Below are 70,568 nucleotides of genomic sequence, written 5' to 3'. Positions count from 1 at the left end.
ACCCAGGGCTACATCACAACTGAGGGCTTATGTAACCTGGCTTCACAATGAGAACCATGACAACACAGAAATTGCAGGGGTGGCTAAGACACAGCAAAGTGGTACAAACTGTGCATTTGTGCGTGAGAGAGCAACGAGGGGAGTGCTTAAAGACAAGTGCGTTCGCCAAATCCATCCAAATCTTGGACGATCACTAGAGAGCTGATGCACTGTGCAAAGGAACAGTGTTCATTATTGGAGAGAAAGAAATCAGGGAGAAGTGAGCGAACCAAGCAGAGATCTGATTTCAGACTGTCAGTGAGTGAACAAAGACAGTCCTTCATTGATCATTCGTCACAGAAATTATTTGGTTAAAACGTTTATTCAGATTGGAAGAGTAGTAGCATTTAGAGTAAAGAACAGGACCGAGCTGCTGAGGGTGTGTCAGACAGCTTAGTGAGAGTGCAGTGACACTCTCTAGTACTGAAGGGAGCAATTCTCAATTTCCAGTGGGCTGTGGAAAGACTGCTAAAATGTCCCTCAATGTCGAATCATTCTCAGTTGTCCTCGTGAAGATGATTGCTGAGGAAAATGGAAGTTGTCAGCAGAAAATATCAAAGACCCTCCAGACACTGGGACGTCAGCACCCCCTGAAACAGTGTTAATGAGCTGCCATGACTGTCTATGCCACCCACACCATGCGGACAGCTCCACAGGGGGCTGTAGTATTGGAGAGCATGCTGATGATTATCAGTGGCACAATTCATCAAATTAGCCCAGCACTAGCTGAGAAGGTTCTCTCTTTGGCTGCACTGTGGGTGACGATGTTAGCAGGAGCACAGGTTGACAGCCAGGAAGCTGTGTGCAATCTCCTGGTTACCGTGAGCTTCAGGTTTATTGATGAATTTGTCCAGTTGACAACAAAGAGTTTCAAACACAGGCACCTTCCGTATCTTTACATGGTGAAGACCTTAACAAAAATGTCAACGGAAAATGTGTACAACATGGTGCCTTTACTAAAATCTATCTTAGGACCATGATTCCAGTTTTCATTGGAGTTCAACAGGCTGAGCTGAAGTCTGGATTCGCCTCAGCACTGGGAAATTTAGCAAGAGCATCCTGATCTATCTGGGAAAGGTGAAGAAAGCCTCAGACCCAACAGTGGCTAAAGAGTCTTTCTCCACCAAGTTCAACGCTGTCTATAGTCTGTTGTTCAAGGTGTGGCTCGAGAAGGAGTCCTCTGAATTGAAGATCCCAATGATGGAAGCTCTAGGCTATGTCATCTCCCTGCTGCCCAAGGATACACTGGAGGAAGAGGTGCCCAAGTTAATTCCAGACATCCTGTCTCTTTACAAGAAACAACTAGGGCATTTTTCCATCAGAGTGTCTGTAATTGTTCAGCACATCTTGAGAAGAAGAAATTGCAAGCCGGCAGTGAAAGCTTTTCCTTTACTTACAGTGAATATGCCAATCTCTCTAAAGCCTCACTGACCCAGCTCCTCATTGTGTCTTGTTGCCCATATCAGGGAGGAGAATGAGGAGCTGTGGCACTGAGGCTAATGCAAGTCCTGAGCCTCAATATCCACCCAGCAACAGTGAGGTGGTGGGAAGAGGAGCTTCCATCGTTGGTTGACCAGTGACTGGAGAATTCAGAGGAGTCTCTGGCCCAATGGGAATGGGAGGAGAAATTATTGGTGGTCGTCTCCAGAACACTGAATGCCAATGACGACAAGGGAACGGTAGCATAGTGGCTCTGTTACTGGGCTAGTAATCCAGAGGCCTGGACTAATGATCCAGAGACGCGAGTTCAAATCACACTACGGCAGCTGGGGAATTTAAATTCAGTTAATTAAATAAATCTGGAATTAAAAAAGCTAGTATCAGTAATGGTGACCATGAAACTATTGGATTGTTGTAACAACCCATCTGGTTCACTAATGTCCTTTAGGGAAGGAACTCAGCTGGCCTATATGTGACTCCAGACCCACAGCAATGTGGTTGACTCTTAACTGCCCTCTGAAATTCCCTAACAAGCCACACAGTTGTACACAACTGGTATGAAAAAGAATAATAAGAAAACCGGATGAACACCCGGCATCGACCTTGGCTCCGGCTACGGACACAACAGCAGTCGACCCTGCAAAGTCCTCCTCATGAGCATCTGGAGACTTGTGCCAAAATTGGAGAGCTGTCCCACAGACTAGTCAAGCAACAGCCTGACATAGTCACACTCACAGAATCATGCCTATCAGTCAACGTGGTAGGAAACCACCTACCGCGCCTCCCTCAGCTGATGAATCAGTACTGTTCCAAGTTGAACACCACTTGGAAGAGTGGCTCGGTAGGACCACTAACTGGCCGAGTCTTGAAGGACATAGCTGCCAGATAGGGTCTGCGGCAGGTGGTGAGAGAAACAACACGAGGGGAAAACCGACTTGGCCTCGTCCTCACCAATCTACCTGTCTCAGATGCATCTGTCCATGACAGCATTGGTCGCACAGTCCCGTCTTCACACTGAGGACACCCTCCATCGTGTTATGTGGCATTATCACCGTGCTAAATGTGATAGTTTCAGAACAGATCTAGCAGCTCTAAACTGGGCATACATGAGGCACTGTGGGCTATCAGCAGCAGAATTGTATTCCACCACAATCTGTAACCTCATGGCCTGGCATATCCCTCACTCTAACATTACCATCAAGCCAGGGGGTCCAACCCTGGTTCAATGAGGAGTGTAGAAGAGCATGCCAGGAGCAGGACAAGGCGTACCTAAAAATGAGGTGCCAACCCGGGGAAGCTGCAACACATGACTACATGCATGCGAAACAGTGGATGCAGCATGCTATAGACAAAGCTATGCGATCCCACATTCAACGGATCAGATCAAAGCTCTGCAGTCCTGCCACATTCAGTTGTGAATGGTGGTGGACCATTAAACAACTAGCAGGAGGAGGAGGCTCCATGAATATCCCCATCCTCAATGATGGCAGAGCCCAGCATGCGAGTGCAAAAGATAAGGCTGAAGCGTTTGCAACCATCTTCAGCCAGAAGTGCCGAGTGGATGATCCATATCGGACTCCTCCTGCGGGGCCCCACCATCACAAAAGCCAGCCTTCAGCCAATTTGATTCACTCCACGTGTTAAACTTCCCAGGTATGTCCTGTCCACAAAAAGCAGGACAAATCCAATCTGGCCAATTACCACCCCATCAGTCTACTCTCAATCATCAGCAAAGTGATGGAAGGTGTTATCAACAGTGCCATCAAGCGGCACTTACCCACCAATAACCTGCTCACTGATGCCCAGTTTGGGTTCCGCCAAGACCACTCGGCTCCAGACCTCACTACAGCCTTGGTCCAAACATGGACAAAAGAGCTGAATTGCAGAGGTGAGGTGAGAGTGACTGCATTTGATTGAGTGTGGCATCAGGGAGCCCTAGTAAAATTGAAGTCAATGGGAATCCGGGGGAAATCTCTCCACTGGCTGGAGTTATACCTAGCACAAAGGAAGATAGTTGTGGTTGTTGGAGGTCAATCATCTTAGCCCCAGGACATCGCTGCAGGAGTTCCTCAGGGCAGTGTCCTAGGTCAAACCATCTTCAGCTACTTCACCAATGACCTTCCCTCCATCATAAGGTCAGAAGTAGGGCTAATCGCTGATGATTGCACAGTGTTTGGTTCCATTCGCAACGCCTCAGATAATGAAGCAGTCCATGTCTGCATGAAGCAAGAATTGGACAACATTTAGGCTTGGGCTGATAAGTGGCAGGTAACATTCGCACTACACAAGTGCCGGGCAATGACTATCTCCAACAAGCAAGAGTCTAATCACCGCCCCTTGACATTCAACGGCATTACCATCGCTGAATCCCCCACAATCAACATCCTGGGGGTCACCATTGACCAGAAACTTAACTGGACCAGTCACATAAATATTGTGACAACAGGAGCAGGTCAGAGGCTAGGTATTCTGCAGCGAGTGTCTCACCTCCTGACCCCCCAAAGCCTTTCCACCATCTACAAGGCACAAGTCAGGAGTGTGATGGAATACTCTCCACTTGCCTGGATGAGTGCAGCTCCAACCACACTCAAGAAGCTCGACACCATCCAGGACAAAGCAGCTCGCTGGATTGGCACCTCATCCACCATCTTAAACATTCACTCCTTCCACCACTGGCGCACCGTGGCTGCAGTGTGTACCATCTACAAGATGCACTGCAGCACCTCGCCAAGGCTTCTTCAGCAGCACCTTCCAAACCCGCAACCTCTACCACCTAGAAGGACAAGGGCAGCAGGCGCATGGGAACACCACCACCTGCAAGTTGCCCTCCAAGTTACACACCATCCTGACTTGGAAATATATCGGCCGTTCCTTCATCGTCGCTGGGTCAGAATCCTGGAACTCCCTCCCTAACAGCACTGTGGGAGTACCTTCACCACACGGACTTCAGCGGTTCAAGAAGGCGGCTCACCCCCACCTTCTCAAGGGCAATTAAGGATGGGCAATAAATGCTGGCCTTGTCAGTGACGCCCACATCCCAGGAATGAATAAAAAATCTCTATCACCATCCCTGGGTATGTCCTGTCCCATGGTTAGGACAGAACCACCAGAGGTGGCTGCACAGTGTTATATACTAGAGAGGGAGTGAACCTGGGAGTTCTCAACATTGACCCTGGACCCCATGAAGCCTCATGGCTCCAGGTCAAGCATGGGCAAGGACACCTCCTGCTGAATACCACCTACCGCCCTCCCTCAGCTGATGAATCAGTGCTCGTCCATGTTGAACGCCACTTGGAAGAAGTACTGAGAGTAGCAAGGGCTCAGAATGTACTCTGTGTGCGGGACTTCAATGTCCATCACCAAGAGTGGCTCAGTAGCACGCTAAAGACCGAGCTGGCCAAAGGACATAGCTGCCAGTCTGGGCCTGCGACACCTGGTAAGAGAACCAAAACGAGGGAAAAACATACTTCACCTCATACTCACTAATCTACCTGTCACAGATGCATCTGTCTGTGACAGTATTGGTAGCAGTGACCACCGCAAAGTCCCTGTGGAGACGAAGTCCCATCTTCACACTGAGGACACCCTCCATCGTGTTGTGTGGCACTACCACCGTGCTAAATGGGATATATTCAGAACAGATCTAGCAGCTCAAAACTGGGCATCCATGAGGCGCTGTGGGCCATCGGCAGCAGCAGAATTGTATTCCACCACAATATGTAACCTCATGGCCTGGCATATCCCTCACTCTACCATTACCATCAAGCCAGGGGACCAATCCTGGTTCAATAAGGAGTGCAGAAGATGCCAGGAGCTGCACCAGGTGTACCTAAAAATGAGGTGCCAACCTGGGGAAACTGCAACACAGGACTACATGCATGCTAAACAGCAGAAGCAACATGCAGACAGAGCCATGCGATCCCACATTCAACAGATCAGATCAAAGCTCTGCAGTCCAGCCACATCCGGTCGTGAATGGTGGTGGACAATTAAACAACTAATGGGAGGAGGAGGCTCCATGAACATCCCCATCCTCAATGATGGTGGAGCCCAGCACGTGAGTGCAAAAGACAGGGCTGAAGCGTTTCAACCATCTTCAGCCAGAAGTGCCGAGTGGATGATCCATATCGGCCTCCTCCTGAGTTCCCCACCATCACAGAAGCCAGTCTTCAGCCAATTTGATTCACTCCACGTGATATCAAGAAATGGCTGAGCGCACTGGATACAGCAAAGTCTAAGGGCCCCTACAACATCCGGGGTATCGTGCTGAAGACTTAGGCTCCAGAACCAGCCGCACCTCTGGCCAAGCTGTCCCAGTACAGCTACAACACTGACATCTACCCAACAATGTGGAAAACTGCCCAGGTATGACCTGTCCACAAAAAGCAGGAAAAATCCAATCCAGCCAGTTACCGGCCCATCAGTCTACTCTCAATCATCAGCAAAGTAATGAAAGGTGTCGTCGACAGTGCTATCAAACAGCACTTACTCACCAATAGCCTGCTCATCGATGCTCAGTTTGGGTTCCGCCAGGACCCCTTGGCTCCAGACCTCATTACAGCCTTGGTCCAAACATGGACAAAAGAGCTGAATTCCAGAGGTGAAGTGAAAGTGACTGCCCTTGATATCAAGGCAACATTCGACCAAGTGTGGCATCAAGGAGCCCTAGTAAAACTGAAGGTGGTTGTGGTTGTTAGAGGCCAATCACCTCAGCCCCAGGATTCGATGGAATCTGGAACAGTACCCATAGATTGAAGGGTAGCTAATGCTACCCCACTATTCAAAAAAGGTGGTAGAGTGAAAATGGGGAATTACAGACCGGTAAGCCTGATATCGGTAGTGGGGAAAATGCTAGAGTCCATTATAAAAGATGTAATAGCAGAGCACTTGGAAAACAGTGACAGGATCGGACAAAGTCAATATGGATTCACAAAAGGTAAATCGTGCTTGACTAATTACTGGAATTTTTTGAGGATGTAACTGGTAAAATAGATAAGGGAGAACCAGTGGATGTGGTGTATCTGGACTTTCAGAAGGCCTTCGATAAGGTCCCGCATAAGAGATTAGCGTGTAAAGTTAAGGCATATGGGATTGGGGGCAAGGTATTGACTTGGATAGAGAACTGGTTGGCAGACAGAAAGCAAAGAGTTGGCATAAACAAGTCTTTTTCCGAATGGCAGGCAGTGACTAGTGGGGTACCGCAGGGATCGGTCCTTGGACCCCAGCTATTCACAATATATATAAATGATCTGGACAAGGGAACTGAATGTAATATCTCCAAATTTGCAGATGACACAAAGCTGGGTGGGCGTGTGTGCTGTGAGGAGGATGTCGTGAAACTCCAGGATGATTTAGACATGTTGGGTGATTGGGCAGAAACATGGCAGATGCAATATAACGTGGATAAATGTGAGATTATACACTTTGGTGGCAAAAACAGGAAGGCAGATTATTATCTAAATGGCAATAGATTGGGAGAAGGGGAAGTGCAACGAGACCTGGGTGTCCTTGTGCACCAGTCGCTGAAGGTAAGCATGCAGGTGCAGCAGGCGGTTAAGAAGGCAAATGGTATGTTGGCCTTTGTAGCGAGAGGGTTTGAGTACAGGAACAAGGATGTCTTGCTGCAGTTGTACAGGGCCTTGGTGAGACCACATCTTGAGTATTGTGTGCAGTTTTGTTCGCCTTATCTGAGGAAGGCTGTTCTTGCCATGGAGGGAGTTCAGCGAAGATTCACCAGGCTGATACCTGGGATGGCAGGAATGACGTATGAGGAGAGATTGGGTCGATTGGACTTGTACTCGCTGGAGTTTAGAAGAATGTGAGGTGATCTCATTGAAACTTATAAAATTGACAGGACTGGACAGACTAGATGCAGGAAGGATGTTCCCGATGGTCGGGGAGTCCAGAACCAGGGGACACAGTCTAAGGATAAAGGGTAGGCCATTTAGGACAGAAATGAGGAGGAATTTCTTCACCCAGAGAGTGGTGAACCTGTGGAACTCTCTACCACAGAAGGCGGTGGAGGCCAGTTCATTAAATATATTCAAGAAGGAGTTGGATATATTTCTTAAGGCTAAAGGGATCAAGGGGTATGGGGAGAAAGCAGGGACCGGGTACTGAATTTGGATGATCAGCCATGATCGCATTGAATGGCAGAGCAGGCTCGAGGGGCCGAAGGGCCTACTCCTGCTCCTATCTTCTATGTTTCTATGTTAGGACATCACTGCAGGAGTTCCTCAGGGCAGTGTCCTCGGCCCAACCATCTTCAGCTGCTCCATCAATGACCTTCCCTCCATCATAAGGTCAGAAGTGGGGAAGTTTGTTGATGACTGCACAGTGTTCATTTCCATTCACAACTCCTCAGATAATGAAGCAGTCCATGCCCACATGCAGCAAGACCTGGACAACATTCAGTCTTGGGCTGATAAGTGGCAAGTAACATTTGCACCACACAAGTGCCAGGCAATGACTATCTCCAACAAGAGAGAGTCTAACCACTGCCACTTGACATTCAACGGCATTACCATCGCTGAGTCCCCCACCATCAACACTCTGGGGGGTCACCATTGACCAGAAACTTAACTGGACCAGCCACATAAATACTGTGGCTGCCAGAGCGGTCAGAGGCTGGGTATTCTGCGGAGACTGTCTCACCTCCTGACTCCCCAAAGCCCTTCCGCCATCTACAAGGCACAAGTGATGGAATACTCTCCACTTGCCTGGATGAGTGCAGCTCCAACAACACTCAAGAAGCTCGACATCATCCAGGACAAAGCAGCCCACTTGATTGGCACCCCATCCACCTCTTTAACTATTCACTCCCTCCACCGTGGCTGCAGTGTGTACCCTCTACAAGATGCACTGCAGCAACTCGCCAAGGCTTCTTTGACAGCACCTCCCAAACCCATGACCTCTACCACCTAGAAGGACAAGGGCAGCAGGCTCATGGGAACACCACCACCTCCAAGTTCTCCTCCAAGTCACACACCATCCTGACTTAGAAATACATTGCCGTTCCTTCATCACCGTTGGGTCAAAATCCTGGAACTCCCTCCCTAACAGCACTGTGGGAGTACCTTCACCACACGGACTGCAGCGGTTCAAGAAGGCAGCTCACCACCACCTTCTCAAGGGCAATTAGGGATGGGCAATAAATGCTGGCCTTGCCAGCGACACCCACATCCCATGAACGAATAAATAAAAGACATGTCAGCTCGCTGATGAAATATGGAAACAGATCGACACCAACCATCTTTCCCCATGAGAGAAGGGCTTTCTTTATAAATCTCTTGCGTCAGTGCTCCGACAGACCCGCACTAAGAACATAAAGGAGGAGCTTCACCAAATGCTACTGAGTGTACAGCACAGTGAGAGTGTGGAGAGAGGAGGCCGCCCTCGCCATTGGCTTCTGTGCCATGACACACTTTGATAGTACCCTCAGTATCCTGGCAGAGTTTGATAACTTCAACAGATTTAGGGTCAAGCCTGATGTAGATTTGGATAAAGCCAAGAGCACACTGGTTCTGTGTTATGGGAACATGGCCGTCTACGCACCTGAGGAACTCGTGCTGTCCACAATCAAGACCCACATTCTGCTAGCTGTTGCTCAATTAATTACAAGTAGGAAGGGGATAAAGGCTGAATCCAGGGATCTCACACTAAGGGGGCCATTTTCCCAGCCCTGGGGAGGCGGGTATGTGTAATGATCAATAACATGTCATTCTAGAGTGGTACACTAGGTGGAGCTGTAGAGCTGTAGAGCTGTATATTTAGTTGTATGTGTTTAAGACTACACTACCCACGATGCACTAGGCTACCCACAAGGCAGTAGTCAAGATGGCTGCCTGCGCACAGAAGTACACATGCTGAATCTCTACAGATGCTGTACCTAGAGAACGTGTACTGAATAAATGACTAGCTAGAAGCTAGCTGTTCATAATAAGAATGTCTAGTTATTAATGAACATAACAGTATGGAGGCGGGACTGCCGGGAAAATGGCAGAATCTGGGGGCGGGTACCCATCCCGCCGCCAACCCGCCTCTGTGCCATCTTCCCAGGAGGTGGGTAGCCGACCCGCACCGGGTCCCGTCTCCTCGAGGAGGGAAGGTGATTAGTGCCAATTAACTGCCTGTTAACAGGTAGTTAACAGACACTTTTTTGACTAATCCCTATTTTAAACCCTGAAGTGTGGGCTTCCCGATGGTTCTGAACTTTGCCAGGCGAGCTGTGAGTCTGCGGGGGTCTGCGGGGCCGAAATGTCCGGTGTGCAGGTGAGTGAGGAGTACAAGTGTGGAGAGGTAAGTGTGTGAGGTGAGTGTGAAGTGTTTTAATAAGATGACTTACCTTTGCTTCTTCCTCCAGGCTTCATCCCTTTAGGCTGCGGAGCTGCCTCATCTCCACGGCGGAGGTGACAGAATGGCTGCTGCAGTCTCCGATGCAACAGCCATCTGCTTTCTGCCCAGGAAAGAGGTTTGGTGAGTCTTGAGTACAAGGGCTCACCAAAGAACAGAGATTGTCAGTGTTTGACAGCTTCTTAAAGCTGTCAAACGATGACAATTCATCTGTCAAAAATTTTTGACAGATGAAACGTCATACGCTGACGTTCTCTATAACCAGCTTCCCCTTAATTGGCCTGCTACGCCCGCTGGGCGGGCTTAACAAGGTCAATGAAGGGAAAATAGCGTGGGTTGGCCGGACGTCGATGGAGGCGGGATTAAAACCCGACAAGCAGCAGTCCCGCCTCCATCACGTCCCCATTGATAAAATCACCCCCTAAATCTCGGCCTAATAAAAACCGTGACTCTGATAGCCGGATCCCTACATTCAAATCGCCAGAGTTCCCATCAGCTTGATCAGAAACAGGGAGCTGCTGATGTACGTGAAGGGTCTTATCGAGGCCGAGCCGCCTGAGCTGCTGCAGAACTCTGTTCGACAGTTAGCCATGAAAACCTGCACACATCTCATACAACTACCCACTGAATCAAACCAAGCTGACACCTGCCAATTGATTCAATCCTGCCTTTCAGCTTGGTACCTTCAGAATTGGACAATGACAAAGACATAAAGGGTGACACGAAAGAGACGGCGACGCTTTATACCCAAGCTTCTGAAGCAAATGTTACTTCAGGACCTGTCCATTTTCAATCATGCAGAAGAGTGGATCATTTCAACAAAAGACTATGAACAAGAGAGGGCCACGAACATGACCGAAGAGCTTCTGAAACTTTACTTGTGGAAGCTCAATGTTCGTGAGGTAGTGCCTGGAAATAACACGGGAACTCTGATTGGACGACTGGCTTGGAGCCCATTTTTGTTTTGGTTATGTCTCTTGGTACCAGAACTATGGTATGGCAGCTTACATAGGATTTCAAAGAAATCAGGCCTAGAAATCGGATAAAGCCTGAAAATGGGCCTGGGCACGGCGAAGCACGATGTGCCTCTGCCCATTCTAAGTGGTGCAGGCAGAAGACAAAATTCGTGTTGCCTGCTTATTATAATGATTGTAGCGCTGATCTCAGCACTAAACACACTTCTGATTGGCTTAGCACTGAACAGGGGGCCCAATATCGGGTGCAGTCTACTGGCCAATAAAGTTAGGCCCAGGCTCTCTGCACTACTTAAAGGGGAAGTGCTTTGTTGCAGAAGCTCCTCATTGTCATTGTGGAGAAAGCCACGGCCAAGAGGCAGGGCGAGGAGATTTTCAGACGCGGCACTGGAGGCCTTGATCCTGGGGGTTCAAAGATGCCGTCAGGTCCTCTACCCGCGGGGGGGCAGGAGGCCTTCAAGGCAGAACAGCAGAAGGCTGTGGGTGGAGATCGCTGAAGCCGTCACTGCAGCGACTGTCGTCCCCAGGACCTGGATCCAGTGCAGGAAAAAGTTTAATGACCTCACACGAGTGGTCAAGGTGAGTGAATTCATCTTCAAATGCCATATCCCACCATCTGCACCACTCGCCTCAGACACTGCTCAATGCACTGCACCCCCATCAATCACTGACCAACAATCTCCAGCAGTCACCTCACAATCAGAGTTTCACTTCACCCTCATACACTTACCACTGCTGCAAGGCTCACACCTACATCTCACACCTTGCACACATTGCCAGCTATTCAACCATGGCAGGCATATCACCCAAACACATTGCACCACACTCACTGACACACTTCCCTTTCTCTTGCAGGCAAAGGTCGCTCATAACCGTGGGAGCAGCAGCAGACGATGGAGGGGACGGGACACCCGCCTGCAGAACTTGACGGAGCTGGAGGAAGCAGTGCTGGAGATCATTGGCAGGGCCGTCACAGAGTCTGTGGCGAGCGGGGAAGTTGAAAGCATTGCTGATGATGACGGTATGCCCATACCTAATCCTTCTTCTCACATCCCACTTCCCCTTCATCCCACAATCTCTTCTCACTTACAAGTTGCTGATGGTGTATGCATGGGTATCTTGCTTTTCCCCTCTCCCCTCACCACAACTCAATCCTTGTGCCTTTCAGATGCCCAAAAAGTCCCACCAGCAAAGCCAATCCCCGATGTGATGGAGGAGGAGAGTGAAGGAGAAGAAGCACCGTCAATGCATCCGACACTCGCAGGCACAAGCTCAGAAAATGGCACTGCGTGGACTTTAGAGGGCAGTGTAGAGGCGGGATCTGCATGTGATGAGTCACTGGGCATGAGTGGGCTGCAGCCAAGCCAGGGGGAAAGGATAGCTCGGGTGCAAGCTCCTTGGAGGGCGAGTTCGCGCATGAGTTCTGCTGCACACGACTCAGATAATGACCTCAATGCGACGGCCTTCAGGAGAAGGGTGATGGGCATGCACACAGAAATGCTTGGTGAAATGGAAAGCCTGCCAGAGAGCCTCTTGTCAATGTCAAGGAGCCCGGAGGGGTCCAGCTCCAAGAATGCACGGTGCTTTGCGTGGAGCTTGGAGCCTGTGATTTCCAGGATGGAAATGATGAGCAACTCCATGAGAGAACATAAGAACATAAGAATAAGAAATAGGAGCAGGAGTCGGCCATTTGGCCCCTCGAGCCTGCTCCGCCATTCAATAAGATCATGGCTGATCTTCTACTTCATCTCCACTTTCCTGCACTATCCGCATATCCCTTGATTCCCTTAATATCCAAAAAACTATCGATCTCTGTCTTGAATATACTCAACGACTGAGCCTCCACAGCCCTCTGGGGTAGAGAATTCCAAAGATTCACCACCCTCTGAGTGAAGAAATTTCTCCTCATCTCAGTCCTAAATGGCTCTGAGACTGTGACCCCTGGTTCTAGACTCCCCAGCCAGGGGAAACATCCTCCCTGCATCTACCCTGTCAAGCCCTGTAAGAATTTTGTATGTTTCAATGAGATCACCTCTCATTCTTCTAAACTCTAGAGAATATAGGCCTAGTCTACTCAATCTGTCCTCATAGGACAATCCCCCCATCCCAGGAACCAGTCTGGTGAACCTTCGTTGCACTCCCTCTATGGCAAGTATATCCTTCCTTAGGTAAGGAGACCAAAACTGTACACAATACTCCAGGTGTGGTCTCACCAGGGCCCTATATAATTGCAGTGAGACGTCTTTACTCTTATACTCAAATCCCTTTGTAATAAAGGCCAACATACCATCAGCTTTCCTAATTGCTTGCTGTACCTGAATGTTAACTTTCAGTGATTCGTGTACAAGGACACTCAGGTCCCTCTGAACACCAACATTTCCCAATCTCTCACCATTTAAAAAATACTCTGCTTTTCTATTTTTCCTACCAAAGTGGATAACTTCACATTTCTCCACATTATATTCCATTTGCCATGTTCTTGCCCACTCACCAGGCCTGCCTATATCCCCTTGAAGCCTCCTTGCATCCTCCTCACAACTTACATTCCCACCCAGCTTTGTATCATCAGCAAACTTGGATATATTACATTTGGTCCCCTCATCCAAATCATTCATGTAGATTGTGAATAGCTGAGGCCCAAGCACTCATCCTTGCGGTACCCCACTAGTTACAGCCTGCCAACCCGAAAGTGACCCGTTTATTCCTACTCTCTGTTTTCTGTCCGTTAACCATGGTAGATTTTTAGATCACACAAATTGCAACATACGGGTAGCGCCAGGATGGCATAAGTCAGTATGAAGATCCGCAAGAGTCGAAGTTGACATAGAAGAGCAGAATGCCCGCGTGAGGGTATCCGGGGCTACATTCTCTTTGCCGGGTCGATAATGTATGGTGTATCCAAAGGCGGCCAATTCCATCCTCCAGAGTTGTATTTTGTTGTTCTTGATCTTAGTGCGTTTCCGGTTATCCAGCATAAAGGCCACGGAGCGCTGATCGGTTATAAGTGTGAAATGGCAACGAGCGAGAAAATGACTCCATTTATGTACTGCTTCGATGATGGCCGTAGCCTCCTTCTCAACAGGAGGATAATGGAGCTCGCTACCCTGCAAAGTTCTGGACAGAAATGCAACGGGTCGACCACCTTGATTCAAGGTAGCCGAGATTGCCACATCCGATGCATCGCACTCGACCACGAAAGGAAGATTTTCATCAATGGAACGAAGCATGGCTTTTTCCAGTTGTCACTTGAGGAGGTTGAAAGCTGAAATAGCCGTTGCCTCCAACGGAAATGACTTTGCATGAAGCAGGGGCTGGATCTTGTCGGAGAAGTCGGGGTATCCATTTCGCATAATAGGCGAACATGTTGAGTGCCCGACGAAGAGAGCCGAGAATCGTAGGGGGAGGGAGCTCCTGAAGCGGACAAAGTCGCTCCGGATCCGGTTTGATGACACCGTTGCCCACCCAGTAGCCGAGGATGTTGACTGATGGTACTGATTTCATAGATTTGGACTCATTTAAGGTTAAGTTGCGACGACGGAGAATGTCAAAAAAATTCTGGAGATTGGCATCATGCTCCTTCTGGTCATGACCAGCAATGGTGATATTATCCAGATGTGGAAAAGTGTCCGTTAAGTTCTCCTGTTTGACTAGGCTATCCATTGCCCGTTGAAAGACGGCCACCCCATTGGTGACCCCAAATGGAAGGCAACAAACCTGATAAAGCCGACCATTGGCCTCAAAGGCCGAATACTTCTTGTCAGAGTCTTTTAACGGTACTTGATGATATGCACTCTTTAAATCAAAAGTTGAAAATACCTTGTAGTTGGCAAGGTTATTGACCATGTCATCGATGCATGGTAGTGGGTAGGCATCCAGGTCGGTATACTGGTTAATAGTTTGTGAGTAATCGATGCAAAGACGTTTCTTGTGTTGCTTCAGAGGATTTTTAACAACGACGACTTGAGCCCGCCAGGAAGATGAACATGGCTCAATGATACCGTCAGCTAGAAGGCGAGAGATTTCTGCCTCGATAAAGGATCGATCATCTTGGCTGAAACATCGTGATTTAGTGACTATGGGCTTACATCGGGGGGAAAGATTGGCAAACAAGGAGGGCTCGTCGAGCGAAGCCGCCGAAAGCGCACAAAACGGTACTTTGGAAATAGTAAGCTCCGGCTTTGATCCTTCAAACTCGAAAGTGAGTCTTTTGTGTTGTTTCTGGAAATCCTGTCCCAGGAGCACATCACTGCATAGGTATTTGAGTACCCCGAGCCAGCTGGAGAAATAAGTGCGGCCATTGAGAATAAGGTCGACAAGAAAAAAGCCGGAAGAATTGGTGGTCAGTGTTGTCAGAGCCATTGCAATTTCCCTGTCCGAGGGGTAAATATGCAGTTTTAACTTACTGACAGCCCGCTCACTAATGAAGCTGTCAGAGCTGCATGAGTCGATTAGTGCACTCAAAATGTGTCCATTTACCGAAATCTTCATGGCTGCATGGGACAGACTTTGGGGAGAAACAGCTGTGATGAGAGGAGGGGCAGTTTTACCCTTGACAGCTGTAACCTTAGTCGTGGTTCTTGGGGGAGGAGCAGTTTTATAGGTAGTAGCTGCAAAACTAACAGGAGCTCTCGACCGGTATACCTTAGAAAGGGGGCCTTTCTTACTAACAACGGCTCTTGACTGGCATACCTTCGAAAAGTGACCTTTCTTGCTGCAATGATTGCAGGTTGCGTTACGAGCAGGACAAAATTTCCTATAATGGAACGCACTTCCACAGAAGAAACACTTCCTTCCAGATTGCCAAGATACCGCTAGGGCGGGGTCGTCATCAGTGAAGGTTTCTAGGGTATGGTTGTCATCAGCCAGGTTGGAGTCGTCATCCGTGAGGGCTTCCGCCCGAGGCCTATGGAAGGAGTCACTAAAAGTGATAACAGCAGCCCGTGCACACAGTGAAAGATAGGTATCTGCATTCCTCTTTGCTAAGTCCAGAGAACATGCCTGGTCATAGGCAGCCTGTAACTTGAGGGTTTTATTCTCCAACAGACGCTGACATATGAAGGGAGATGCAATCCCATTAATAATGGAATCACGAATTAACTCCCCCGGTACTGCTCAGCTGTAACAGCTTTAAGATTACAATCCTTGCTGAGCCTGCGAAGTTTCTGAAGGAATTCGTCAAGTGATTCCCCGGGTTGTTGTCGAGTTGTGGCCAGTAGATGCCGAGCAAAAATTATGTTTGGGGACTTGACATATAGCTGCTGTAGTATTTGGATAGCAGCGTCATAGTCTACACAGTCTTCGATATAATCAAACACATGAGGGGATCCATAATTAGCAAGCATTCGTAACTTGTTAGGAACATTCTCACCACACCCCTCAAGGAAGTTGCTGAAGATATGATACCAGTGTTTCCATACCTTAGTGGCTGTAAGTGAATTCGGGTCCAGGTCGAGACGGGCGGGTCTGAGTAGTTTCTCCATGATGGATCGATTACTTGTCTGAGTTCCCTTCTACGGTTTGAGTCGTAGCTGGCTGTTTCCGAATCACCCAAAGCGTGGAGTCGATATCAAGTTGATTAAATTGGCGTAATAAAACTCACTACACACTTGGTTTGAGCATAAAGCAAGGCTTTAATCAACTTGTTTCAGGACATGGAGGTCTAGTTGTACTTCACTAGTTCCTTGTCTTACAAAATGTCCCTGGGCAAACTGGGCCCATGCCCGAGTATTTATACTCCTTGGACGGCGCCACCAGCTGGCCATCCAGCGTTATTTCATGAGTAGTTTCTTTATGAGGATGAGATTTATAACACTAATTTCTTTCAGTTCCTCATTCTCGTTTGTGGAACCAGCCATGATGCTACGTGTGATGGTCAATGTCGCAACTTCCACTGCAGCACAGGCGGAAGCAACCAAACGTCTCAGTGCTGCAGCGGAAGCTCAGACTGCTGCCACCGTGGCTGGGTTTACAAGTGTGGAAAGGGGCTTGAAGTGTCTCACAGCAGTCGAGCAATCTGTCCCCCAACAGATTGCTAGGATTGCTGAGGCACCGCCCCAGGGGCGTGGCAGTGGCTCTGTGGAACACGAACCTGCTGTCCTCTCTCAGGATGACAGCATTCATCCTCCCACCACTGCCACTCCGCCAGAGCCCTTGCTGCTGCCCGTCATCCAGCCAGCCCAGACTGCTGCAGTCCAGGCCGAGATGGTGCAGTCTACAGCCAGGCCTTCTGGGCCCAGAGCTGCTTGAGGTCGTCATGCAAGGCCATCTGCAGTCTCCCCCACTGAAAGTCAGCAGCCTTCCACCAGCCATGCTGCAGCTACTGGGGTAGCACTGTGTAGGAGCACTAGGACAGACAAAGGCAAAATTAAGGCACATGGGATTGGGGGCAAGGTATTGACTTGGATAGAGAACTGGTTGGCGGACAGAAAGCAAAGAGTTGGAATAAACGGGTCGTTTTCCGAGTGGCAGGCAGTGACTAGTGGGGTACCGCAAGGATCGGTCCTAGGACCCCAGCTGTTCACAATATATATTAATGATCTGGACGAGGGAATTGGATGTAATATCTCCAAATTTGCAGACGACACAAAGCTGGGTGGGAGGGTATGCTGTGAGGAGGATGTCATGAAACTCCAGTACTATTTGGACAGGTTAGGTGATTGGGCAGAAACATGGCAAATGCACTATAATGTGGATAAATGTGAGGTTATCCACTTTGGTGGCAAAAACAGGAAGGCAGATTATTATTTGAATGGCAATAGATTGGGAGAAGGGGAAGTGCAAAGAGACCTGGGTGTTCTTGTACACCAGTCGCTGAAGGTAAGTATGCAGGTGCAGCAGGTGGTTAAGAAGGCAAATGGTATGCTGGCCTTCATAGCGAGAGGATTTGAGTACAGGAACAAGGATGTCTTGCTACAGTTGTACAGGGCCTTGGTGAGACCGCACCTTGAGTATTGTGTGCAGTTTTGGTCACCTTATCTGAGGAAGGACGTTCTTGCCATGGAAGGAGTGCAGCGAAGATTCACCAGGCTGATACCTGGGATGGCAGGAATGACATATGAGGAGAGATTCTGTCGATTGGGCTTATACTCACTGGAGTTTAGAAGATTGAGAGGGGATCTCATCGAAACCTATAAAATTCTGTCAGGCCTGGACAGACTAGATGCAGGAAGGATGTTCCCGATGGTCGGGGAGTCCTGAACCAGGGGTCATAGTCTAAGGATAAGGGGTAGGACATTTAGGACTGAAATGAGGAGGAATTTCTTCACCCAGAGAGTGGTGAACCTGTGGAATTCTCTGCCACAGAGGGCGGTGGAGGCCAGTTCATTAAATATATTCAAGAAGGAGTTGGATATATTTCTTAAGGCTAAAGGGATCAAGGGATATGGGGAGAAGGCAGGGACAGGGTACTGAATTTGGATGATCAGCCATGATCTCATTGAATGGCGGAGCAGGCTCGAAGGGCCGAATGGCCTACTCCTGCTCCTATCTTCTATGTTTCTATGTTTATGGCACACAAAGGTGATGGTCAGTGACAGAGGGAAGGTAAAGTGTGGGGCTGTTGGTGAATGGGGAATTGTGGTTGAGGTTACTGCTATCACACTTGAATTGGTTGTTCATGTCTAGGGGCTGTCTAGGTTGCAGCCTCCCTTCCTCTTACTCCTCTCGGCCCTCCTTCTCCTTCTTGTCTTCCTCTTCCTTCTCCTCCTTCTCGTGCTCCTGCTCCCCAACTTCTCACCTGATGGGCGGTGGCATGGGCTGTTCCCTCGTGATGGCAAGATTGTGCAGCATACCACCACAAATCTTGAGACCTGCTCAGCTGAGTACTGCAGGGCTGCTCCAGAGCGGTCCAGGCAGCGGAATCGTTGCTTCAGCACGCCAATAGTCTGCTCTATTACATTTCTTGTGGCAGCATGGCTCTCATGTAAGCATGCTGTGCACGTGTGCGTGGGTTGCGAACCGGAGTCATGAGCCACGTCATCAGCGGGATAGCCCTAGTCACCCAATAGCCATCCTTTGGTTTGCCATGGTGGCTGAAAAACAGCTGGCACAGAGGACTGCCGCAGAATGAAGGCATCACGATTGTTGCCAGGTTACCGGGCATTGACCTGCATGATGCGCTGCCTGTGGTCCCACACCAGCTGCATGTTGAGGGAGTGGAATCCCTTTTGGTTCTGGTACATGGCAGAGTTGATATGCGGCGCCCACAAAGCGATGTGCATGCAGTCAATGGCACCCTGCACCATGGGGAAGCCTGCAATCCTCGCAAACCCTTGTGCTCGCTCCGCCTGCTTGTCTCTGGCATGAGGGAATGAAATGAAGTTATCTCTCTTTGAACAGAGAGTCTCAGTGACCTCCCTTATGCAATAGCGGACGGCAAACTGCGAGATGTTGCAAATACCTCCAGTATCAGCCTGGAAGGAGCCAGACATATAAAAGTTCATCGCCATGGTCACCTTTACATAAGAACATAAGAACATAGGAAATAGGAGCAGGAGTCGCCATTCGGCCCTTCGAGCCTGCTCCGCCATTCAATGAGATCATGGCTGATCCTCTGCCTCAACTCCATTCACCGGCCCTATCGCCATATCCCTTGATGCCCTTACTAGTCAGAAATCTATCGACTTCTGTTTTGAATATACCCAATGACTGAGCCTCCACAGCCCTCTGGGGTAGAGAATTCCAAAGATTCACCACCCTCTGTGTGAAGAAATTTCTTCTCATCTCAGTCCTGAATGGCCTACCCTTTATCCTGAGGCTGTAGCCCCTGGTTCTAGACTCCCCAGCTAAGGGAAACATTCTCCCAGCATCCATCCTATCAAGCCCTGTAATAATTTTGTATGCTTCAATGAGATCCCCTCTCATTCTTCTGAATTCAAGAGAATACAGGCCTAGTTTACTCAATCTCTTCTCATACGACAGTCCCGCAATCCCAGGAATCAATCTCGTGAGCCTTTGTTGCACTCCCTCTATGGCAAGTATATCCTTCCTTAGGTAAGGAGACCAAAATTGTACACAGTACTCCAGGTGTGGTCTTACCAAGGCCCTATATAATTGGAGTAAGACTTCTTGGCCTAGAAATTCGGTGGGCTGCGCCACCAGTTAGCGCCTAAAGAGGGCACTCAGTGGCTTTAGCGCCACTGGCCACGCCTCCCGCGATATTTAGCGGGGCGCTAATGGCGGCGTTAGCCTGTAGCGCTACGCCGCCACCGCTGACGTCATCGGTGTGCGCAGCACCCCGCTACCACCCCGATAGCGATATTTGGTCGCGCCCGCCTCTGTAACGCCGGTCGCAAATCACGCTCAGTTCACGGGGCCTACCTGTGGCAGTAGTGGCGCAAATTAAGGTGGAGGTGCGGGGTGGCCATTTTTTTCGGTGGCCGCCTGTCAGCACCTCCGTCCCCGGCCTCCTGATCCCCCCCCCGGGCAGTGCCGGCTGTGTCCCGAGAGCCCGGCACTTCTCCTTGGTGCCGGGTTCTTTTGCCGGCACTCGCAATCGGTCATCGCGCTGGTGCAGGCCCCTCCCCCTTAAGAAGGGGATGAAGGCCTGCAGTACTGCAGCGCGCCGTGCCGCAGCGTGTGGCGCTGTGGCACGTTGCACTGCGATATTCAGTTTGAGCGCCCCAAGAGGGACGCGGGGTGCCTCGAGCAGCGCCCCGCGTCCCTCTTGGGGCGCTCAAACTGAATTTCCGGCAGGCGCAACGGCTCCGATCACAGCGGTAATTCCGGTGCCCAGGTGAGCTTGGCACCCCATTTGGGGCGCCACCGAATTTCTAGGCCCTTTACTTCTGTACTTAAATCCTCTTGTAATGAAGGCCTTCCTAATGGCTTGCTGCACCTGCACATTCACTTTCAGTGACTCATGTACAAGGACACTCAGGTCCCTTTGAGCATCTGCATTCCCCAATCTTTCACCATTTAGGAAATACTCTGCCTTTCTGTTTTTTCTACCAAAGTGGATAATGTCACATTTATCCACATACATATTCCATCTGCCATGATCTCGTCCACTCACTGAGCCTGTCGAGATCCCCTTGAAGCCTCTTCACATCCTCTTCACAACTGACACTGTCACCTAGCTTTGTAGCATCAGCAAATTCACATTCACTGGCAATACGGTCCCTGCCCTGCTCTGTGGTTGGAGTTGCGGCTGGAGCAATTGGCAAATTTCAGTGACGACCTCTTTAGGCATCTCAAGCATTGGTCGTCATTGAGGTTCAGGTTGGAGAATTGCTCCCTGAACACCCTCGGCGGATATGGCCTCCTGCTGAGAGCCCTTTCCCCCTCCTCCTCCTCCTCCCTCTTCTAGCAGCTTGTCCTGCTCTGAGCAGCCTCTGCTCATTCTCCCAGTCATGCTCAATTCCAAGAGGAAGGCCTACTAGTGCACCCATGTCTGGGAGCAACTAGTTTGTGCAGAAGTCTTGAAGTCAGCAAAAAGTCCTTCAGCACCAGCTACACCACTCCCTGTAGACTTTTGTAACTTGAAACAAGTATGAAAAGCACCAAAAACATGTGGTAAAAATTCAGTGGCGCCTCCTTTGGGGCGCTACTTTTAGCGCCCTGAAAAAGTTAGCGCCCCACGCCGTAAATTGAGTGGTAGCGCCCCAAGCAGGAGGCGGGGCGCTACTGGAACCGCTCCCCCTCCTTCCTGAGGTGTTATCATTGAATATCGCGGTGCTACGCGCAGCAGCACCACACGCGTCTGCACCTAGCGCCGCATCATTGCAGGCCTCCCACCCGTGATTAAAGAGGAGGGGCCTAGCACTGCACGCACCGGGGCCTTGCTGGACCACCGGGGAGTAGGGTGCCGGCAAAAGAGCCTGGCACTCAAGAGGAGCACCGGGCTGAGCGATCGTGAGCGGCACCCCGAAGAAAAAAGGGGAAGGGGGCAGGTGCTGGCAGGCGGCCAAAAAAAAATGGCCACCCGACACCTGCCCTTTAACTAGCGCTGCCGTGGTTGCAAAAATGCCCCCTGACCCTGTCGGATATATCGTCAGGCGATAGGTCAGGGGGCGCGACCGAAGTTTGTGGCCGCGGCGCGAGCAGGGGTGCTACCAGCTACCACCGCTACTAACCTCCTGCTGAATTTCACGGGAGGCGTTAGCAGTGCGCGCTCCGGGTCGCTAACGGGAAGCGCAAAGCAACCCAATTTTTCCTCCGTAGAATTGCAGCAACAGCTAGAAGAAATCAACCAGCACCTAACCTGTAAGTAGTTGATGATCCCTTTAAATAGCGCTGGTGGGGAGTCCTTCATGCTGCTTAAGCTTTGCGAAGTTAAGAGAAGGCGTCGACTGGAGCATGGAGCTCCAAAATGGCAGCACTGGCGTCATGATCTGCCTGCTCTGCATACTTCCAGCGGACATTATGTGAGCGCACGCTAGCCCCTTTTACCAAGATGGCGTCCAGCGAGCTTCGCATCAGAAGTGTGTCTGCGTGCTGTGGACCCCATTTTGGAAGCCTAAGGGCGCTCGTAGCGCCCAAAAAATGGGCGCTACTGAGCCCAATTTCACACCCATCTTCTCTACTTCTACCCTGTCAAACCCTTTCAAAATCTTAAAAACCTCGATTAGGTCACCCCTCAGCCTTCTCTTTTCTAGAGAAAAGAGCCCCAGCCTGTTCAATCTTTCTTGATAGGTATAACCTCTCAGTTCTGGTATCATCCTATTAAATGTTTTTTGCACCTTCCCCAGTGCCTCTATATCCTTTTTATGATATGGAGACCAGAACTGTTCACAGTGCTCTAAGTGTGGTCAACCAAGCTTCTATACAAGTTTAACATAATTTCTCTGCTTTTCAATCCTATCCCTCTAGAAATGAACCCCAGTCCTTTGTTTGCTTTTTTATGGCCTTATTAACCTGCGTCGCTACTTTTAGTGATCTGTGTACCTGTACCCCCAGGTCCCTCTGCTCCTTTACCCCATTTAGACTCTTACTTTCCAAGGAGTAGGTGGCCTCCTTATTCTTCCTACCAAAATGTACCACCTCACACTTACCTCTGTTGAAATTTATTTCCCAATTACACACCCATTGTGTAAGTTTATTAATGTCTTCCTGTATTTGGGTCTAGCAACAAAAACCAAACTTCTCATCAGGACCTGCTCTTGTTAGTTGCTGATTCAACGGAACGCGCGCACCTCACGGTTGGGATGAGAGAATGACAGAAGAATCTATAGGCAAAGGTTGTTGGTGCCAAATTGTCCTTTATCATGTTTCAACCCAGTCTTTCTGTCTCCTCATCGTATACGAACATATGGAATTGAGAGGCAGAAGAAGACCAGCTGGTCCGTCAAGTCTGCCCCACACCATGATGGCCAGAGCATCATGACTGGACACTTCCTCCACCCCCCAACCCCCACCAACCCCCACCCCCCATGTAATCTCCCGGGGGAGGCAAGAACAGAGCGAATAAACCCTTCAATCCTTTAATTCCTTCTCTTCCTGTATATGTATCTAATTGTCTATTGAACCAATATACTCCCACTTCAGTGGCCTTCCTTGTTAACTCATTCCACAACCCTGTTGCCCTTTGGGCGATGTAGTTCCGTTTGACAGCCCTTTCTTTACTCCTAACATTTAACTTGAGGCTGGTACAATGAGGAGTGGGTTTCCTGTGAGGGGCTGGAATATGCTGATGGATGAGGCCGAGCGAAAAGTGAGAACCTTTGAATTCTGAGGTACATTGTTGGAAACAGCTTCCCTTTAAGAGGCGCAACTTGTCAAAGAAAGCAACGTGTAAAGAGTAAATGTATTTAATTAAAGAGTCAACCACTCTCAGTTTGAAAGCACACGCGCAGCCATTAATCACAGAGGCGCACTACAGCTACAGAAACAGACCCGCTCAGAATGGAAACGGTTTGTTGCTACGGTGTTGTGCCAATGTCCCTTGTTGTCATGTCAAATCACCAGGGCAGTTTGTACTTGAGATATTCATGTATTTCAGTGAATTTGGAAATGAGTGATTGTTGGTACATTTCTGGGCAAGCTGTGAAGTTCCTGTTATGAGTATTTAAACCCCAGTGATATGCTGATAAAGGCACAGGGAGATTAGCAGAAAGCGTTTTAGGCCCAGTCACAGGGGCCTCAGATAGACCGCCAGTCCGGCCTGATATGGGCCTTCCTTGGGGAGACTCCTCAGATGCAGCCCCCCCGCCCTGCTACCTGGCCCCAAGGGTCTCAGGGAGCCTGATATCTCGATCCTTTGGGAGACCATCTCAGGTCCATTCTGGCCTGATAGCGAAGGTCAGCAGGGGAATCAAGGAATATGGAGATCTTGGGAAAGTGGAGGTGAGGTCGATGATCAGCCATGATCTTATTGAATGGCGGAGCAGGCTCGAGGGGCCGTATGGCCGACTCCTGCTCCTATTTCTTATGTTCTTATGTTCTTATGTCACAGGAAGGTCACCAGAACGAGCTGGTTGGCCGGGCACTGCAAAAAAATCAGGAAAGAAATGGAGGGAAGATCTTTACATGGATCAAACTTGCCTCTTCCATTGGACTGGCTGGTGTGGTCCTTTCACCTCCGCAATTGTCAATGGAAATGGTTTGAACGAACGAGTAGATAGGGAGGGCGGAGGTGGGGAAGGCGGTGAGGCCGTGGTTTAAGTTTTGATTTTTGTTTCGCGGGGATGAAAATTCAGTAAAAACCGTAATCATTTAATGTTTGCATTTCAGGCGATCCAAAGCAGGTGGAGAAATTCTGTTTCGCAAATTATGGTTTTGGTGGCCTGTTTAGATTTTTTTTTAAGTTTCCAGATCCTTACTCCAAAACCAGACAGATGTCCCCAGCAACCAACCCTTGTGAAACACTGAGTGCACTGCGATCTGCAAGTCTGAACTCACGTTCCCTGCCCCACTGCACCCCAGCGGTCCCAGTTATGCTGCGGATAATGTCAAAAGATCACGGGGGTGGGGGGGAGGCTGGTGTGGAGCAGAAACACCGGCACGGACCAGTTGGGCCGCATGGCCTGTTTCTGAGCCGTACACTCGATGTAAATTCTATGATGTGAACATCACGAGTTCAGCCCGTGACATCAGCAGATGGAATGGGTCATATGAAAAGGTGGTGGAGGGCATCATGGAGGCAAATAACATTTAAGCTTTAGATCAAAGATAACAAACACAACTGTTAATAAGAGACTTGTTAGCTGTTGGAATTTGGAAAGCATGGTGTTGGGTCAAGGATTTATTTTGGAGTATTATAAAAATAGAGATATATTTAGTGCTGACAGAGTGGGTTCGGTACATGCGCGGTATTTGGAATGACATGCGAGCTTTGCTTCCGTTAGTTGCTCCTGCTGCTTTTTGACGGTTCCTTGCTCTACACGCTGGGCAGCGGTATTATTATTCGGGGCAGTGTCTTTCTGGGAGCGTCGCGGCGTTCGTCTTTCAAACACAACTTGCATTTCTGCATCAACCTCTTGAGCCTCTGAGGCTTCGCTGTAAGGGAAACAAAGAGCGGTGAGGAAAGAAACTTTTCCCTCTGCCAAGTTCAGCCCTCCTCCGCTGAAGGCAACGACTCAAGAACCTAACGCGGGGACAAGTGAGAAGGATTGGACCGGCTTCAACTTCTCACTTAGCACAGCTTCAAAACTGTGGAGCTATTATCTCTCTCAATCTTCCCTTCCTCCTTCAGTTAAGAGGCTTCTAAAACCCAGCCCTGGCATCACCATTATCTATGTCTTACCTCATCTTCTCTCCTACTCTTTTCAGCCTTGGTGCCATCCCATAATATGGGCCTAGTCCCATGGGTTTCTCAATGATCTATCATTGACTGAGGTCAATGGAGAGTAAAATTGGGCGGGGTGTACAACGGTTGTGTGACCTGAGCCTGACCCATTCCCACTGGGCGGGTTAGCTTAAAATAAAGGCTATTCTAACTCCCATCAGACCATTGAACTCAATGGGTAACGCAGTGATGGTCACGCCTGCTATTCTTACTTCCTCCTGAGGATGGCGCTGTTATCTCTAGAAAATGGCCTTAAATATTGTCGGGGAGGGGGGGGTCAAGGGGGAGGGGCAGCCCCTTGCCAAAGCAGCCGTAAGGTTTGGTGGAAATTCATGGGCATGGGATGTTGAGGACACTTGGTTCCCCCCATTCCCCACTGAAAGGGTCTGAGGTTGCCTCAGGTACCCACTCCATGTCAAGGGGCTGCTAGTAACATCTTAAACAAAATTTCTCTCTCCCCCACCAGCACCCCCCCTCATCTTCAGTGCATCAGGTCCTGGTCCCAGCTCGGAGCTCAGGTGAGGCACGGCACACCCTTGTCAGCGAGGTACTCCTGGTAAGACCAGACACAGCCGCGCTGACCCGAGGGGAAGTCCCATCTGAGGGCTGGGATGCAGGAACACCTGATTGAGAGAGTCCCAGCTCTGCCCCCCTACCCCCGTTAACTCAGTGGTTTTGTTGGGTTGGCAGAGGCTCTTGTATATCCTGGTATATCTGGTCCTTGGGGCGGACTCTTCTTATGGTGGGATATTGTTGGTCCCATTTGCTTGGATGAGTGCAGCTCCAACAACACTCAAGAAGCTCGACACCATCCAGGACAAAGCAGCCCGCTTGATTGGCACCCCATCCACCACCTTAAACATTCACTCCCTCCACCACCGGCGCACCGTGTCTGCAGTGTGTACCATCTACAAGATGCATTGCAGCAACTCGCCAAGGCTTCTTCGGCAGCACCTCCCAAACCCGCGACCTCTTCCACCGTCTAGAAGGACAAGGGCAACAGGCACATGGGAACACCACCAGCACCAAATTCCCCGCCAAGTCACACACCATCCTGACTTGGAAGTATATCGCCGATCCTTCATCATTGCTGGGTCAAAATCCTGGAACTCCCTCCCTAACATCACTGTGGGAGTACCTTCACCACACGGACTGCAGCGGTTCAAGAAGAAGGCAGCTCACCACCACCTTCTCAATGAGCAATAAATGCCAGCTTTGCCAGTGACACCCACATGTTGAGAATTAATTTTTACAAGCTAGATGAATGCCTGTTATTCTTGCTTGCGCCAGAGGTGGTGAGGCGGAGAGGTTTAGGGAGGGATTTACAAAGCTGAGGGTTTAGGCAGCTGAAGGCACGGCCGCCAATGGTGGGGCGAAGGAATTGGGGGATGGACAAGAGGCCAGAATTGGAGGAGAACAGATATCTCGGAGGGTTGTGGGGCTGGAGGAGATTACAGAAATAGGGAGGGGGGGGTGCGAGGCCATGGAGGGATTTGAAAACAAGGATGATAATTTTAAAATTGAGGGAGGCAGAAACCAGTTATCAAAACACTGAGGTTTTGGTGCCTTAAAATTGTAGTTCCTTTCAGGCTTCACAAATTATTCTTGGCTGCTTTTTCCTTTACGTTGGAGATGCGGCTGCAGTACTGCGGAGTGGCTGGTGGTGGTGCTGCTGAACTGGTGCCATTGGCCTTTCTCAGTTGGACTGTGCTCTGAGCGACACCACAGACCTTACATTCCTGATTCCATTGAGAGAGGAAATTAGCCAAAATGACAATCACAGAGGTTTCATGGGGAGATGCATCTTATCTCCTAATGCCCTGAGAGCATTGTTATCCTTAAAAGCTTAATCCCTGCCATGTGTGTATTGAATTTCTATATATAAAATCAGGCTGAACATCAGGGGATCTCAATCTTGCTTGATGAGTTTGCAAAGTGCTCCATCTACTGGCCCAGACACAAAGTACAGGAATCCACCTGCTGGCTTTCAATGACGAGGCCTCGGAGAGGGTGCAGAGGAGATTTAGCAGAATGATACCAGGAATGAGGGACTTCAGTTATGTGGAGAGACTGGAGAAGCTGGGATTGTTCTCCTTAGAATCAGAGCAGCTTAAGGGGAGATTTATTCGAGGTGTTTGAAATTACGTGGGGTTTTGATAAGAGTGAAACTGTTTCCACTAACAGGGGTACCGGTCACCAGAGGACACAGATTTAAGATAATTGGCAAAAGAACCAGAGGGGAGATGAGTTTTTTCTAACGCAGCGAGTTGTTGTGATCTGGAACGCGCTGCCCGAAAGGGCGGTGGAAGCAGATTCAATAATAACTTTCAAAAAGGGAATTGGATAAATACTTGAAAAGGAAAAATTTGCAGGGCTGTGGGGAAAGAGCGGGAGAGTGGGACTAACGGGAGAGCTCGTTCAAAGAGCCGGCACAGACACGATGTATGACTCTATGACGCTTGAGACCAGGGGGCCTGAATTTCTTCCAGACAGAACTGGCGGAAGTAGAGAATGGGAATTCCAGCCGTGTACTCGCACGGACTTTTGGAATTTGATGGCCTCGTAGCGACTGCGAAGGAAATAAACCCAGTGAATTAGTTCTTCCCCCCGCACCCCCCGTGGAAAGTGCCGACTGTTGCTGAGGAACATCCCATCAGTACCAGCAGCCCACCAGTCCTTCGCCCAGGCAGCCATTCTTCCTGCATGAGTCTAGACGGTCGGGGGGGAGTGCTGGCTGGCGAGTCAGCTGGGCCTGATCCTTTCTGGGAGCTGATGTCAATTAAAGGAGCAAGGTGAGGGCTGACAGAGTCCAAGGTTCAGGGTGGCCGTCCCACTAGACTAGGATCCCAGCAACCACAGGTTCAGATCCCACCTCTGCCTTCGATAACTCTGCTCATTTTTGGCCCGGCAGCAGAAATACTGACCATAACGTGGCCGGATTGCCTCAACATCCCAACTGGTTCACTGACGCCCTGCACAGGGATGAAGCCTGTCTCTCACCCAGTCTGGGCTATCTGTGGCTGGCATTGTAGAATCACACAGCACAGGAGGAGGCCATTCGGCCTGTCGTGCCTGTGCCAGCTCTCTGAAAAAGGTCTCCAGTTAGTCCCACTCCTCTGTTCTTTCCCCAAAAACCTGCAAAATTTTCCTTTTTAAGTATATATATTTCGAAGTGGCCTAGCGAGGAACTTCATTGCTTTTTATTAATTTAAAAACATAATTACTGCAAGACCCGGGAGCTGGCTTTCAGGGCAACAGGAGAACCAACCCCCCCATGTGTCCGCCCTCTGACCCCCCTCGCATCTGCCCTCTGACCCCCCCACATGCCTGCCCTCTGACCCTCCACGTGTCTGCCCTCTGACCCCCCATGCGTCTTCCCTCTGACCCTCCATGTGTCTGCCCTCTGACCCTCCATGTGTCTGCCCTTTGACCCTCCACGTGTCTGCCCTCTGACCCCCATGTGTCTACCATCTGACCCTCCATGTGTCTGCCCTCTGACCCTCCACGTGTCTGCCCTCTGGCCCCCATGCGTCTGCCCTCTGAACCCCCATGTGTCTACCATCTGACCCTACATGTGTCTGCCCTCTGACCCCCCATGCATCTGCCCTCTGACCCCCATGTGTCTGCCCTCTGACCCCCCCATGTGTCTGCCCTTTGACCCTCCATGTGTCTGCCCTCTGACCCCCCATGTATCTGCCCTCTGACCCCCATGTGTCTACCCTCTGACCCCCCATGTGTCTGCCCTCTGAACCCCCATGCATCTGCCCTCTGACCCGCATGTGTCTGCCCTCTGACCCCCCATGTGTCTGCCCTTTGACCCTCCATGTGTCTGCCCTCTGACCCCCCATGTGTCTGCCCTCTGACCCCCCACATGTCTGCCCTCTGATCATCCATGTGTCTGCCCTCTGACCCCCCATGCATCTGCCCTCTGACCCCCATGTGTCTGCCCTCCGACCCCCCCATGCATCTGCCCTCTGACCCCCATGTGTCTACCCTCTGACCCCCCATGCATCTGCCCTCTGACCCCCATGTGTCTGCCCTCGGACCCATTGAGGGAGTTGACTGGCGTCAGTCTCGACGGATCACAAACCGTGTGCCATTGCTCCCTCAGAGCTCGGGCTGTATTAAAGTTCTGAGCGGATTTCTCCATTACCTCCATGAGTCAACGAGACCGGGCATCGGAGGCACTGACCTCGCTTCTTGCTGCAGCAGAAGATTTTCCCACCTGAAACAAACACACATTCACTGAAGGATGAAGCCTTACAGTCTTCAAACCCTGCCCACCCCCCTGCCCACACCCCCCCTGCCCACCCCCCCTAACCACCCCCCTGCCCACCCCCTGTCCACACCCCCCTGCCCACCCCCCGCCCACACTCCCTGCCCACCCCCCTGCCCACACACACCCTGCCCACCCCCCCTGCCCACACATGTTATTGAGTCATTGAGTGAGGCAGTAGTTACAAGGTGTGGCTCATCTACCGGAAACTATTTGAAGAAAGTTAACGAGAGGAGCAGCTGCAGAGACAGCGCAGTCCGCTGAGTTGCCCCATGACCTTGGGTTGTATAACGGGAAATCTGAGCACTCCACTGTGTCTCTTGCCCCTTTTATCTTCCTGAATCACTCCTGTGGAGCCAGTACAATGATTCATTTCTGTCTTTGTAATTCGGGCTGCGAATTCCCCGCCCCCCCCGTGACCAAATAGCCAGCGGTGACGAGCTCAGCTCGCCTGCGCACAGCGCCAAGATGGATAATATGATGCAAGTGGTGCTGTCTGCAGAGTTTACAGAGGAACAGGAGGAGGCCATTCAGCCCCTCGAGCCTCTCCGCCATTCAATTAGATCACGGCTGATCTGCATCTCAACCCCATCCACTCACCTTGGTTCCGTAACCCTTAATACCCTTACACAACAAAAATCTAGCAATCTGAGTTTTGAAATTTTCAATTGGCCCCCAGACGCAACAGCTTTTTGGGGGAGAGTGTTCCAGATTTCCACCGCCCTTTGTGTGAAGAAGTGCTTCCTGACATCACCCCGGCTCTAATTTTAAGGTTCTGCCCCCTGGTTCTGGACTCCCCCCACCCACCAGAGGAAATAGGGCTGGATTTTCCCGTTTCCCACCCGCACGGTGCAGGGGAACCCGGGACACGGCGGGAAGCCCGGGAGTTCGGGTTTCCCGGCACGCTGTAGAGTTTTAACCCCACAGCGTGTGTGCGACGGAAAGGGCGGGTTCCCTGTCCGGACTCCAGCCTGATTGACAGGACGCCTCAGGACCAGGTAGGTGCTGGGCCCAGGAGGGGGGAGTGTGTGTGGGGTGTGTTGGGGGGGGGGTTTCCAAGCCCGGGGCGGGGGGAGATTCCGATCCCCAATCCCGGTGGGGGTGTGTGGTGAGATTGATCGGGGTGGTCCTATCCCTGATCCCGGGGCTGAGTCACGATTCCCGGCCGGAGGGGTGGGGTGGTATTCCAAGCCCGGGGGGGGGGGTGCTGAACCCAATCTCGGGGGGCGCAAGCTGCTGGTGGGGGAGCCTGGGGGGCCAGGAGGAAGCACTCCTGCTCCTCCCGGCTCACAAGGATTGCTCCTCATTGCAGCCACCGGGAATCCCGAGCCTCATTATCATATTTAAATTGCCAACCCGCCTCCTGGCAGCGGGTTGCCAGCTCGCCCCCGCCATCCCGCCTGAGTGAAAGCTGAAAGTGGATGGGTTGGAGGTGGGTTTAAGATTTATGCAACTTTCACTTACCCTCTCTCCCCCGCTACCCGGCTCCAACCCACCTCTTTCCTCCTGTGAAAATTCTGGCCATAGTTTCTCTCTCTCTACCCTGTCAACCCCTTTAATCATCTTAAACACTTCAATTAGTTCACTCCTTAATCTTCTACACTGCCACTGCTGATGGCACTTCGCAGTTGGAGTCTCCCTCAGCCGCCCTCCTGAAGCACTGGCCCCGGGTCATTCGCACTGAGAACTGCCTGGGACAGCTCACTTGCTGTCAGATTCAAAATTGTACTTGACAGAAAAGGAGGCCTCAGTCACCATTTGATTACATTACATAGGATTACATCGGATATACGGCACAGAATAGGCCAGTCGGCCCAACCAGTCCATGGAGGATGTCAGAGATAACAGTCGGTCTCTAGAACAAAACACTCGAGCCTCCTCCCGTCTTTCCTCATCTAAATCTATCAGCGTCACCCTCTATTCCCTTCTCCCTCATATGCTTGTCTAGCCTCCCCTTAAATGCATCGATACTATTCGCCTCAACCACTCCCTGTGGCAGTGAGTTCCACATTCTCACCACTCTCTGGGTAAAGAAGTTTCTTTTGAATTCCCTATTGGATTTCTTGGTGACTATCTTATATTGATGGCCTCTAGTTATGCTCTTCCCCACAAGTGGAAACACTCTCTCTGTATCCACTCTATCAAAACCTTTCATAATTTTAAAGACCTCTATTAGGTCACCCCTCAGCCTTTTTTCAAGAGAAAAGAGACCCAGCCTGTTCATCCTTTCCTGATATGTATACCCTCACATTTCTGGTGTCATCCTTGTAAATCTTCTCTGCACCCTCTCCAAGTGCCTCGATATCCCTTTTTATAACAGGGTGCCCTGTTTCCGGCAAGGCAACGGGGGGGGGGGGTGGAGGGCAGCCATTTTGTGTAGCACTTCTGCTGTGATATCATCAAGCTCCCTTTCAGTAAGATCCCAAGTGGGACTGGAGTGCAGTTCATGACTAGAGTTGAATACACAGCGACGTTACTGACACGTTTTTAATTTGTTTCCAGGTTCCTCGGACGATTAAGCTCATTGCCCAGGGAAGGTGGTGGCGGGCCTTCAACTGCACTGGGCCGAGCGCAGGCTGCAGCCACGTGTAGGGGTGACGGGTTCCCTTCCCTGGAGGATGTCAGGGATAACAGTCGGTCTCCGGAACAAAACAGCAGCCTTTCCTAGTTATTTGGCCCACAAAATGACCAGATTTGTTAAAATTCAACTTCGCAAGTTGCCCCTGGTGGGATTTACAACTCTCAACCCCTGGGTTGCTCAGCCACCACCACATTCAGTTCTGCTGGGCATCACGTGGAATCCTAGGATCGTACAGCACAGAAGGAGGCCATTCGGCCCATCCTGCCTGTGCCGGCGCTCTGAAAGAGCTAACTCTTATTCCCACTCCTCTGCTGTTTCCCCATAGCCCAATATATATATATCTCCAATTCCCTTTTGAAAGTTACTATTGAATCAGCTTCCACCGCCCTTTCTTGCGCAATAAACCTTCTTTATTCTAAAAAAATAACAGAAACTAAAACTGAATTGTTCAGCTTGCAGCTGTGGGAGCCGATGCTTTCATTTATTCTGGCTGATTAAAGCATGTTCAAAATCCACATCGTGTGTGAATTGTGTTACTTTGTACTATGCACAGCAAACAATGGAAGCTTGCTCGGTTTCCAATCAATGCGGAGCCGCATTTTATCGAAGATAAGCTGGGTGTGGAGGTGGGGAGAGGCTCACTTCCTGGCTAAAGACTTGAGTTGACTCTAGGCTGCCGTTATCACTGGGTTTCCCCTCTGCGCACGGTCGGCTCCATTCTGAGCTCTACGACCCCCCCCCAGGTTAAGAACGTTTAAGGGAGATTGGATCCGACACTGGCTACCACCTTATAGAGTCAAAGGGCTGGATTTTCATTGAGGAGGCGGGACTACAACTTTTGGGGTTGTAGTCCCGCCTCCATCGAGTTCTAGCCAACCCACGCGATTTTCACTTGATTGACCTTGTTGAGCCCGCCCAGCTGGCTCAGCAGGCCAATTAAGGGCCACCCGGCAACAGGTGACGTCACAGATTGACATTTCATCTGTCAAGAGCTTTTGACAGATGAAATATCAGCGTTTCACAGCTGTTTGAAGCTGTCAAACACTGACAATCTGTACTCCAGGTTAATTCCTTCCTGTCAGGATGATTTAGAGATCTCCCCGGAACAGAAAGCTGAATGCTGCAAATTTTGACAGATCGCGGCCATTCTGCTTTCTGTGCCGGTGAGATGAGGGATTCCCGAGACCTGAAGGAAGGAAGGCTGTAAAGGTAAGTAAATGTAAGTAAAACTTCTTTAAACACTTTACACACACCAAACACACTTGCCGCTGCACTCATGCACCCATCACTCACCTGAACACCGGACATCTCGACCCCTCCAAGCCCTTCAGCCCGACGGCCTGCCTCGCTAACTTGGCGTGGTTTGGAGCCGTCGGGAATCCCACACTTCACCAATGAAAATAGGGATTAGGCTAAAAACTGCCTGTTAACTATCTGTTAACAGGCAGTTAATTGGCACTAATCCCCTTCCCGCCTCGGGTAGGCGGGTCCCAGTGCGGGTCGGGTATCCGCCTCCTTTGAAACTGGCATGGAGGCGGGTTGGGGGCGGGATGGGTTCGTGCCCCTGATTTCGGGATTTTAACCCCCCACACGCCTCCAATCCCGCCTCCACGGCCCAATGAAAATCCTGCCCATAGAGTTATAGAGTTATACAGCACAGAAAGAGGCCCTTCGGCCCATCGTGTCTGCGCCGTCCATCAAGCCCTGTCTATTCTAATCCCATTTTCCAGCACTTGGTCCGTAGCCTTGTATGCTGTGGCGTTTCAAGTGCTCATCTAAATGCTTCTTGAATGTTGTGAGAGTCCCTGCCTCTGCCACCCTTTCAGGCAGTGAGTTCCAGATTCCAACCACCCTCTGGGTGAAAAAGTTTTTCCTCAAATCCCCTCTAAACCTCCTGTCCTTTACCTTGAAACTATGCCCCCTAGTTATTGACCCCCCTACTAAGGGGAAAAGTTCCTTTCTATCTACCCTATCTATGCCCCTCATAATTTTGAACACCTTAATCAGGTCCCCCCTCAGTCTTCTCTGCTCTAAGGAAAACAACCCCAGCCTGTCCAGTCTCTCTTCATAGCTGAAGCGCTCCAGCCCAGGTAACATCCTGGTGAATCTCTGTAAGGATATCAGCAAATAGTGATGATATTTGTCTGTGTTTGATTACTTATGCCTTACAGCATATTTGTCTGTGTTTTTGATTACTTGTGCCTGACCAGCAGAGGTCATGTGAGAGACAAGCAGTCCAGAGGAGTTTTACTTTCAGTTTCATTCTAGATGCATCACAGCATAGTGTGTTCTGTAAAAAGCTGTAGAAAGTCTTGAACAAGACTTTAGATTAAACAACATTCTCTTTCAGAAATGAGTCTTTATTGAACCCAAAAAGAAAACAAAACAATCTCCTCTGCACCCTCTCCAATGCAATCACATCCTTCCTATAGTGTGGCGGCCAGAACTGCACACAGTATTCCAGCTGTGGCCTAACTAACGTTTTGTACAGTTCCATCATAACCTCCCTGCTCTTATATTCGATGCTTCGGCTAATGAAGGCAAGTGTCCCATATAACCTCGAGGGTTTAAATCCCACCCCTGACTGCTGGGATTAAGTTCTCCTCTCTGCTCTGGCTGGAAGGATCCAGTTAGGACAGAGCGAAACCAGTAGCTACTGGGCAATATGGTGCATGAAAAACAGAAAAGAAAGACTTGTATTTCTATAGCGCCTTTCACGACCACCAGACGTCTCAAAGCGCTTTACAGCCAATGAAGTACTTTTTGAACCTATTTGGCCGAGAGGCCCGATTTCTGGTCACCTTGGTAACCACTCACAGCAGTTGATTGGCTCTGCAATTAAATTCAAATTACAGCTTAGTACAAAGGGAACATGTTGGAACATCTTGTGGTTGATGTAACATCTGTAGAGAAAACCGCACCCAAAAAATCCTTTCCTACCTGCGGTTTTTCCCACAGCACGTTTCATCGAGTCACACTTGAACTGCCGGGTGCACGAGATAAACGCCTGTATGGCCCTTGGCCTCCAAAGGGGTCTGGGCATTGACTCTTACACTGAGCTCCCGACATGCCGTACAGGGCAGCAGCTCTGCACGTGCCCAGAAGGAAGAGATGGGAGGTCCACTCCTGGAAGGAGCTGGCGATTTCTTTGCCTGCTTTCCTGTAAACGTGATTTTTGCCGCACTCAACACTTGTGTTAGAAGATTTGAAAAGGACGGTGTTGGTTTGTGAGAAAGAACTTGCATTTATATAGCGCCTTTCACAACCTCAGGATGTCCCCAAGCGCTTTGCAGCCAATGAAGTACTTTTTGAAGTGCAGTCACTGTTGTAATGTGGGAAATGCGGCAGCCAAATTGCGCACAGCAAGCTCCCACAAACAGCAATGTGGTAATGACCAGATCATCTGATTTTTAGTGATGTTGGTTGAGGGATAAATATTGGCCAGGACACCGGGGAGAACTCCCCTGCTCTTCTTCAAATAGTGCCGTGGGATCTTCTACATCCATCTGAGAGAGCAGATGGGGCCTCGGTTTAACGTCTCATCTGAAAGACGGCACCTCCGACAGTGCAGCACTCCCTCAGCACTGCACTGGTGTGTCAGCTGAGTGGAAGGATGCGCAGGCTGGACAACAGTCTGACAGGCCGCGATGTGAGTGTTCCTTCCATGCCTGTAATTCTCTTTATAGCAGTTGATGGGTGGGGGTGGGGGGGGGTGGTTAGTTCTATCTGGCGGAAGGGTTTAATGGGCTCCCAAAACCCATGCAATGAGGGGGGCCACCCCCACCCACCGGAGGCAAGTATCCCACCGGAGTCAGCCCAGAATTCCGAGCCGGAGCTCCGGGCTCCACTCGCCGGGATTGTCTGGAGTGTGGGGTTCGAACCCCCATCCTTGTTTTCAATTCCCTCCATGGCCTCGCCCCTCCCTATCTCTGTAACCTCCTTCAGCCCCACAACCCTCCGAGATCTCTGCGCTCCTCCAATTCTGGGCTCTTGAGCATCCCTGATTATAATCGCTCCACCATTGTGGCCGTGCCTTCAGCTGCCTGGGCCCTAAGCTCTGGAATTCCCTCCCTAAACCTCTCCGCCTCTCTCTCCTCCTTTAAGAAGTTCCTTAAAACCTCCCTCTTTGACCAAGCTTTTGGCCACCTGTCCTAATATCTCCTTTTGTGGCTCGGTGACAAGTTTTGCCTGATAATCGCTCCTGTGCAGCGCCCCGGGACGTTTTACTACGTTAAAGGCGCTGTATAAATGCAAGTTGTTGTTGTTGTGACTCAGAGGCAGGAATGCTTCCACTGAGCCAGGAGCTCGCTCCATGAATCCGAGTGATGCCAACGGAGATTCCCACTGCCTCTCAGCGGAACCCGTCTCATTTAAAGCTGGCACTTTTCCTCCGCCGGTGTTTTCGGGACACAGACCCAGCAGAGCAGCGTCGAGAACCCGTGTGGTGCGGGCGGGCAAGGGGACTGAGAGCAAGGCAGTCAATTCAGTGAGGAATCCAACCGAAACCAGCAGGTAAAGAGCCTGACTGAGCCCCACACTCCCCCGGCAGGAAAACACAGAGGCCGAGAAATTGGTCTCGGGCTGGCGGCGCAAAACGTGCGGTATCGGATCGGCCGCCCGTTATACGCCGCGCCAGTTAGGGTCAGGGTCAGGGTTAGAGTTAGAGTTAGGGTCAGGGTCAGGGTCAGAGTTAGAGTTAGGGTTAGAGTTAGGGTTAGGGTTAGAGTTAGGGTTAGGGTTAGAGTTTGGGTTAGAGTTAGGGTTAGGGTCAGGGTTAGAGTTAGGGTTAGGGTCAGGGTCAGAGTTAGAGTTAGAGTTAGAGTTAGGGTTAGGGTTAGGGTTAGAGTTAGGGTTAGAGTTAGAGTTAGAGTTAGGGTTAGAGTTAGGGTTAGGGTTAGAGTTAGGGTTAGAGTTAGGGTTAGAGTTAGGGTTAGAGTTAGGGTTAGAGTTAGGGTTAGAGTTAGGGTTAGAGTTAGGGTTAGAGTTAGGGTTAGAGTTAGGGTTAGAGTTAGAGTTAGAGTTAGGGTTAGAGTTAGGGTTAGGGTTAGAGTTAGGGTTAGAGTTAGGGTTAGAGTTAGGGTTAGAGTTAGGGTTAGGGTTAGAGTTAGGGTTAGGGTCAGGGTTAGAGTTAGGGTTAGGGTCAGGGTCAGGGTCAGAGTTAGAGTTAGGGTTAGAGTTAGGGTTAGGGTTAGGGTTAGAGTTAGGGTTAGAGTTAGAGTTAGAGTTAGGGTTAGAGTTAGGGTTAGAGTTAGGGTTAGGGTTAGAGTTAGGGTTAGAGTTAGGGTTAGAGTTAGGGTTAGAGTTAGGGTTAGAGTTAGGGTTAGGGTTAGAGTTAGGGTTAGAATTAGGGTTAGGGTTAGGGTTAGAGCTAGGGTTAGAGTTAGGGTTAGGGTTAGAGTTAGAGTTAGGGTTAGAGTTAGGGTTAGGGTTAGATTTTGGGTTAGAAACATTGAAGGTAGGAGCAGGAGTAGGCCATTCGGCCCCTCGAGCCTGTTCCGCCATTTAATGAGATCAGGGCTGATCATCCAAATTCAGTCCCCTGTCCCTGCTTTCTCCCCATATCCCTTGATCTCTTTAGCCTTAAGAAATATATCTAACTCCTTCTTGAATATATTTAATGAATTGGCCTCAACTGTTTTGTGTGGTAGAGAATTCCACAGGTTCACCACTCTCTGGGTGAAGAAATTCCTCTTCATTTCTGTCCTAAATGGCTTACCCCTTATCCTTAGACTGTGACCCCTGGTTCTGGACTCCCCGACCATCGGGAACATCCTTCCTGCATCTAGTCTGTCTAGTCCTGTTAGAATTTTATAAGTTTCAATGAGATCCCCTCTCATTCTTCTAAACTCCAGCGAGTATAAGCCCAATCGACCCAATCTCTCCTCATACGTCATTCCTGCCATCCCAGGTATCAGCTTGGTGAATCTTCGCTGCACTCTCTCCATGGCAAGAACATCCTTCCTCAGATAAGGTGACCAAAACTGCACACAATATCAAGGTGTGGTCTCACCAAGGCCCTGTACAACTGCAGTAATACATCCTTGCTCCTGTACTCGAATCCTCTCGCTATGAAGGCCAACATACCATTCGCTAACGAGGTGCTAGGAACTTAGTGCCCGAGCGTGGCGATTTTAGTGCTGCTCGTGAAATTGCCGTCGTTTTGCGGCGGCGCTAAACACTTCCGCCACAATCTCCTGCGCCCGCAGATCGTGACGTCAGTCGAGCGTGTAACGCCCCGGTAGCACCCCAGACTGGATATTGAGTCGCGCCCCCTGCCTTTGCGCCTGCCACTAGGAACAACAGGCAGAGGGGAACGTTTTCAAGTCGGGAAGGGGCTGGGGGAGCGCTATTTAAAGGCGGGCGCTTCCTGCCTTGTCTTGTCGGCAAAATTTTTGGTTTTAACGCTGCCCTAAGGAGTTTTGGCCCTCAGCACCACTTTTGAGGTTCCTAAGCGCCGAGCTCTTTCCCTGGGCATATCCATTAGTGCTTCCAATTGCTTTCGAGGTCTCTCCAGGCCGAGATTCAAGGCTGCAATGAGCAGGGTGTGGCTGGCCAGCAAGATGGCCCCACCCCTTTAAGAACTGGACGGCGCCAGTCAGTCCGGCTTCCATGGTAACGGACATCGCCTGAGCTTCGGTAGCGTTCTGAGGTAGCACCTCGCTCCCCGACGTTAGCGCCTTAAGAAAGGTGTGTAGCGCCTGATTTAACGCTCAAATCACCTCCAGGGGTGATAGAGGCGAATTTTGCAGTCGGAGGCAATAGTTAGCGCCGGGCACTAAACTTTGCACCCAGCTGAAAGCAGCCCCCCAAATGGGCAATGCTGAATTTTCCCCTTATACCTCTATTCATGATGCCCAGGATCCCAAAACCTAAGCAGGGTGTGAAAATCTAAAATGTATTCTCTTTCGCCTGAATACAAAGTCAGCGATTAAGTTTGAGTAATTTTCAGCTCCGTACCTGCATTGCAATTATTAATAACTGCCACTAATTTAATCTCATCATGCCTCAGATGTAGGAGGATTTCACTGATATGCACCATGCAATATGCTCACCTTTCTGTTTCTTATCGCGAGCCTCAGCCAGAACAGAAATGCAGAGCGTAATCACTAGCACCCAGCACAGGAGAGGAAGAGACTTCATCCTGACAGCGTGATTCCTGATGGGAGAATGAAGCAGCAGCCAGGACGAGAACAGCCTTTATATAGAGCAGCCCCGGCAACCTGCACAGCCGTGACTCACCAGCAGGGGGTGGAATCCCCCTAAAACCAAACAGGGAAATGGGCCAGTTGGAGAACGAAGGTTATTTTTCCAGTTATTTACCCATTTGAAGTTAAGAGGAAAGAGAAAGAACCGAAATAAAAACAGAAAAATGTTGGCAAACACTCGGCAGGTCAGGCAGCATCTGTGGAGAGAGAAACTGAGTTAACGTTTCAGGTCGGTGACCTGACGTCAGAACTGGAAGGACTGAATTAATTCAGATCATAATTCAGATCATAACCTCGGCCACCATTACATTTTTACTTATTTTTTTATCCACACCTTTGTTTTGGCCTTTCCCCCCCCCCTTTTTCTCTCTCCCACATGGCAGCTGTCTCCCATTCTGCCAGCGCATTTCACACCTAATCTAGAGCCGTCTTTTGTCTCCACTAGTCCTATCACCATCTCGTCTCGCTTTGAATACCTCTTAATGTCTCTTCACTTGCTCTTTGCTATTCCACTGCCGAATACGCCTGCCCTGCATGGGAAAGGTCTACTCATGCCAAGAAGATGGATGCTGTTCTGAATGCAAGCTGCCGATTTATCACAGGTTGTTTAAAACCAACAAACACCAACAGCCTATATATCCTGGCGGGTATCGCCCCCCCTGATATAAGAAGAACGGTAGCCAGCAAGAAAGAGCGACTCCGTCAAACATCAGATGAGAGACACCCTCTGCATTGTCATACACCTACACCCAGCCGCCTAAAGTCAAGAAAGAGCTTCATGAACAGTGTTGTTCCATTACAATCAACCTCATCTGAAGCCCGCATTGCCTTGTGGAAAGACCGGCTCGCCAGTCTTGAACAACCCCCAGCGATGGAAATTTTACTTGATGAAAGCCTTCCCCCAGGAGCTAATTGCAACTGGGCAACCTGGAAGTGCCTTAACAGACTTAGGACCGGTGTAGGTTGCTCAAAGGTGTCACTAAGCAAATGGGGATATTCAACCAGCCCGACAACTTGTGAATGTGGAACTGAGGCACAGACTATGCAACATCTCCTGCAATGCCCATCGTTAGAGGAACCCTGCACTGTTGCAGATCTTGCTGAATTCAACAACAAGGCGCAAAAATGTGTCCAGTTCTGGCTGGGCTATGTATAGACTGTCCGTGGACACGATAAGAAGAAGACTTCTCTTTTGTTCTCTCCCAGCCTGGCCTTCAGTCTTGACAAAGGGTTTGACCCGAAACGTTGACTCTATTTCTCTCTCCACGGATGTTGCCTGGCCTGCTGAGTTTTTCCAGCATTTTCTGTTGTTATTTCGGATTTCCAACATCCACAGTATTTTGCTATCGTGCTGAATTAATTTAGTTTTTTTCACATTTTCGTTCACTATTGACCCTAAAAAAAACTAGCTTTAATGCCTGGAGATTGCTGAGTGTCCCAGGTGCTACACTTCCCCCTTTTCACTAACTCTGCGCTTGAATTTTTTGTTCAGCCGTTTTTCCCAGTGAACCAAGCTTGAACTTGGGAGAAAGTTGGGAAAATCCAGCAGTCGCAGGGCCAGAGATTTCCCACTGCGAGAAAGTTGTTGTTTGGGAAGTTTCCCCTCTGACCTTTCAGCCAACTGGCTGTGAAAATCCAGCCCAGGCCGTGAGAATACCTGCCCATTTCTGTAACTTTGCCCCCTGTTTATTTCTGTCAGGTTTTACTGGTGTTACCGAATAAAAATGTCAACTGCAAAGCTTTACCTCTGACGGCTTTGTCCCTTCGTCCTTGGCTCCACCATTGGCGGCCGCGCCTTCAGCCGCCTCGACCCCACACCCCCTCCCTAAACCCCACTGCCACTCCACCTCCCTCTCCTCCATTCACGCCCTCCTTAAATCTCTTTGACCGAGCATTTGGTCACCTGTCCTAATACCTCCTTCTTTGACTCGCCGTCCAATTTTGCCTGATGACGCTCCTGTGAAGCTCCTCGGGATGTTTTTTCACATTAAAGGCGCTGTATAAATGCAAGTTGTTATTGTTATAACCTAAAATTGGAACTTGATATCGGGGGCGATTTTCCCCGGATACTTTAGGCACTAAAGAACCTCGGAGATGGCCAAGGTGGGGCCTTGAGCTGAAACGCCCTTGTTTAGCGCAGGACGCCATCTTGGTAAAAGAGTTGAAGCACGCGCTAAGAAGGGCCGCCCGGAGAATCGTTAAGGGGCCTCATCGCCACTGCTGACCCTTGCTCCCCGTTTCTTCTCTCTCTGGGACAATGGCGCATCTGCACCTATCTTGCTCCCTTCTGGTGTCTTTGTCTCCCTGCTCCCGTCCTGCTGCCCCTTTAAGGCTCCTGCCTTTTGCACCCTCTCCTTGTCTTGCCCCCTCCTGCTCCCCGAGATGTCTGACTCCCCGCCTTTCTTTGGAGTACTTACACTTGCCCCACACCCCGCTCCCACCTGCTCTCCCCCCGCGGACACCAGATTCTTTAGGGAGAGCCGAGCCGTATTATGGCTCAACTCTGCCCTCGACCTGTGCTGCCCGCTGCTGTCTTTGTCCTTTTCCATCGTACTTGGTGTGTTTTCCACCATCTCCATCCTGTTCTCTGCTCTGCAATTTTCTGCCTCTTCCTGCGCTCTTCTCTCCTTCCATTCACCAGCTGTGTCCTCCACCTGCTCCGCTCCTCCAGCCGCTCCACTCACACCTCCTGCTCCTTCTCCTTCTCCCATCTCCTCGTCACTCAAGGGGCTTCCTTCTGCCTCACACTCACAGCGGGTGGGGCCTTTGTGACACACCCCACAGCTCTCCACCTTGCAGCTCCGAGCGATGTGTCCAGACTCGCCACAGTTATAACAGTACAAGTCTGGACAGCTTCTTACAAGATGGTCGTGTCCAAGACAATAATAACAAACCTTCAATAACAACAGAAAATGCTGGAAACACTCAGCAGGTCAGGCAGCATCCGTAGCGAGAGAAACATAGTTAACGTTTCAGGTCGATGACCCTTCGTCAGAACCGGAAAAAGTTAGAGATATAACAGATTTTTAAACAAGTGTAGAGGCAGGGAGAGGGAGGAGGGGAGGAAAGAACAAAAGGGAAGGTCTGTGATAGGATGGAAGGCAGGAGAGATTGAATGACAAAAGGGATGATGGTGCAAGGCAAAAGGAGATGGTAATGGGACAAGTTAAGATACAAATTTAATTAATTTAATATAATTCATTTGATCTCTCCTGCCTTCCATTGTCTCGAATTTCATGCTATATGGCAATGACTTCACCCCCTCTGGGAACTGCACCTTTACATAACATGTTCCATCTGCTACCCGCATTCCTGGATAGTATCTCCTCTTTATTGCTGAGCAAATTTTAATGTCCCACGACTCCAACTTTTATATGAGCACATCGTCCTCAATATAAACTGGCAGGTTTAAGAATGAGACCACCACCTCTTCAGAATATAGCAGAGATACCTCCAAGAACTTAACACCAACCTTCAAACTCAGTAAAAGTCTTTCCACCTCCTCTCGGCCACTGACCGTCACCTCGAACCCAACATTCGGCTTTGGTCAGCAGGCAAAGCAGTTTTCGTTGCCGCAGTCCTCATGTACCGCTTGGATGATATCCCAAGCTCGTCTCTCCTTATCCTCACACTGAACCACCACCACATCTTCTTTTCCAAACCTCCTGGGGTCTCGGCCCAAATCTTTGGGCCTTTTTATCTCCCTTCCCCCAACATTTTCTCCCCTGATTAAATTCGTCCTGGGGACATTGTCCGCTGAGGGGCTCAAAACCTGAAGAAAAAACCCCAAAACCCACCTTTTACAAACTCACTCCGACTCCCTGCAGTAATCAAGCAGCCAGCAGCACCTGCTCACTCCTAGCCCCTCCCACCTAGAGAGAGCTACCCACTGAGCCACAGCTGACACTCAACAATAGTGTTCGGCGATGGTGTAGAACGGGCGATATTGGATTGTTCGTCCGTTCTACACCACATTCGATTGACTCTAATGGAAAAGGAAATAAGGCCGGGGCTGTATCATAGTGTCTAATTCAATATTGCCCATTTTACTCCGTAGGAACAGGAGGAGGCCATTCAGCTCCTCAAGCCTGCTCCGCCATGCAACTGTTCCCCAGCATCCACAGCCTTTCGGGAGAGAGAATCCCAGATTTCCACTGCCATCGGCCAAAGTTAAAAATGATTCCGTGTTGGTGTTTGATTCGCAGCTTTCCCTTCCATTGTGCTGTTTCTGCCGCTATGGAGCTGTTAGAGGAAGAGATACCCGTTGCCCCAGTGCTGACCTGACACTCCCCATACCCGGGGGAGTAACCGCTATGAAAGGTGAAGTTACAGGAAATCTTTTGGCACAAAGGCTGATCAGAATGTGCTGAGCTATACTGCAAAACAACAACTACAACAACTTGCAATCATACGGCGCCTTTAATCTAGTAAAACATCCCAAGGCGTTTCACATCAAACAAAGTTTGACACCGAGCCACGTAAGGAGATATTTCGACAGATGACCTAAAGCTTGGTCAATGAGGTAGATTTTAAGCAGCGTCTTAAAAGAGGAGAGAGAGGTAGAGAGGCAGAGATTTGTGGGGATGGAGGAGATTACAGCGTAAGGGAGAGGGGCGAGGCCATGGAGGGACTTGAAAACAAGGATGAGAATTTTAAAATCGAGGTGTTGCCGGACCGGGAGCCAGTGTAGGTCAGCGAGTGCAAGTGGAGTAGATAGCTCCAATGGAAGAGATAGCACAGGCACATATGATGGGCTGAATGGCCCTCGTCTGCGCATTAGTTTCACCATTCTAACTTATCAGCTTCTCTGCCAAGGCTTATCTGGGTCATAGTGTCCTAGTACAGGGGCAATACAAGCATACGGATAGGAACTGGCATGACACACCTATAATGTGAGTAAGTATCAGGGTGGTTCTTGCTAGCCGTGGATGGTGTTGTAAAGGGTTAACAAGGCAGGAGGTTTCAGTTCACTCCAGTAACTGGCCCAATGGTCACTGTTGGTCGAGGAGGTAAGGGACGATAATGCTGGGGCACAGAAAAGCTTCCCGTTTCAGCATCAAGCATCTCTCAGGTCAGGTACAGCACGACCAGAGCGACAGCACCTTCTCTTGGCCCTTAACAACTTGCTTCAGCCCCACCCGCCGAAGAGCAGCCCCATCTGCATCCAGTTGCCACACCAGCCATCCTTATGCCTCTCTGAGTCAGTCGGCCAATTGGTGTCAAGTTAAGGATCAGGTTTGTGCTGTAGTTTTTGCTACGTTAAAGGGGCTATATAAATGCACATTGTCATTGTTGTTGTGTAGGCCTGTGCTCACTAGCATCTGGATTGAGGCTGTCCAAACCTATTTCACACAAGGCACCGGGGAAAGGAGATTTTCATTCCATCTGGGCTGGATAGAGCCAGATCCCAGCGGTGAAAAGCCAGTGTCTCCCATGCACCAGACCGACCACTTCCCCCACTCCTTGTTTTGTTTTCATTTTCTCCTTTTAAGCAAAATCCCAACTCGCACGGATCGCAATCACAAGAGGCTTCACGGATCGGGAAGGCCATTCGGCCCACCTTACTTCACCCACCCAAAACAACCCGACCCTCCCGCCGTCGCTGCATCGACATGGAATTGAAGTAAGACTGATGGGTTTGTAGTGGTCAGTGTCTGTGTTGGCCGCGGTTTTAGAGTATAGCCTGTTTCTTAACCTGTCGAGCTGACTCCTTCATAATGATTATCGGTGCCTCAGAAATCTCCCTAGTCTAGCCCAACACTGGGATAAATGCCATCGAACCCAGGAGATTCATTTGTTTTAAGCCCTCCTGCCTTACGAGCCATCCAATCCTGCCTCTAAGCACCTCCTACGTGTCTCTGATTAAGGTGCGGCCGCCTCTCATTCACTGGCCCTGTTGGTTCTGGTAAGGTTCCCAGTTATTTCTGAAGATGACATTATTGTTGTAGCACTAGGTTTCCAGCCATTTATTTGTTAAGTTTGTTATTAAAACAATTGTATCAAAACTGTATCTGTAGTTTTGCCCCAGGACTGGGCTGCTATGCCCACAGGGCGAGATAAGGCACTTTCATCTTACAGAAGTGTGACCTGATGGTGCAAGGCAAAAGGGTGAGGTAATGGGCCAAGTAAAAAACATAAGGTGGTCTAGGCGAGGTGTAAATGGGAATTGCAGAATCATTACCAATGGCTGCCGTCCAAAATAATAGGAGTGGTGGTTATGATCGGAAATTGTTGAATCCGGAAGGCTGTAAAGTGCCTAATCGAAAGATGAGGTGCTAAAGCTTACGTTGAACTTCAACTCCTCTAGATCCATCTTTTGTTTCTTTACTTGTCTTATTACTACCCCCTTTTGCCTTGTACCATCATCCCTTTTGCCATTTAATCTCTCCTGTCTCCCACCCTATCACAGACCTTCACTTTTGTTCTTTCCTCACCTCCCCCCTTTCTCTGCCCCTGCACTTGCTTAAAATCTGTTACATCTCTAACTTTTTCTGGTTCTGATGAAAGGTCATCGACCTGAAACATTAGCTCTGTTTCTCTTTCTCAGATGCTGTCTGATCTGCTGAGTATTTCCAGCATTTTCTGTTGTTATATCTAAATGCTGTTTGTGGGAACTTGCTGTGCGCAAATTAGCTGCCAGGTTTCTTACACTACCACAGTGACTACACTTCTGAAGTACTTCATTGGCTGTAAAGAGCTTTTGGACATCCTGAGGTCATGAAAGACTTCTTTTTTCTTTATTTTGAAAGTGCCTTGATACTGGACCATTGGAGAGGAACATCCTACAGGTACCTGCACTAGCTAGGATAGTCCCTGAAAAACCTCTGTGGAATTAGCATTGTGTTAGTGTTAGACAAGCTTCTCGTTAATACTTTAAAAAATTATTTCTCGGGATGCGGGCGTCGCTGGAAAGGCCAGCCTTTACTGCCATCCCTAATTGCCCTTGAGAAGGTGGTGGTGAGCCGCCTTCTTGAACCGCTGCAGTCCGTGTGGTGAAGGTGCTCCCACAGTGCTGTTAGGGAGGGAGTTCCAGGATTTTGACCCAGCGACGATGAAGGAAAAGTGATATACTTCCAAGTCAGGATGGTGTGTGACTGGAGGGGGACTTGGAGGTAATGGTGTTCCCATGCACCTGCTGCCCTTGTCCTTATAGGTGATAGAGGTTGCGGGTTTGGGAGGTGCTGCCGAATAGGCCTTGGCAAGTTCTAGTAGCTTCACAAGTAGAGAGGATCTATCTAATGACTGTATACGAGCTCATGTAATCTTAAAAAGGAGTGTCCTCTGCTATTTTAACGGAGGCAATAACTGGGACACTAACTGGGACACTAACTGGGACACTAACCAGAGCACTAACCTGGACACTAACCGGAGCACTAACAGGAACACTAACCAGGGCACTAACTGGGACACTAACCGGGACACTAACCAGGACACTAACCAGGACACTAATCGTGGCACTAACCTGGACACTAACCTGGACACTAACCGGGACACTAACCAGGACACTAACCGGGACACTTACCAGGACACTTACCAGGACACTAACCGGAGCACTAACAGCAACACTAACCAGGGCACTAACTGGGACACTAACCGGGACACTAACCAGGACACTAACCAGGACTTTAACCGGGACACTAACCAGAGCACTAACCTGGACACTAACCAGGACACTAACAGGAACACTGTTAGTTGGGCGGAACAGTGGCAAATGGAATTTAACCCGGAAAAGTGCGAGGTGATGCACTTTGGGGGGACTAACAAGGCAAGGGAATACACAATGAATGGAAAGACCCTAGGCAAGACGGAGGTGCAGAGGGATCTGGGTGTGCAAGTACACAGATCCCTGAAGGCGGCGGAACAGGTGGATAAGGTGGTAAAAAAGGCATATGGGATACTTGCCTTCATTAGCCGAGGCATTGAATATAAGAGCAAGGAGGTTATGATGGAGCTGTATAAAACACTGGTTAGGCCACAGCTGGAATACTGTGTGCAGTTCTGGTCGCCACACTACAGGAAGGATGTGATCGCGTTAGAGAGGGTGCAGAGGAGGTTCACCAGGATGTTACCAGGGCTGGAGCGCTTCAGCTATGAAGAGAGACTGGGCAGATTGGGTTTGTTTTCCTTGGAGCAGAGGAGGCTGAGGGGGGACATGATTGAGGTGTACAAAATTATGAGGGGCATAGATAGGATGGATACTGAGGAGCTTTTTCCCTTAGTAGAAGGGTCAATAACTAGGGGGCATAGATTCAAGGTAAAGGGCGGGAGGTTTAGAGGGGATTTGAGAAAGAACTTTTTCACCCAGAGGGTGGTTGGAGTCTGGAACTCACTGCCTGAAAGGGTTGTGGAGGCTGGAACCCTCACAACATTTAAGAAGCATTTGGATGAGCACTTGAAATGCCATAGCATACAAGGCTACGGACCAAATGCTGGAATATGGGATTAGATTAGACAGGGCTTGATGGCCGGCGCGGACACGATGGGCCGAAGGGCCTCTATCCGTGCTGTATAACTCTATGACTCTATGACTCACTGGGACACTAACCAGAACACTAACAGGAACACTAACCGGGACACTAATTGGGACACTAACCAGGGCACTAACCAGGACATTAACCGGGACACTAACAGGAACACTAACCGGGGCACTAACCAGGACACTAACCGGGGCACTAACTGGGACACTAACCAGAGCACTAACAGGAACACTGATGTGGACACTAGCCTGAGCACTAAGCGGAACAATAACCATAAATCTAACCTGGACACTAACCAAGATACTAACTGGGGCATTCACCTGGGCACTAACCGGAACACTAACCAGAACATCAGCCTGGACACGAACCAGAGCACTAACTGGGACACTAACCTGGACACTAACCAGAACACTAACCTGGACACTAGCTGAGACACTAACCGGGACTCGAACTAGAACATTAACCAGAACACTAATCGTGGCACTAACCTGGACACTAAACAGAGCACTAACCTGGACACTAACCTGGACACTAACCGGGACACTAACCTGGACACTAACTGGGACACTAACCGAGACACTAACCGAGACACTAACCGGGACACTAACCGAGACACTAACCGAGACACTAACCAGGACACTAACCAAGACACTAACCGGGACACTAACTGGGGCACTAACCGGGACACTAATCGGGACACTAACCGGGACACTAACCGAGACACTAACCAGGACACTAACTGAGGCACTAACCGGGTCACTAACCGGGGCACTTAATAGGACACTAACCAGGACACTAACCAGTGCACTAACCGGGACCCTAACCGGGACACTAACTGGGGCACTAAACAGGACACTAACCGGGACACTAACCGGGGCACTAACCGTGCACTAACCGGGACACTAACTGGGACACTAACCGGTGCACTAACTGGGACACTAACTGGAACAAAAACTGGGACACTAACCACAACACTAAATGCGACACTAACTGGGCACTAACCGAGACACTAACTGGGACACTAACCAGGACATTAACTGGGAAACTAACCAGGACACTAACTGGGACATTAACCGGGGCACTAACCGGGACACTAACCGAGGCACTAACCGGAACACTAACTGGGGCACTAACCAGGGCACTAACCGGTGCACTAACCGGGACACTAACCGGGGCACTAACAGGGACACTAACAGGGGCACTAACTGGGACACTAACCGGGGCACTATCTGGGACACTAACTAGGCACTAACCGAGACACCAATTGAGACACTAACCAGGGCACTAACCGGGACGCTAACCGGGATGCTAACTGGGGCACTAACCGAGGCACTAACCGGGACACTAACTGAGACACTAACTGTGACTCTAACCTGGACATTAACCAGGACACTAACCGGGACACTAACCGGGACACTAACCGGGACACTAACTGGGACACTAATTGGGACACTAACCGAGACACTACCCGGGACACTAACTGGGGCATTAACCGGGACACTAACCAGGACACTAATTGGGGCACTAACCGGGACACTAACCGGGACTCTAACCGGGACACTAATCGGGACACTAACCGAGACACTAACCAGGACACTAACTGAGGCACTAACTGGGACACTAACCGGTGCACTAACCAGGACACTAACTAGGACACTAACTGGTGCACTTAACAGGACACTAACCGGGACACTAACCAGTGCACTAACCGGGACCCTAACCGGGACACTAACCGGGGCACTAAACAGGACACAAACCGGGACACTAACCGGGGCACTAACCGGGACACTAACCAGTGCACTAACCGGGACACTAACCGGAACAATAACTGGGACACTAACCACAACACTAAATGCAACACTAACCGGGCACTAACCGAGACACTAACTGGGACACTAACCAGGACACTAACCGGGACATTAACTGAGAAACTAACCAGGACACTAACTGGGACATTAACCGGGGCACTAACCGGGACACTAACCCAGGCACTAACCGGAACACTAACCGGGGCACTAACCGGGGCACTAACCGGAACAATAACTGGGACACTAACCACAACACTAAATGCAACACTAACCGGGCACTAACCGAGACACCAATTGAGACACTAACCAGGGCACTAACTGGGACGCTAACCGGGATGCTAACTGGGGCACTAACCGAGGCACTAACAGGGACACTAACCGGTGCACTAACCGGGACACTAACCGGGGCACTAACAGGGACACTAACCGGGGCACTAACTGGGACACTAACCGGGGCACTATCTGGGACACTAACTAGGCACTAACCGAGACACCAATTGAGACACTAACCAGGGCACTAACCGGGACGCTAACCGGGATGCTAACTGGGGCACTAACCAGGGCACTAACCGGGATGCTAACCGGGATGCTAACTGGGGCACTAACCGAGGCACTAACCGGGACACTAACCGGGACACTAACTGGGACACTAATTGGGTCACTAACTGAGACACTACCCGGGACACTAACTGGGGCACTAACCGGGACACTAACCAGGACACTAACCGGGGCACTAACCGGGACACTAACTGGGACACTAATCGGGACACTAACCGAGACACTACCCAGGACACTAACCAGGACACTAACTGGGGCACTAACTGGGACACTAACCAGGACACTAACTGGGGCACTAACCAAGACACTAACCGAGACACTAACCGAGACACTAACCGGGGCACTAACCAGGGCACTAACTGGGACACTAACTGGGGCACTAACTGGGGCACTAACCAGGGCACTAACCAGGGCACTAACCGGGGCACTAACTGGGGCACTAACCAGGGCACTAACCAGGACACTATCCGGGGCACTAACCGGGGCACTAACTGGGGCACTAACCAGGGCACTAACCAGGGCACTAACCGGGACACTATCCGGGGCACTAACCGGGGCACTAACTGGGGCACTAACCGGGGCACTAACCGGGGCACTAACCGGGGCACTAACCAGGACACTATCCGGGGCACTAACCGGGGCACTAACTGGGGCACTAACCAGGGCACTAACCAGGGCACTAACCGGGACACTATCCGGGGCACTAACCGGGGCACTAACTGGGGCACTAACCAGGGCACTAACCGGGACACTAACTGGGGCACTAACCAGGGCACTAACCAGGGCACTAACCGGGACACTAACCGGGGCACTAACTGGGGCACTAACTGGGGCACTAACCGGAATACTAACTGAGATACTAACTGGGGCACTAACCGGGGCATTAACCGGGGCACTAACTGGGACACTAACCAGAATACTAACTGAGATACTAACCGGGACACTAACCGGAATACTAACTGAGATACTAACTGGGGCACTAACCGGGGCACTAACCGGGACACTAACCGGAATACTAACTGAGATACTAACTGGGGCACTAACCGGGGCATTAACCGGGGCACTAACTGGGACACTAACTGGGGCACTAACCAGGGCACTAACCAGGGCACTAACCGGGACACTAACCGGGGCACTAACTGGGGCACTAACTGGGGCACTAACCGGAATACTAACTGAGATACTAACTGGGGCACTAACCGGGGCATTAACCGGGGCACTAACTGGGACACTAACCAGAATACTAACTGAGATACTAACTGGGGCACTAACCGGGGCACTAACCGGGACACTAACCGGAATACTAACTGAGATACTAACTGGGGCACTAACCGGGGCACTAACCGGGACACTAACCGGAATACTAACTGAGATACTAACTGGGGCACTAACCGGGGCACTAACCGGGACACTAACCGGAATACTAACTGAGATACTAACTGGGGCACTAACCGGGGCACTAACCGGGACACTAACCGGAATACTAACTGAGATACTAACTGGGGCACTAACCGGGACACTAACCGGAATACTAACTGAGATACTAACTGGGGCACTCTCTGAAAGAGATATCCAATTAGTCCCATTCTCTGCTCTTTTCCCACAGCTGTGCAAGTTTTTCCTGCTCAAGTATAAACCAATTCTCTTATTGAATCTCCCGGGCACTGCTGCTAGCAGCTTGGGGGAACGTTGGGCTTTAAATTTCCTGCTGCAGCTGCAGCTGAACCCCTGCTGCCCCCACTCTGTGACGTCACCGGCTCACCGGCTGCTGCCGTCGAGAGCTGGCCCCCACTTTGGGGTAACCAGATGGGAGCGATTGATTGCCAGGAGTCTGCGGGGAGGGGAGGGAGGGAGTTGGAGCAGGGAGAGGTGTGGGGCTCGGGTGAGCAGGGACAAGGGGGCAGATTAGGGCTTGGGCAGGGGGAGAAAGTGAGAGTGGACTGTGGGTCGGGGGGACGGAAATGGGGGCGAGGAGATGGGAAGGAGGGTCAGGCGAGGGTGCGAGACTGGGGAATGGGGTCGGGGGATGGGAACGAGGGTCGGTAGAGAGAAGGGGAATGGGGGTGGGGAGATGGGAATGAAGGTTGGGGATCAGAGGATGCGATCAGGGGAGAGAGGGAGACTGCAGAATAAGGGGGCGGGAGGTTCGGGTGCGGATAGCGTGAAGAGGAGGAATGGGGTTGGAGTGGGGTCCAAGCATTTCCTGGAGAGCTGGGAGCAACAGCAAGGTGGCAAGTGGGAGCGGCGCTGAGGGAGGAGCAGTCAGTAAAGGGGCGAGTGAGACCTGGGGACCTTACTGTGGGTAAACAGTGAAAGATTGCTTCCACTGGCGGGGGAATGGGGAGCAAGGGGACAGAGACCAAGGATTCTCACTGGAAGAAACAAATGGGCAGGAAGAAGGAAGGTTTTTGAACTGAGGGTTATTAGACCATGGGATGCTTCACCACGTGGCTATTGAGGCAGACTAGAACATCATTCAAAAGGAAATGGGATAAGTATTTGGAAAGGAGGAATATAAAAGGATCTTGGGGAATGGGGTTATAGGAGAGAGCACCAGCCCTGGGGGCCGAATGGTGGTATAATATCTATCGTTCTATGAAAATTCTCTTTTATTGAGTCCGAGCACAGGGAGTGGTTTGGAAATGTTGGGGCTGAGCTGAGTTTAGGACGATGTGCCCTGTGAGAAGTGCCCCAAACCTCGAGCTCGCTGCCCTTTGTGTGATCTCTCTGTGTGTGGTTCTGTTCAGTCTGTGCCGCCCGCTCCTGACAGTAGTTCAATGCCAACTCATCGGCGTTTCCAAAACTATAATGACCAGGGTGTGGGATCCCGACCCATGGTGCTCCTAGACAGGGAAGTGACATCATCGCTTGGGGCAACTAGACACCTGACGTATTTGGAAATCCATTTCCTGTCCTTTGAGAGTCAGTTTTCTTAAAGGTGTGCGGAGAGATTTGATTTATTTTTGACATTTCGGATTCTATTAATATCTGCATTCCTTTGTTTTCCCATCTCTTGTTTCCTTCCTCTTTTCACCCACTAACATCAAGGTGAGGTTAAGGTCTAGATTTACCTCCATCGCCATCGGGGCAGGACATAGACACGCCAAGGCGGCTCAGCACTGACCCCCAATGAGCTTGGACTTGCCCATATTTCTTGGTACAGATGTTTTACATAGAGGGAGCCATGCCAAGTCTGCTGAAAGAAAGACTTACATTTATACAGAGCTTTTCATGTCCTCGTGACATCCCAAAGCGTTTTATAGCCAATAAAATAGGGGCAGCACGGTGGCATAGTGGTTAGCACTGTTGCCTCACAGCGCCAGGGACCCGGGTTCGAATCCGGCCTCGGGTGACTGTCTGTGTGGAGTTTACACATTCTCCCCGTGTTTGCGTGGGTTTCCTCCGGGTGCTCCGGTTTCCTCCCACAGTCCAAAGATGTGCGGGTTAGGTTGATTGGCTATGATAAAAATTGACCCTTAGTGTTAGGGGGGATTAAATACGTGGGGTTACGGGGATAGGGTGGGATATGTGTCGGTGCAGGCTCGATGGGCCGAAATGGCCTCTATCTGCACTGTGGGGTTTCTATGATTTCTATGAAAATACTTTTTGACGTGTAGTCACTGTTATAATGTAGGAAAGGCAGCATCCAATTTGTGCACAGCAAGCTCCCAGAAACAGCAATGAGATAAATGACTAGATCGTCTGTTTTTAGGTGTTGGTTGAAGGACAAATATTCACCGGGAAGAACTCCCCTGCTCTTCTTCGATATAGTGCCATGGTGTGGCAGAACCACTGAATGACTCTGGCTAACTGTATATAATTCTCTTTAACGATATTCTAACACCAGCCTAAACCTGTACCATTGTGTTAGGCATTACTGTGTTTTGTATATAGAGTTTGCATGTACGGGGCGTGGCCCCTTTAAGAGCGCGGGAAAACGCGATGACGTCACGTCGCAAACCACGGGGCTGCCCAGTCAGTCCTCGTGGCATCTCCATTGAGTAAAGACATGTTTAATTGTTCTCTTGTGTCGGTTGGAATCGTTAATTCCAACAATGGGATCTTTTACGTCCACCTGAGAGAGCAGACGGGGTTCTCAGTTTAACGTACACCCAAAGGTAGGATGCTGGCAGACCAAGGTGCTCCTGGATAAGCTGGTGGCAGGAGGGCGTTGGTGTGAGTGCTCTGGAGTGGGGTACTGGCGGGGGAGTGCTCTACCCCTGTCCAGCCTGTGCTCCATTCATTGCTCCCCTTCTTCCTCCTCCAAGAATCACAATACAGCAGTGTTCCCAAAGGTAGTCCTATTCTGGTCTCTTTAGAACCTGGCCGGGGGCAAACAGGGAAGCACCACAGGAGAAGCCTGTTTCATAAGATCTGCCGCCTGAAAGGCAGATCCAATAACAACAACTTGCATTTATATATCTCCTTTAATGTAGTAAAATGGCCCAGGGCACTTTGGATGAAAAATTCCCTCTCACCCCCTGCTTGTGCGCGACAGGTACAGGAGGCGGCTTTCAGTCAGCTGTCCTCTGGAGAAGGCGGCGCTATCTAAAGGTGCCCACATCCACTTTAGTTTTCGTCGGCCAGCAATGCTGCGTTGTTAGTTTCACATCGGCAAAGAGGCCTTTTGACTGATTTCAGCGTTTTGCATTTCAATGAGTGTTTCATCGAGGGGAGATTTGAAAGTGCAATTTTTGGATCCTTTCATGGGGGCTGTGCTGGCACTGGAACTCGCCCTCCAGCGTCAACATCGGAGGCAACTGAGGCACAGAGAAAGAGTGCAAAATGTGGCCAGAGGTAGGAGGGCCAACATGGCTCTCAACCGGAGGCCTTACCCACCCAGGGTATTCCGGCAGCATGTGGCTTTGCCAGGATAGCGGGCTTCCCCATGGCACAGGGCGCCATTGACTGCACCCACGTCGCTTTGCGGGCACCTCTTAACAATCCTGAGGTATTCCGTAACCACAAAGGCTACCACTCACTTAATGTGCTGTGGGTGTGCGACCACGCACGGCGAATCCTGACCATCAATGCCCGCTATCCTGGCGGCAGCCACGATGTCTTCATCCTGCGCCAGACTGATGTGGCAGCTCTGTTCCAGCCACCACGTCAAGCTTGCAGCTGGCTACTGGAGACAAGTGCTATCCGCTCTCCATCTTGCTCATGATTCCCCTCTGCGACCTCAACACTCCTGCCCAACACTCATATAATGAGAGCCATGCTGCCATCAGGAACATTATTGAGAAGACCATCAGAGTGCTCAAGCAATGGTTCCGCTGCCTTGACCACTCGGGAGGAGCCCTCCAGAGTGAGCACCTTCAGGGTAGTAGAGGGAGGGGAACCAGTGAGTGTAGAACTGAACACAGCCAGAGCGGGTGTCAATTTTCGTCGTCTGCTGCATGCTGCACAACTTGGCCATCATGGGGCTGCAGCCATTGCCACCAGGCATAGCCGTACCACCTCAGGAGGAGGAGGGGGAGGATGAGGATGAGGAGGAGGAAGAGGAGCAGGAGGAACAGAAGGACAAACAGCAGCGATGGAGGAGGCAGCCACTCAATCGGCGTTCTGCAAGGTCGGTCCGTGACCGCCTCATCAGAGTTTGTTTCCAGTGACTTCGAGTCCTCGTTCCGGTTGCTGAGCTCGTCGCCATCATTCCATCACTTTGTGATTCCATCAAACCCCAAAACTGAAATGAGACACAGCAACATTCCATTAATAAATTGATCAAAAACCATTAACCACATATATACAACAACAATATTGGCTAATCACCCTTGTGCAAACCCTTGCCCCCCCTCTTTACAGTCCCCTTTCCTACTCTAGTGCTCCTACGTTGTGTCTCCCCAGTGGCTGCAGCAGGGCTGGTGGAAGGCTGCTGAGTGTCGGTGCCAGAGACTACAGATGGCCTTGCAGGACGCCCTCGACCAGCTCTGGGCCAGGAAGGCCCAGCTGTAGACTGCACCACCTCAGGCTGGGCGACGGCTGGCTGGGCTGCCTGAATGACAGGCAGCGACAAATGCAATGACGGAGTGGCAGTGGTGGGAGCAGGAATGCTGCCATCCTGAGAGAGGACAGCAGGTTCCTGCTCCACTGACCCACTCCCACTCCCCTGGGGCAGCACCTCAGCATCCCCAGCAATCTGCTGGAGCACAGATTGCTGGCCTGCTGCGACACCGTGAGATCCCCGGTGAACTGTGGTGGACCCAGCGATGATGGCAGCAGTCAGAGCTTTCGTGGCATCAAGCTGAGACTGCATGAGAGTAGTCTAAGACTCGATGGCAGCAACCACTGACTGCATTACAGCACTAAGACGTTGCGTCGCTTTCGCCTGTGCTGCAATGGATGCTGCCACATCGCCCATGACATGCGTCATGAGGTCTGGATCCACACGGTCTCTGGGAGTCCACTATCCTCTGCACAGTGGAAATGATGGGCTCCATGGTGTGCGCAGAGCTCTGTGCAATGCTGGAGGCGGACTCCTCCACGCTCCTTACCATTGCCGAGAGGTTCTTAGGCACCCTTGCCATGGCACCTATCATCTCGGAGTGCATGGCCAGCACCCTTCTTGTGAATGCCTCCCCATCGAGGTCCCCATCTAAGTCCTGTGCAAAACACGCGCGCGAACTCGCCCTCCGGGGAGCTGGCCCCCGAGCTACCCTTTCCCCCTGACCTTCCTGCAGCCCGCTCGCCCCCGGTGCATCACCCAGTGCAGACCCCTCTACTAAACTTGCCTCTAAAGATCGCATAGTGCCAGTATCTGAGGTGGTGCCTGCGGGTGAGAGATGCAGTGACGCGGTGCTTTGCTCCTCCTCCTCCTCTCCTTCCTCACTCTCAGTGGGAGGCTCAGGGATAGGCTGGTCACCTGGTTGCTGATTATCTGAAAGCATAAAGGTGTGAGGGGGAAGTAGGATGAGAGAAGGAGAGGGGCTGAAGATACCGTTTTTGTCCCCAGTGGGGTCGACGTTGCTGACGGCCACGGCGCCCACCATCTGCTGCCCAATGAGTCGCAGCACTCGCTCCTCCAGGTCTGAGAGCTGCTGGAGCTGCGCATCACCCCCGCCTGTTCTCTGCTGCTCCCTCCTATTTTGGCAATCTTGGCCTGCAAGAGAAACCAATGTATTTGAGCCAGAGTCCAGCTATGTGTTTGGGAGATATGCCTGCCGTTGTTGGATAGCTGTGATTGTAGGCAAGGCGTGAGATGTGGATGTGAGTTTGAGTAGGTGAAGATGTTTGGTGGGTGAGTGGTGGTGGTGTGGTTGTTTGCGCAGTGTGCACAGACTGACGTTCAGATGCTGGTATGTAGGAGCTGTTGAAACATGTACTCACCTTGACCACCCGACTGAGGTTGTGGCGGAGCCACCAAAGGACTCAGAGCAGTTGTACATAATTCCTTTAACAGCAATGTAGTTACTGTCTGTGCCTGTACCTTTAATTACACTGTTTGACTGTACAATGTCTAGTTACCTTTACAGCGCGGTTTCAACGTGATGACGTCATGCTGTTAGTCACGTGATGCCCCAATGGCGGGAAGAACGTGATGACGTCATGACGTCAGTCTTCTGCCCAGAGGATCAGTCCTCGTGGAGCCCTCGAGGAGAGTCGACCTGTTATTGATGTGTTCTAGCAGTTTCCAGTTCAAATTCGTTTCCTTTCATTAAAGTTCATTATTTTAATTGCCTGAGTGGAACTCAGTCTTTTTGATGGGAACCTCCGTTCCTACATTGGTGACCCCGACTTCTACGAATGATTTTCGTGGAAGATTCGACATGGACACGAACGCCGTCACGCTGAAACTGCCACAGTTCTGGGAGCAACAACCAGACGCCTGGTTTATCCAGGCTGAAGCCCAGTTCGCCATTAGGAACATCATCGCGGATCAGACCCGTTATTATTTCGTGGTCTCTGCCCTCGACAGCGCAACTGCATCATGGATCATCAGCCTCATCGGTAGTCCTCCTACTGACAGCAAGTATGATGCTTCAGGTTTTCGGGCTATCAAAGTCGGAGCATGCTCGCCGGCTCATCACGCTGCCCGGCCTCGGGGACTCCAAACCGTCCGAGCTCATGAGCCAAATGCTCACGCTCTTGGGTGCTGAACCGGAATGTTTCCTCTTCCGGGAGCTTTTCCTCTATCAACTGCCTGAACAGGTTCAGGCTGCCCTGGCCAGCTCCGACATTACTGGCTGCGCCAAGCTTGCGGCTGAAGCCGATAAGATTTTCACGGTTACCCAGCAGTGCTGCGCGGCCACGATGCGCCCATCCCCCACAGACGCGGTTCCGGCTTCTCTTACAGCGGGCTGGTGCTCCTACCACACCTGTTTTGGCGCGAAAGCACGATGCTGCCGTTCCCCCTGCAGTTTTTCGCCCTAAAAAAACCAAGAAAGCGCAGGCGGCGTCCCTGGCGATGGCTGACCAAGTCTAACGGGTGTTCCGTGGTGGCGATGGCCGTCGGTTCTATGGGCAATCTCCTCTATATCATTGATTCCCTCTTGGGCCGCCGTTTTCTTTGTGACACCGGGGCGCAGTGTAGCATTCTACCTGCGTCGAAGCTCGACATGCAGACTGGGAACCTTGGTTTTTCCCTCGTAGCGGCTAATGGCGCAGCAATTCGAACGTTCCGAAAGCGGCGGGTTGAAGTCTGTTTCGGCGGTCTGCGCTTCTTTTGGGATTTCGTCACGGCCACAGTCTCACAGCCTATCCTAGGGGTGGATTTTCTGTGTGCCAACAGCCGATTAGTCGATGTCCGACACCGCCGGCTGATCAACGTGGCCACCTTCCACTCGATCCCGTGCTTCCACAGTACCTCCGTGGCGCGCTCCATTGCCTGTGCTTTCCCTCCTCCAGATGACTTCACGTGGCTCCTCGGGGAGTTTCCGGAGCTGACAAGGCCCACCTTCTCCTCTTCGGCGACGAAACATGGTGTTGAACATCACATCACCACTACTGGCTCCCCGGTTTATGCGCAGGCTAGAAGGCTCGAACCCGGCAAGCTCGTAGCTGCGAAGGTGGAGTTCGACACGATGGAGTGGCTCGGGATCATTCGGTGATCCAAGAGTCCCTGGTCCTCGCCTCTCCACATTGTGCCGAAACCAGGTGGCGGCTGGCGGCCATGTGGTGACTACCGCCGCCTCAATGACTCCATCACTCCGGATCGGTACCCGATCCCGCATATCCAGGATTTCTCAGCCCATTTGGCGGGAAATTCTATCTTCTCTAAAGTCGACCTCGTCCGTGGATATCACCAGGTTCCAGTGCACCCACAAGACGTCCCGAAAACTGCAGTCATCACCCCTTTTGGCCTCTTTGAGTTCCTGCGGATGCCATTTGGCTTAAAGAACGCAGCACAGGTGTTCCAGCGTTTAATGGACTCCGTTCTTCAGGACCTGCATTTCCTTTTTGTCTACCTTGATGACATACTCATCGCCAGTGCCAGCAAGGAGGAGCACATCTCCCATTTGCGTTCCCTCTTTACGCGCCTCAGCCAACACGGTTTAATCATCAACCCGGCCAAGTGCCAGTTCAGCCTGCAACAAATCGACTTCCTGGGACACCGCATAACATCGGACGGCGCCGTCCCTTTGTCGACGAAGGTTGAGGCGGTTACTTCTTTCCCGCGGCCGTCGACAGTCAAGGCCTTGCAGGAGTTCCTGGGGATGGTCAACTTCTACCACCGTTTTGTCCCCAAGGCGGCTCAACTCATGCAACCTTTGTTCGGGGCCCCTCAAGGGCAAGACCGGTAAAGACCCAATCAGCTGGACAGCTGAGATGATCCAGGCATTCGGCAACACCAAGAACGCTTTGGCCAATGCAACCATGCTGGCGCACCCACTTCCAGGTGCTACTATCGCCCTTACCACCGACGCGTCAGACTACGCCATCGGTGCAGTGCAAGAACAGTGGGTCAACGGCAAGTGGCAACCGCTGGCGTTTTTCAGCCGTCAACTATGAAAGAATGAAAAAAAGTACAGCACCTTCGATAGGGAGCTACTGGCCCTTTTCCTTGCCATTCGCCATTTTCGGTTTTTATTGGAGGGGCGTCCCTTCACGGCTTTTATCGACCACAAACCCCTTACGTTCGCCATGGCCAAGGCCGCCGAACCGTGGTCCACTCGTCAACAACGTCACTTGACGTTCATTTCCGAATTTACCACGGACATTCAACATGTGTCTGGTAAGGACAACTTGGTGGCAGATTGCCTCTCCTGTGCGACGGTCTACGCGGTGCACCTGGGAATCGACTATGCCCTCATGGTGGCAGATCAGGTTTCGGACTCGGAGGTCCAATCATATAGAATCGTTCCTTCTAGCTTCCAAGCGACCGACGTCATCTTCCAGGCCACAGGTGCCATGCTCCTTTGCGACGTTTCCATGGGATTTCCTCGACCTATCGTGCCAGTCGCATGGCGCCGGAAGGTTTTTGATGCCATACACGGGTTGTCACACCCGGGGATGAAGGCTTCGCAACGGCTTATGTCGGCTAAGTTCGTCTGGAAAGGTATGCACATCGATGTCCGTGACTGGGCTAATACATGTGTCGTATGCCAGAAGGCCAAAGTCCAGCGTCATGTCAAGGCTCCAGTGGCTGCGTTCACTGTTCCGGAGCGTCATTTCGACCATGTACATGTGGATCTCGTGGGGCCGCTTCCGCCTTCTCAGGGTTATGCTCATCTCCTCACCATAGTGGACCGCACCACTAGGTGGCCAGAGGCAATTCCTTTGGTATCCACCACTTCGGCAGACGTCGCTAGAGCTTTCATCTCCTGTTGGGTTCCCCGTTTCGGGGTACCGGCGGACATCTCTTCTGACCGCGGGCCGCAATTTTCCTCGGAGCTTTGGAATGCTGTGGCTCAGGGGCTCGGCACCAAACTTCATCGCACCACCGCCTATCATCCTCAGGCAAACGGTCTTTGCGAGCGATTCCACAGGTCACTTAAAGCCTCTCGGTGCAGTCTTCACGGTGCAGGATGGGTGGACAGACTCCCATGGGTCCTTTTGGGTCTGCGTACGGTGCCCAAAGACGACCTGCAATCGTCCTCAGCTGAAATCGTCTACGGCCAGCCTCTCCGAGTACCAGGAGATTTCCTCCCTTCTCCCACAGAGCCATGGTCCGCCTCCCAGCAACTCGTTCGCCACCAGGAAGCGGCCAGATGCTTTGCCCCGATACCTACGTCCAATCACGGTTTGCAGAACTCCTACGTGCCACCGAGACTGAAGAATGCGGAGTGTGTCTTCATCCACCACGACGCTCACCGGGATCCGCTCAAGCCCCCTTACACTGGTCCTTTCCGCGTCATCGAACCAGGAGACAAATCCTTTTCGGTCGACGTTGGAGGGAAGCCGGATCACATCTCAGTGGACCGCTTGAAGGCCGGCTCACCTGGACCTGGACCACCCTGTCGTAGTCGCTCAACCACCCAAACGTGGCCGACCGCCCGCAGCCGCCGCACCAGATCAACCAAAGCCACCTGCCAACTCGACCGCGCACGCCGCGCCTGCTCAGCCACAACCGACTGCCAACTCGACCACCGGTCGTCAACTTCCTCTACCAGGGTATCGAAGTCAATCGTACAGGCTTGTCAGGCCTCCTCCTCGCCTCACCTTTTCTGTTAAAGACAATTCTGGGGGGGCGCATGCGCGGAGCCATCAAAGGACTCAGAGCGGTTGTACATAATTCCTTTAACAGCAATGTAGTTAATCTGTGCCTGTACCTTTAATTACACTGTTTGACTGTACAATGTCTAGTTACCTTTACAGCGCGGTTTCAACGTGATGATGTCATGCCGTTAGTCACGTGATGCCCCAATGGCGGGAAGAACGTGATGACGTCATGACATCAGTCTTCTGACCAGAGGATCAGTCCTTGTGGAGCCCTCAAGGAGAGTCGACCTGTTATTGATGTGTTCTAGCAGTTTCCAGTTTAAACTTGTTTCGTTTCATTAAAGTTCATTATTTTAATTGCCTGAGTGGAACTCAGTCTTTTTGATAGGAACCTCCGTTCCTACAAGGTCGTTGAATTTCTTGCGGCACTGTGTCAGGCTGCGTTCCACCACCACACTACTGGCCGAGACCTCCTGGGCCACTTCCCTCCACATTGCCCTGAACACCTGAGGCGATGGCCTCCTTCCAGTGTCCGGGATCAGCACTGCCCTCCTTCGCTACACTCCAGCCACCAATGCCTCCAATGCCACGTCTGTGAATCGACGAGCTCTCTCCCTTGGAGTGGGAACAGCCATCAGGGGATTCACTCGCTCGCAGGTCACCTCGAAGCCAGCAATGCTGAAAGTGAGCATTGGCGCAATGATGCAACCTCCCCTTTAAGAGCTGGAAGGAACCAATGTGAAGGATCATTGCTGAATGCATTGCACCTGAAATTCATTAATGCTCTGCTGGTAGCGCCCCCGTAGAGCCCCACTGAGGTCATCAGCACTTGATTTAGCGCCCCACTTCCTTCCTGGAGTGCTAACACCTAATTTAGTAGAAGATCAGAATCCTTAGCGCCTGGCGCTAAATTTTCAAAATTTCAAAAGTTAGCGCCCCCAAATGGGGCGATACCCAGTTTCACCCCCCCCGTGTTTCTCATAGTCCCTGTGTTTATCACGTTCCCTGTGCTTATCACGTTCTCTGTTTTCCTCCCTCACATTCCCTCTATTTACCATCACTTCTCACCGCTGTCACCCTCCCTGCCTTTGTCCGTTTACCAGGCCCCGCCCCCTGTCGATCAACTGCCCCCATGTGACCGATCTGTCCAATCCCCTATTCAGGACTCCATGCGGGCGATTTAAACTGAGGGACGAATGGGGAAGCTGCAGGGCTGAAGGTTAATCTTGCTGCTTTAAATTCAGAGCTCCTGCCCCGTGCTGTGCCCTCCCCACCCTCCCGGTTATTGGCTGGATTTTACCGTCTTTGTGGCGACATGCCCAGGTTTTCTCCCCTCCTGAGTCTGCCTGAGGTGCGAGGTGCTGCTCCTCTCCTAACCCTCAATTCCAGGAGACTCCTGGGCAATCCAGGAGGGCTGGCAACCCTAACTGCAGTCTATAATCGCCACCGATAATTAAACTCAACTTTCAGGGCACAATTCTACATTACTGCATTTTGATCCATGTCTATAAAGAATGTTTTGCAATAAGCATATTAGTTTTGTATGCAAACAGTGAGAAGACAGAGTGAGTGTGCCTTTACTGCTGTTAAATCTCCAGTGCCCAGTTTAACTTGTAATTCACCTGTCATTTTGTTGTAACTGGTTTTGCAAAGTTATGACCTGTCAATATCCTTCAGTTCATTTCCTTAGTTGTCTGTGTTACTATGGCTACCTTCTAGTTATTCCCATCCATCTCCCTGTGCTGACGTTGACCTCACTCTGTACACCTGGCTACACTTTTGTACAGAATTAGCGTCTCCTATGCTGTCACTGTGAGAGTTAGTTGGAATCCGCACCTTCCACCCGGTGTAATATTATCAAAATTTGTGCATTTTCCCTGAAGGTTATTATCGATAAAAAGGACCCTGCGTGGACATTTCTTTGAAATTAAAAAAGGTATCCAAGATGGCGTCCGCACCTCGTGGCAGAAAGCCTGCGGGTCTCCAAAATGGATTCTGCAGCCCAGGTAGTTTGAGGGAAATCGAAACTAAGGCTGCAGGTTTCCTGTGGAAAAAAACTTTGTGTTTTGGGACCCAGACAGACTGTGAATTATGTATTAGGCCGAATCAGAGGCAGATCTGAATTCAATGAGGCCTACCGTTAAAACCATCAGACAGTCTGCATACATAATCGGAAACAGATTAAACACATCCATTGAGGCTGGACAAGCCCATCAAGGACTTTCAGGACAATATGAGTTAATTATCGGGCCGATAGATGCAATTACCGGCCATCTAAAAACCCGTCAGTATAGATCGCTACCATTATTTTAACTAGCCCGCCAAAAATAAAACAAAGAACTAACCTGATTTGGTGGGCAGATAAGGGTTTTCGACGAAGGTATAATTGAAGGATCCCAGGTAGCGTGAAGGAGGTAGTTGGTTGGTGTGTTGGTTGGTTGGGGCCCGTTAGAAGAAGAAGAAGAAGACTGCTGCCCGGCTGCTGTCGGTATTGCCGCTCCCCGGTCCTTCGGCCCTCCGCCCTCGTGGCTGCCGCTCTTTCCCCCATCCCGCGCTTACCCCCTGGCCTTTGCCCGTGCCCTCTCCAACTCCATCCGGACTCGCCCCGATACCGGGTCGGGCGAACATGGGCAATTCAGGCCAGGCGAAGCGGGACGTGACGAGGGGAGGAGGAGGACCACCTGGGGAAGACCAACTGAGGAGAGGCTTCGAATTACCGGGCCTTCAGCCTCGGCCGACCTTCAAATAACTGCACACTAACTCAATCTGGCGGCTGTCGATGAAGGACCATCCCTGCAAGGTAAAGTACTGAAATGAAGAATAGATTTGCCTTTCTAATCTGGGCTTTATTACTTAAAAATCCTGTAGCACATCTTTCAACACCCAGTCCCAACTAAAGGCTGGAAAGAACTGAATTTAAGATGGCCACCACAAATCACATGACATCAACTACCAATGAGATTACAGCATATATCCCAAGGCAGGAAACAAACAACCAATCACAATACTTCTTACTAAACATAAAGAATAATCACCACAAGTACCCAAACAGAGACTTTAACTTTGGGGTACTCGAACCTGGACAACGCCCTTGCGGCGCCTGGAAGCCACGTGACGACAACAAGCTCCAGAGAGCACCAAGAGCGAACCCCAAACCTAACCGCTGTTTTGAGTCTAACAAACCCCTTTTATTGGTGAGCATGAATTCTGACCCCTCATAGATTAACCTAGTTAGGCATAGGGGGTGGGTTAAGGATAAAGGGGATTGTTAAGATAGTTGTTTTCCCTCGATGTGCTGTGTGTTCCCCATTCCCTGTATTATGATGACTCTCTTGTAGTTTTTGCCTGTAGAAGTGGACACGAATGATTTTCCATAAGACTGCATCAAGTTTCTCTCTTCAATAAAATCTTGGTTTTGTTTGCATCCAACCACCTGTCTACTCGAGTTTTCTCTGTATCGCTACCTGCACCTACGTCCAGTGTCTAGAACCCAGGGGGCAAGCGATTCGAACCGCTCAAGGAAGGTAGTCAGAGGCAAAGCTGACTGACCCGAACACGCCTGTGCAAAACCCCCCTACACCGGCCAGTCCAAGACTCGCATTTCCCAGAAACGGGCTGTTTACGAGCAGTGCCGTGCCCACTCCTGCAGAGGCTGGGTGGGTCATTGTTGATTTTAATTTAATGCTTTCTGTTCCTCTGGGGCTACAAACTACCACTCCTACTTCACATTTAATTAATAGATCTAGGTGTGACCGTTCTGCGCCAGTGCTCTCTCTCTCTACCTCTCTCTCTCTCTCTCGCTACCTCTCTCTCCCTGCCTCTCTCTCTCTCTCTCTCTACCTCTCTCTCCCTGCCTCGCCCTCTCCCTCTCTCTACCTCTCTCTCTACCTCTCTCCCTGCCTCTCTCTCTCTCTCTCTCTCTACCTCTCTCTCTGTCTCTCTCTCTCTCTCTACCTCTCTCTCTCACAGTACCTCTCTCTCTTTACCTTTCTTTTGCACTCTACCTCTCCCACTCTACTTCCCTCTCTCTCTCTACCTCTCTTTCTTGCACTAGCTCTCTCTCTTTACCTTTCTTTCTCTCTCTACCTCTCTCTCTACCTCTCTTTCTCATTCTACCTCTCTCTCTCTACCTCTCTCTCTCTCTCTACCTCTCTTTCTCGCACTACCTCTCTCTCCCTGCCTCTCTCTCTCTACCTTTCTCTCTCACTCTCCCTTTACCTCTCTTTCTCACTCTACCTCTCTCTCTTTACCATTCTTTCTCTCGCTACCTCGCTCTCTCTGTCTTTCTCTCTCTCACTCTAACTTTCTCTCTATTTCTCACTTTCTCTGCCTCTCTATACCTCTCTCGCTCTTTATCTTTCTATCGCTATATCTCCCTCTCCCTTGCTCCCACTCTCTACCTCTCTCTCTCTATACCTCTCTCTCTTTCCCCTCTCTCTCCCTCCTCTTCTCTCCCTCTTCCTCTCTCTCCATCTCCCTCCTCCTCGCTCCCTCTTCCTCTCTCTCCCCATCTCCCTCCTCCTCTCTCCCTCTTCCTCTCTCCCCATCTCCCTCCTCCTCTCTCCCTCTTCCTCTCTCTCTCCATCTCCCTCCTCCTCGCTCCCTCTTCCTCTCTCTCCATCTCCATCCTCTAAGTCTAAGGAATATTTCATTTTTTTGCTCCTCTCCGATACCTGAGCTTGGCGAAGTGGAATTGGAGACTGTGTAGCAGATAAAGTTGATCAATTGTTCATTGCGAACTGGAAGCCAAATCTTTAAAATGATAAAGGGAGTCGATCGGGTAGATAGAGAGAAACTATTTCCTCTGGTGGGAGAATCCAGAACAAGGGGGCAATATCTTAAAATTAGAGCTCGGTCGTTTAGGAGTGAAATCGGGAAGCACATTTTCACACAAAGGGTAGTAGAAATTTGGAGCTCAATCAGGAGACAGGATGGTTTGTGGAAGGATCAATGGTTTGGACATCGCACCATCGACTGGGTGGGATGGGCTTGATGGGTCTCAGGGTCTTTCCACAATCTTGCTTTCACATGTTCATGTGACTGTCGTAAAATGAAGGAATCATGGGAGCTGCCGGGCAAACGCACATTTGGTGTATCATCCGGATGGTACCGGGGATTAGAGGGTTAAATTACGAGGACAGGTTGCATGAGCTTGGCTTGTATTCCCTTGAGTATAGAAGATTGAGGGGTGATGTAATCGAGTAATTTAAAATGTTAAAAGGCTTTGCCAGAGTAGATACGGAGCAACTATTTCCTTTGATGGAGGAATCAAGAACAAAAGGACATCATCTTAAAATTAGAGCCAGGCCGTACAGGAGGAAGGCCAGGAAAGACTTTTTCACACAAAGGGTAATAGAAATCTGGAACTCTCGCTCCCAAAAGACTGTGGAAGCTGGGGGTCAATTGGAGCTTTCAAGACTGAGATTGATAGACTTTTGTCAGGCAAAAATGCAAGGGACATGGGACATGGGACAAGGACATGGGACAAGGGACAAGGGACATGGGACATGGGACAAGGGACAAGGGACATGGGACAAGGGACATGGGACAAGGGACAAGGGACATGGGACATGGGACAAGGGACATGGGACATGGGACAAGGGACAAGGGACAAGGACAAGAACATGGGACAAGCGACATGGGACAAGCGACATGGGACATGGGACAAAGGACAAGGGACGTGGGACAAGGGACAAGGGACATGGGAAAAGGGACATGGGACAAGGGACGTGGGACATGGGACAAGGGACGTGGGACAAGGGACGTGGGACATGGGACAAGGGACATGGAACAAGGGACAAGGGATAAGGGACAAGGGACAAGGGACATGGGACAAGGGACAAGGGACAAGGGACAAGGACATGGGACATGGGACAAAGGAAAAGAGACGTGGGACAAGGGACAAGGGACATGGGACAAGGGACATGGGACAAGGGACAAGGACATGGGACATGGGACAAAGGAAAAGAGACGTGGGACAAGGGACAAGGGACATGGGACAAGGGACATGGGACAAGGGACATGGGACAAGGAACATGGGATAAGGGACATGGGACAAGGGACATGGGACATGGGACAAGGGACAAGGGACAAGGACAAGAACATGGGACAAGCGACATGGGACAAGCGACATGGGACATGGGACAAGGGACAAGGACATGGGACATGGGACAAAGGACAAGGGACGTGGGACAAGGGACAAGGGACATGGGAAAAGGGACATGGGACAAGGGACGTGGGACATGGGACAAGGGACGTGGGACAAGGGACGTGGGACAAGGGACGTGGGACATGGGACAAGGGACATGGAACAAGGGACAAGGGATAAGGGACATGGGACAAGGGACAAGGACATGGGACATGGGACAAAGGAAAAGAGACGTGGGACAAGGGACAAGGGACATGGAACAAGGGACAAGGGATAAGGGACATGGGACAAGGGACATGGAACAAGGGACATGGAACAAGGGACAAGGGACAAGGGACAAGGGATAAGGGACATGGGACATGGGACAAGGGACGTGGGACAAGGGATGTGGGACAAGGGACATGGGACAAGGGACATGGAACAAGGGACAAGGGATAAGGGACATGGGACAAGGGACATGGGACAAGGGACCTGGGACAAGGGACATGGGACAAGGGACATGGGACAAGGGACAAGGGACATGGGACAAGGGACGTGGGACAAGGGACGTGGGACAAGGGACGTGGGACATGGGACAAGGGACATGGAACAAGGGACAAGGGATAAGGGACATGGGACAAGGGACATGGGACAAGGGACGTGGGACAAGGGACGTGGGACAAGGGACGTGGGACATGGGACAAGGGACATGGAACAAGGGACAAGGGATAAGGGACATGGGACAAGGGACATGGGACAAGGGACGTGGGACAAGGGACATGGGACAAGGGACAAGGGACATGGGACAAGGGACGTGGGACAAGGGACATGGGACATGGGACAAGGGACATGGGACAAGGGACATGGGACAAGGGACAAGGGATAAGGGACATGGGACAAGGGACATGGGACAAGGGACGTGGGACAAGGGACATGGGACAAGGGACAAGGGACATGGGACAAGGGACGTGGGACAAGGGACATGGGACAAGGGACATGGGACAAGGGACAAGGGACATGGGACAAGGGACGTGGGACAAGGGACATGGGACATGGGACAAGGGACATGGGACAAGGGACGTGGGACAAGGGACGTGGGACAAGGGACATGGGACAAGGGACAAGGGACATGGGACAAGGGACATGGGACAAGGGACGTGGGACAAGGGACGTGGGACAAGGGATGTGGGACAAGGGACATGGGACAAGGGACATGGGACAAGGGACAAGGGACATGGGACAAGGGACATGGGACAAGGGACGTGGGACAAGGGACATGGGACATGGGACAAGGGACATGGGACAAGGGACGTGGGACAAGGGACGTGGGACAAGGGACATGGGACAAGGGACAAGGGACATGGGACAAGGGACATGGGACAAGGGACGTGGGACAAGGGACATGGGACAAGGGACGTGGGACAAGGGACGTGGGACAAGGGACGTGGGACAAGGGACAAGGGACATGGGACAAGGGACATGGAACAAGGGACAAGGGATAAGGGACATGGGACAAGGGACATGGGACAAGGGACGTGGGACAAGGGACGTGGGACAAGGGACAAGGGACATGGGACAAGGGACATGGGACAAGGGACAAGGGACAAGGGACATGGGACAAGGGACGTGGGACAAGGGACAAGGGACATGGGACAAGGGACATGGGACAAGGGACAAGGGACAAGGGACATGGGACAAGGGACGTGGGACAAGGGACGTGGGACAAGGGACATGGGACAAGGGATGTGGGACAAGGGACATGGGACAAGGGACATGGGACAAGGGACAAGGGACATGGGACAAGGGACATGGGACAAGGGACGTGGGACAAGGGACATGGGACATGGGACAAGGGACATGGGACAAGGGACGTGGGACAAGGGACGTGGGACAAGGGACATGGGACAAGGGACAAGGGACATGGGACAAGGGACGTGGGACAAGGGACGTGGGACAAGGGACAAGGGACATGGGACAAGGGACATGGAACAAGGGACAAGGGATAAGGGACATGGGACAAGGGACATGGGACAAGGGACGTGGGACAAGGGACGTGGGACAAGGGACAAGGGACATGGGACAAGGGACATGGGACAAGGGACAAGGGACAAGGGACATGGGACAAGGGACGTGGGACAAGGGACAAGGGACATGGGACAAGGGACATGGGACAAGGGACAAGGGACATGGGACAAGGGACATGGGACAAGGGACGTGGGACAAGGGACAAGGGACAAGGGACATGGGACAAGGGACATGGGACAAGGGACAAGGGACAAGGGACATGGGACAAGGGACGTGGGACAAGGGACGTGGGACAAGGGACATGGGACGTGGGACAAGGGACGTGGGACAAGGGACGTGGGACAAGGGACGCGGGACAAGGGACAAGGGACGTGGGACAAGGGACG

The 70,568-nt window shown here is 50.9% G+C and overlaps 2 long non-coding RNA genes across 2 annotated transcripts; one reads left to right on the top strand and one right to left on the bottom strand.

The window, feature by feature from the left end:
- Window positions 1–23,535: 23,535 nt before the first annotated feature.
- Window positions 23,536–39,574, bottom strand: LOC147098481 (uncharacterized). Its single transcript, XR_015074183.1, has 3 exons — window positions 39,437–39,574; window positions 29,681–29,752; window positions 23,536–25,238 (listed from the first exon to the last, which is right to left on the bottom strand). It is a non-coding gene; the product is annotated as an uncharacterized LOC147098481 (long non-coding RNA).
- LOC147098482 (uncharacterized) lies at window positions 30,000–32,899 on the top strand. Its single transcript, XR_015074184.1, has 2 exons — window positions 30,000–30,801; window positions 32,306–32,899. It is a non-coding gene; the product is annotated as an uncharacterized LOC147098482 (long non-coding RNA).
- Window positions 39,575–70,568: the final 30,994 nt, after the last annotated feature.

Source organism: Somniosus microcephalus, chromosome 29, assembly GCF_052327205.1.
Source record: "Somniosus microcephalus isolate GS21.2 chromosome 29, FLI_Smic_1.0, whole genome shotgun sequence".
In the NCBI taxonomy this organism is placed as follows: domain Eukaryota; kingdom Metazoa; phylum Chordata; class Chondrichthyes; order Squaliformes; family Somniosidae; genus Somniosus; species Somniosus microcephalus.
Note: the sequence above shows the minus strand (reverse complement) of the source record. Positions and strands in the feature narration are given on the sequence as shown.